Genomic DNA, 72,089 nt, shown 5'->3' with positions numbered 1-72,089 from the left:
TTTTTTTTTATAGACCACACAATAGTAACAGAGACACCGAGAAGCAGATAGAGAGACATATTCTGGATAGGTGTAATAATAACAAGGCTGTTCTGGTGGGAGATCTTTATTTCCCAAATATCGATTGGCATCTCCCTAGACCGAGGGGTTTAGATAGGGTGGAGTGTGTTAGGTGTGTTCAAGAAGGTTTCTTCACAACATGTTGATAAGCCTACAAGAGGAGAGGCTGTACTTGATCTGGTATTGGGAAATGAACCTGGGCAGGTGTCAGGTCTCACAGTGGAAGACCATTTTGGAGACAGTGATCACAATTCTATCTCCTTTACCATGGCACTGGAGAAGGATAGGAACGGACGAGCTAAGGAAACGTTTAATTGGAGTAAGGGGAAATATGATGCTATCAGGCAGGAACTTGGTAGCATAAATTGGAAACAGATGTTCTCAGGGAACCCTACAGAAGAGTTGAGGCGACCAGAATTGAGCACAGTACTCCAGGTGGGGTTTGACCAGGGTCCTATATAGCAGCAACATTACCTTCCGGCTCTTAAACTCAATCCCAGTTTTGATGAAGGCCAATGCACCGTATGCCTTATTAACCACAGAGTCAACCTATGTAGCAGTTTTGGGTCCGAGCCCATAGGACAGTCAATGCTGCTACGCAGGTTGACTTATTATCTTGTACACGTCTATCAGGTCACCTCTCATCCTCCGTCGCTCCAAGGAGAAAAGGCCGAGTTCACTCAACTATTTCTCATAAGGCATACTCGCCAATCCAGGCAACATCTTTGTAAATCTCCTCTGCACCCTTTCTCTGGTTTCCACGTCCTTCCTGCAGTGAGGCGACCAGAACTGAGCACAGTGGGGTCCAAGTGGGGTCTGACCAGCTTCCTATATAGCTACAACATTACCTCTACTTAGAAAGATTGTGGGTAAGCCTAGTTAGTTCTAAAGTAAGGACATGTTCGGCAAAGCTTTTTGGGCTGAAGGCCCTGTATTGCGCTGTAGGTTTTCCATGTTTCTGTGAAAGGCAATAGCAGCAGAGACCGCGGATAATGTGTTCTGTCTTCTGTGCTGATGTCTGAACTATCGCAGACTGCTGATTTGGGATCGTTCGCCAAACGTTCGGATGGACAGATTCTGAAACGGAATTATGTTTCTTGAGAAATAGCCATTTCCTTCCTAAATTAACCGTGTAATGCCTTAACTGACAGCATTAACTTCTCAACGACGGCCAAAGACTTTGTTGATATTCCTGAAAATTGGTAAAGAAAAACTGCACAACGGGAGAATGCTTCCAATGGGTGGGACATACAGTCGAACAGGAAACAGGGACGCTGTGAGGCGCCCGTCTCCGCCACTCCGGATCCTGGGATCTGAACCCAATTCCCTTTCGACTGGCCCAGGGCAACGGAGGCTATTGCCCGTCCCTTTAGAACAGCATTCGCCCATCTCTGAGGACTGACTGACCCATGTTCAGCTGCTGTTCACATGGAACCCCTCTCCACTTCTGCCTTCAAAGTTCTTGTGTGAATATTTGCTACTACCACCAAGATCTGCACCTGCTGCGGTTCCACCCGGGCCCGCGCCCTAGTCTTCCGTGCTCACCGCAGCGTCCCTCCTACTCGTCGCGGCCTAGCCCAGGCGAGCGTGGAGTCCCAGCAACTTTGATCCATGCTGCACATCGTGCTTACTGAGTATTTTGCCTTCTCGCAAACTACTGGGCTGCATTGACTGCAGTTTACATCGGACATAAAAAAGATCCAAAACAATCAGCAGCTGGCACAGTAAGGTACGAGAATCATCGTCACAGATTTCCTTTTTATTCGAACAAACCAGCTTGCCGGACACCAATGAAAGTCGTTTCTCATGCCACAGTTGTGAACTGGGAACTGCAGACTGAAGACCTTCGTCGATTTAAAATATTCTCCACAGATAATTACCATATTTTGTTTCATATCTTTAAGGTCCTTCACTAAAGTATTAGTTTGAATACCAACATATTGTTCTGTTCAGGTCCGTAATGACAGAAAACAAATGGATAAGGCTCTAGATTCCTCTTTAGAGTATCATAGTTAGACAGAATGAAATTAGGTCCTTGTGTCCAATACATCCATATCTACATGTTACCCACTTGTTCTGGTCCCATTGTTCCAATTCAACCTTTTCGATCTATGGGCCATCCAAATTTTCTGCAAAGCATGTAAGAGAAATGGTATCTACTGATATATCCGGCTCTTCCACCAACCTTTCTTCGGCAGTTAAAAAAAAAATAAACAGCCTTTAATTCCGCTTACAAATCGTGCCTCTCCTACAATAAAACTAGACCATCTAAATTTGGACTGCCACAAATCTGGAAAAATGCAGTGGCTGTCGGATATAGCAATGAACTCCGTGCCTTTATAAACCTCTATAACTCAGTTCTTAGCTACCCATGACTCAGGGAGATAAAAGTCCCTGTATATTTTGTCCCTCTTTGTATATCAAAACCACTGGTCTTCGAAACATCCATGAGAATCATGTATGAAGAAATTCAAGCTCAGTGGCATTATTTCTACAACTGGGTAACCAGAAGTGCACACAAAACTTCAAATGTACTTTTACCAACTAACTTAAGTTATAAAGTGCGTCCCAGTTCCTATAATCATACCCCGACTAATGGTGAGTATCAAATGCATTCTTTAACACCATATAATTCTCTGTCTCCATTTGCACGGAACAAAAAACTGTACTTTTACTCCAATAACCTTCGCACTGCGGACCCCACTCCCTGCCCCCAATCGCTCTACCATACTCTCCAGGACTTTGACATCCTGCATATCCTGCTCAGCTTAACTTTGTGTTGTTTTTTTTATTTTAGCACTGCGCAATAGTTCGAGTGGGACAATATCAAACAATTCTTGGAGCACTTTCAAGTTTATCTAGATACCATGTAGAACTTTCTTCACTGTATCTAATCGCAATCTTCGTATCATTTGTAAACTTGATAATCGATGTTTTCATCCAAATTGTTGATATAATTAGCAAATAACAGCGGGACCAGCAGCGAAGTTTGCTGCACACCATTCGTCAAGGAGGTCAATTGTCCACTCACACAATCTAATTGTGACCAACAAGTTAACTTACATTCAGTTAGCTCGCTCTGTACAAATCCAAAATCAGTTAACTTCCGCGACAAGGTTGTCATGTCGCAACATTTCATAAACTTGGCAAGGTCTATGTAGACAATACCTTCCTCTCTAGTCTCGTCTATCTTTTTCGTTACCTCCTGAAATTAACTCATGTCCATGAGATTCCGATGCGGGAAGGTATGCTGATTATTTGCAGATGGTCTTTGTCTTTCAAGATACAGGAAGATTCTGTCTCACAGAATACTGACCAGCAGCGCTCCACTAATTGCCTGCTAACAACTAGTCCATGTTTCCCTGGTGTCTCTTTTTAGGTTTTCTTCAACTAAGGCACAAGATCAGCCGCGCTACTGCCTTCCAGCACCTCATGAGTAATGAATGAATGTTTACCTATCTCTTCCAGGGCCCCAGCAATCCCGTCAGTATATTTCCACCATGCCCTAAGATGAAAAAGGTCTGTCCCTTGTACTTATCCAACTTTTTGACCAAGACTTCCAGCAACACCCGGTTATTATTGTAGATAAATTGAAACATAGATCGCTAACCGTTTCATGGCAATTCCTAGCGTTCTTCGGCCCACTATGTTGCACCGATCATGAAACCTTCTCTAGAAACTGCCTATAATTTCCCTGGCGCAAAGCCCTCTGTTTTTATAAGCTCCATGTACCTATCTAAGAGGCTCTTAAAAGACCCAGTGGCATCCGCTCCCATCACCGTCGCGGGCAGTGCAATCCGCGCACCAAACACTCTCTGTGTCAATTGTTTGGTGACAATAAAGTATAAAGAATTTGCCTTAAATGTACATATAAAAATCTTGGTCTCCACAGCTCCCGGTGACAATGAATTCCACAGATTCGCCATTCTAAGGGTAAAGCAATTCCTCCTCATCTCCATTGTAAAAGCCTCCCCCCCCCCCCCCCCGTATTGTGGTGCTGTGTCCCTTGGTCCTAGGCAATAGACAATAGACAATAGGTGCAGGAGTAGGCCATTCGACTCTTCGAGCCAGCACCGCCTTTCACTGTGATCATGGCTGATCAACTACAATCAGTATCCCGTTCTTGCCTTCTCCCCCGTATCCCTTCACTCCAGTATCTTTAAGAGCTCTATCTAACTCTTTCTTGAAAGCATCTAGAGAAGTGGCCTCCACTGCCTTCTGAGGGAGAGCATTCCACAGATCCACAACTCTGTGGGTGAAAATAGTGTTTCCTCAACTCCATTCTAAATGGCCTACCCCTTAGTCTTAAACTGTGGCTTCTGGTTCTGGACTCTCCCAACGTCGGGAACATGTTTCCTGCCTCTAGCGTGTCCAATCCCTTAATAATCTTATATCTTTCAATCATATCCCCTCTCATCCTTCTAAGTTCCAGTGTATACAAGTCCAGTCACTCCAATCTTTCAACATATGACAGTCCCACCATCCCGGGAATTACCCTCGTGAACCTACGGTGCTCTCCCTCAAAAGCAAGAATGTCCTTCCTAAAATTTGACTCTCCAACTTCCTTAGACTCCTTAGACTGTCCCACCATAGGAAACATCCTCTCCCCATCCTCTCTATTATGGTTTTTCATCATTGGATAAGTTTTAATTAGGTCACCCTTCATTCTTCAGAATTCTATTCAATGCAGCGCCATATACATGGGTTGCATTCATATTGGACACAGGGTGAACTAGCCACATTGATAGAAAATTAACTTGGTGGAAAGAAGCATTCTATAGTTTGAATCGCTTATTTATTTTCGGAATCGGTTTAGAGACACATGTTGTGCCAAACGGATCGCATTGGTTCCCTCTGTTTCACTGTGTGTGCTGTTGATTTGAACGAGTACCATGGCTGCCGGATTCCGCCAAACACAAAAAATAGTGTTACAGTGGATGTCGACGAATGTTGTCTGAGGTGATAACAAGATCAAAGTCAATTGAAGAAGTGGACAAATCAGTAGCAGATAGATTGTTTAAGATTGCTGAAAAGAAAGACCTTGTCGCCCCAACACGTAGTCTGTGACACAGGATGGTGAAGCATTACCTTAATCACTGCGGCTTCGAATATAAGAGTTAGGACAGTTCAGTACAACTAAACAAGTGATTACGTGCATGGAGGACAGTGCGTAGTTCTGGACGCCTTGTTTGTAGCAAAGATATCATTAGGTGAGAGACGTAATGCATACAGAAATAATCAGGATATCAGTCGAATTAAATGGCTAAAAGTCTAGGAGAGTCTGGAATGTTTAGATTATTTCCCTTGCAGCAAAAGTAAGGGCATTTATCGAGAAATATAAATTCATAAGGGTCTTAGATATGTCGAAATCCCAGTCTCACTCAAGGGGGATAACCAAAACCTATCGACTAGATTAGTAAAGTGGGAGGGCGGATGTTTAAAAATCTGAAGGCAATGTTTTCACATCCTGCTCTGAGGACCGAACTGCTAAATGAAGAAGGAAATAGTTATTTTACAGACTTAATAATAGGAAAAGGCAGTGCAATAAGAACCAGTAAAATAAAAGAAATGTTTTCATAAGCACATGAAGCACAAATGTGAGTTGCCTTGTAGAGTCTACTTCACTGCAGGATAGCAAGCTGCGATGCTATGTCCTTCCCACCGAGTTCACCTTCTCAAAAGATTGTGTGTGACTGTGTGACAAATGTTTCACAGCTTCTGCAGCACTTGGCATTTTTCCGGGCGTAGATCTCGGGTTTGGGTGGTGCTGCTGTAGCCACGAAGTGTCGCTGATTCAGCGAATCAGCATTTTTGGGTGCTCATTCAGTACCATTGATATCAGAGAGGTTGTCTCAGCCTTTTTTCCTGTTCTATAACCATATCATGTCCCCGTTTGCTGATCACCACTGCATTTCCATCTGGTTATCACAAGCACTCATCACTCATGGAGCAGAGTTTACTTATTTTCTGTTCGTTCAGAAGAATCAAATAATTACCATATTTCAAAATTACCCAAATGTCTTAGTACTGAGAAGAAACAGTCACCACTCACAGAGAGACCGTTTTTTGTGCTTGTGCAAGCCCGGAGCATCTTCATCCATTGTTCAACATCTTCATTTCAAAACATAATAAGCACCTTCAGGCTCTGCTGCTTTGCACCCTTTGAGACTTCGTGAGGGAGCTCTCTAAATCCATTGATTCGCCAGAATTTAATAAGTTCGTCCTCAGACTTTTCCAGCATCTGGCGTAACATTGCTGTTACTCAAACCACAGTAGCAGAAGTCTTGGTAAAAATCAGAGCAGAGGTCGCTGTTGATATATTCCCCAAGTCATTTCATGAAGCCAGGTATGATAGTAACTACCGACAGTTTATATGTTGAGCATGACGTGTAACACAGAACATTGACGGGATAATTACCAACATTGAGCATAAAGTGCAGAGCATAGTATAGTACGTCAGAGGAAAACAATGTCTCTGATAAAGTGACGTCAAATTAAATTTGCGTGCCCTCCCATCCCTTCCCATAGAACAAAAATATAGAACGTAGAACAGAAGAGCACAGGAACAGGGCCTTTGCTTCATAATTTTGTGTCGAAACAGCTAAAAAGCTGAGCTTTGAACCATCACCCCCTAAAAACTAATCTAGACACTCCAATCGTTTGGCCTCAGTGCCTCCTCATGCAACTGGTCCTGGATTTTCTCTCTTCTGGACGCCTGTCAGTTGAAATTGACAAACGCAATCTCCTCCGAGAGCGTCATTACTGCCTGTGCCACGTGACAGTGAGTATAGGAATAGAATGAGGTGGAGGATAAATGCGTGGCTGAGGGATTGAAGCAGGGGGTAGGGATTCAGATTTCTGGATAATTGGGACCTCTTTTGAGGCAGGTGTGACCTGTACAAAAAGGACGATTTGCAGCTGAATCCCAGGGGGACCAATATGCTGGCGGGTAGGTTTGCTAAGGCTACTGGGGAGAGTTTAAACTCGAATTTTTGGGCGGTGGGAATTGAACTGAAGAGACTGGGGGACAGGCGGTTGGGTCACAAATAAAGAAAGCTTGGAGTCAGTATGTGAGGGAGGAGAGGCAGTGATAGAGAAGGGACGCATTCAGACCAGCGGTTTGTGATGTGTCTATTTTAACGCAAGGAGTATTGTGAACAACGCGAATGAGCTTAGAGCGTGGATCAGTACTTGGAGCTATGATGTGGTGGACATTACAGAGACTTGGATGGCTCAGGGACAGGAATGGTTACTTCAAGTGCCGGGTTTTAGATGTCTCAGAAAGGACAGAGAGGGATGCAAAAGAAGTGGGTGCATGGTACTGTTGATTAGAGATAGTGTCACGGCTACAGAAAAGGTGGACGTCATGGAGGGATCGTCTAAGCAGTTTTTGTGGGTGGAGATTAGGAACAGGAAGGGGGTCAATAACTCTACTGGGTGTTTTTATAGTCTGCCCAATTGAAACAGAGATATCGTGGAGCAGATAGGAAAACAAATCCTGGAAAGGTGTAATAATAACAGAGTTGTGGTTGCATCTCACTAGAGCAAGGGGTTTAGAGGGGGTTGAGATTGTTAGGTCTGTTCAGGAAGGTTTCTTGACACAATATGTAAATACGCCTACAAGACGAGAGACTGTACTTGATTTGGTATTGGAAAATAAACCTGGTCAGATGTCAGACCTTTCAGTGGGAGAGCATTTTGGAGATAGTGATCATAATTCTATCTCCTTTACCTTAGCATTGGAGAGAGATAGGAACAGACAAGCCAAAAAAAAAAAAAAACGTTTAATTGGAGTAAGGGGAATTTTGAGGCTATCAGGCAGGAACTTGGAAATTTAAATTAGGAACAGATGTTCTCAGGGTAAAGTACGGAAGAAGTGTGGCAAATGTTAAGGAGATCTTTGTGTAGATTTCTGAATAGGTACGCTCCAATGAGACAGGGATGTTGTGGTAGAGTACAGGAACCGTGATGTGCAAAGGCTGTAGTAAATCTAGTCAAGAAGAAAAAAACAGCTTTCGAAAGGTTCTGAGAGCTAGGTAATGTTAGAGATGTAGAAGACTATAAGGCTAACAGAAAGGAGCTAAAAGAAATTAGGATAACCAGAAGGGGCCATGAGAAGGCCTTGACGGTCAGGGTCAAGGAAAATCCCGAGGCATTCTACAAGAATCTGAAGAGCAAGAGGAAAAGAGGTGAAAGAATTACACCTATCAAGTGTGACAGTGGGAAAGTGTGTACGGAACCGGCGGAAAGAGCAGAGGTCCTTAATGAATACGTTAACTCAGTAAAGTATTCACCCTGGAAAATGATCTTGGTTATTGTAGTGATGACTTGCAGCGGACTGGAAAGTTTGAGGATGTAGATATTACGAAAGAGGATTTGCTGGAGTGATTGATAAGTTGATGGAGAAGATTCTGAGAGGCATGATTTACGAACATTTGGAGAGGTACAATATGATAATGATTCGGAAGCATGGCTTCCTCAAGGGCAGGTCGTGCCTTACGAGCCTAATTCAATTTTTGAGAATGTGGTTAAACACATTGATGAAGGAAGAGCAGTAGGTGTACTGTATATGGATTTCAGCAAGGCATTTGATAAGGTACCTCATTCAAGACTTTTCGGGAAAGTAAGGAAGAATGGAATCCAAGAGGACATTGCTTTGTGGGTCCAGAACTGGCCTGACCACAGAAGGCAAAGTGTGGTTGTAGGCGGGTCATATTCTGCATGGAGGTCGGTGACCAGTGGTCTGCCTCAGGGATCTGCTCCGGGACATCTATTGTTCGTGATTTTTATAAATAACCTGGTTGAGAGAGCTGAGGGATGAGTTAGTAAGTTTGCTGATGACACAAAGTTTAGAGGTGTTGTGGATAGTGTGGACGGCTGTCAGCAGTTTCAGCGGGACCTTGATAGGATGCAAAACCCAGCTGAGAAGTGGCAGATGGAGTTCACTCCAGATAAGTGTGAACTGTTTCATTTTGGTAGGTCAAATATAATGGCAGACTAGAGGATTAATGGTAAGAATCTTTGCAATGTGGAGGATCAGAGGGATCTTGGAGCCCGAGTCCATAGGACGCTCAAAGCAGCTGCGCAGGTTGTCTCGTGGTTAAGTAGTCCTACGGTCTATTGGCCTTCATCAATCGTGGAACTGAATTTAGGAGCCGAGAGGTAATGTTGCAGCTATATAGGAACCTGGTCAGACCGCACTCGGAGTACTGTGCTCGGTTCTGGTCACCTCACTACAGGAAGGATGTGGAAAACATACAAATGGTGAAGATGAGATTTAAAAGGATGTTGTCTGGATTGGGGAGCATGCCTTATGAAAACAGTTAACTCGACCTTTTCTCCTTGGAGCGACAGAGGATGAGAGGTGACCTGATAGAGGTATATAAGATGATGAGAGGCATTGATCATGTGGATAGTCAGGGGCTTTTCCCCAGGGCTGAAATGGCTGCCACAAGAGGGCACAGGTGCAAGGTGCTTGGGAGTAGGTACAGAGGAGATGGCAGGGGTAAGTTTTTTTACGCAGAGAGTGGTGAGTATGTGGAATGGGCTGCCCGCAACGGTGTTGGAGGCGGATATGATAGGGTCTTTTAAAAAACTTTTGTATTGGTACAGGGAGCTTCGAAAAATAGAGGGCTACGGGTATCCCTAGTAATTTCTCAGGTAGGGACATGCCCGGCACAACTTTGTAGGCCGAAGGGCCTGTATTGTGTTGTAGGTTTTCTATGTTTTCTATATCATCGACACAGGTGCACCACATGGATGTAGGCGTAGCGTCCTGCTCTACTTGTCCTATACCTTTGATGTGTGACTAAACACTGCTGTAGGCCCGATCATAGGTGTTGATGATTATGGAAATTGAAGAATTAGCTGAAGGCTCAGTGCTGGGACCCCAGTTGTTTACAATATATATTAATGACTTGGATGAGGGAATTAAATGCAGCATCTCCAAGTTTGCGGATGACACGAAGCTGGGTGGCAGTGTTAGCAGTGAGGAGGATGCTAAGAGGATGCAGGGTGACTTGGATAGGTTGGGTGAGTGGGCAAACTCATGGCAGATGCAATTTAATGTGGATAAATGTGAAGTTATCCACTTTGGTGGCAAAAATAGGAAAACAGATTATTATCTGAATGGTGGCCGATTAGGAAAAGGGGAGGTGCAACGAGACCTGGGTGTCATTATACACCAGTCATTGAAAGTGGGCATGCAGGTACAGCAGGCGGTGAAAAAGGTGAATGGTATGCTGGCATTTATAGCGAGAGGATTCGAGTACAGGAGCAGGGAGGTACTACTGCAGTTGTACAAGGCCTTGGTGAGACCACACCTGGAGTATTGTGTGCAGTTTTGTTCCCCTAATCTGAGGAAAGACATCTTTGCCATAGAGGGAGTACAAAGAATGTTCACCAGATTGATTCCTGGGATGGCAGGACTTTCATATGAAGAAAGACTGGATGAACTGGGCTTGTACTCGTTGGAATTTAGAAGATTGAGAGGGGATCTGATTGAAACGTATAAGATCCTAAAGGGATTGGACAGGCTAGATGCAGGAAGATTGTTTCCGATGTTGGGGAAGTCCAGAACGAGGGGTCACAGTTTGAGGATAGAGGGGAAGCCTTTTAGGACCGAGATTAGGAAAAACTTCTTCACACAGAGAGTGGTGAATCTGTGGAATTCTCTGCCACAGCAAACTGTTGAGGCCAGTTCATTGGCTATGTTTAAGAGGGAGTTAGATATGGCCCTTGTGGCTACAGGGGTCAGGGGGTATGGAGGGAAGGCTGGGGCGGGGTTCTGAGTTGGATGATCAGCCATGATCATAATAAATGGCGGTGCAGGCTCGAAGGGCCGAATGGCCTACTCCTGCACCTATTTTCTATGTTTCTATGTTTCTATGTTTAATCCAGGCAGCAACATGGTAAATCTGGTCTGCACCCTGGCTACAGCCTCAACACAATTCCCATGGTGAGGTGACCAGAGCCGTATGCAATACTCTATACGTGGTCCAACCAGAGTCTAAAAAGTTGCAACTTTACGAAACCAGCAATATCCATGAAATACCCATTATTGTAGTGAGGACTTGCAGCCGACTCAAAAGCTTGAGCATGTAGATATTAAGGAAAAGGAAGTTCTGGAGCTTTTGGAGAGCATCAAATTATATAAGTCACCGGGACAGGATGGAAATTGCCCCAAGCTTCTGTAGGAAGCAAGGAGGTTATCACTGAGCCTCTGGCGATGATATTTGCATCATCAATGAGGACGGGAGAGGTTCTGGAGAATTGGAGGGTTGCGGATGTTGGTCCTTTATTCAAGAAAGAGAGTGGTGATAGACGGGAATTTCCAGACCTATGAGTCTTACTTAAGTGGTTGGTAAGTTGATGGAGAAGATCCTGACAGGCAGGATTTCTGAACATTTGGAGGGGAATAATGTGATTAGGAATAGTTAGGATGGTTTATCCAAGGGCAGGTCGTGCCTTACGAGCCTGATTGAATTTTTTTTGAGAATGTGACTAAATACACTTATGAAGGTAGAGCTGTAGGTGTAGTGCATATCGATTTCAGCAAGGCATTTGACATGGTACCCCATGCAAGGCTTATTGAGAAAGTAAGGAGGCATGGGATCCAAGATGACATTGCTTTGTGGATCCAGAATTGGCTTGCCCACAGAAGGCAAAGAGTGGTTGTAGAAGGGTTATATTCTTCATGGAGGTCGGTGACCAGTGGTGTGCCTCAGGAAGCTGTTCTGGGACACCTGCTCTTCCTGATTTTTATAAATGACCTGGATGAGGAAGTGGAGGGATGACACAAAGGTGGTGGTAGTGCAGAGGGCTGTCAGACGCTACAGGGTGTCATTGAGTGGATGCAAAAATGGGCTGAGAATTGGTAGCCGGAGGTCAACCCAGATAACTGTGAGGTAGTTCATTCTGGTAGGTCAAATACGATGGCAGAATATAACATTAATGGTAAGACTCTCGGCAGTGTGGAGGATCAGAGGGATCCTGTGGACCATGTCCATAGGACACTCAGAGCTGCTGCGCATGTTGACTCTGTGGTTAAGAAGGTATCTGGTGTATTGGCCTTCATCAACCGTGAGATTGAGTTTAAGAGCCGAGAAGTAATGTTGCTGCAATATGGGACCCTGGTCAGACCCCATTTGGAGTACTGTGAGCAGTTCTGGACGCCTAACCATAGTAAGGACGTGGAAACCATAGAAAGAGTGCAGAGGTGATTTACAAGGATGTTGCCTGGATTGGGCAGCATGCCTGATGCGAATAGCTTGAGTCAATTCGGCCTTTTCTCCTTGGAGCGACGAAGGATGAGAGGTGACCTGATAGATGTATACAACATGATGAAAGGCATCGATCGCGTGGATAGTCAGAGGCTTTTTTCCCCCAGGGCTGAAAGGGCTGGCACGAGTGGGCATAGTTTTAAGGTGCTTGGAAGTAGATACAGAGGAGACAGAAACATAGACAACCCACAAAGTTGTGCCGAACATGTCCCTACCTTAGAATTTACTAGACTTCCCCATGGCCCTCCATTTTTCTAAGCTCTATGTCTCTTAAAAGATCCTATCGTATCGCCTCCACCACCGTTGTCGGCAGCCCATTCAATGCTCTCCACTCTCTGAGTAAAAAACTTCCCCGTGACATCACTTCTGTACCTACTCCCAAGCACTTTATACGTGTGTCCTCTTGAGGAACCATTTCAGCCCTGAGAAAAAGCCTCTGACTATCCACACGATCAATGCCTCTCATCATCTTATACACCTCTATCACGTCACCTCTCATCCTCCATCGCTCCAAGGAGAAAAGGCTGAGTTCACTCAACCTGTTTTCATTAAGAATGCTCCCCAATCCATTCAGTACCCTTGTAAATATCCTCTGTACCCTTTCTATGGCTTCCACATCCTTCCTGTAGTGATGCGACCAGAACTGAGCACAGTACTCCAAGTGGGGTCTGACCAGGGTCCTATATATCTATAACATTACCTCTCGGCTCCTAAAATCAATTCCATGATTAAGCACAACGTCAAACTGCGCAGTTGCTTTGGACGTACTATGGAATCGGACCCTAAGATCCCTCTTCTACATTCCTAACATTACCTAACTCTCTGAACCTTTTGTAAGGTTTTCATCTGTTCTCGACTAGATTTATTACAGCCTTTGTACGCCACGGTTGCCGTACCCTACCATAACTTCCTTGTCTCCTTGGACCGTACCTATGCAGAACTCCACACAAATATCCCCTGAACATTTGCCACTTTTCTTCCGTACTTTTCTCGGATAGCATGGGTTCCAAATTTAAGCTTCCATTTTCCAGCCTGATAGCCTCATAATTCCCCTTACTCCAATAAAACACTTTTCTAACTTGTCTGTTCCTATCTCTCTCCAAAGCTATTGTAAAGGAGATAGAATTATAATCACTATCTCCAAAATGATCTCCCACAGGGAGAACTGACACCTGACCAGGTTCACTTCCCAATACAAAATCAAGTACAGTCTCTCCTCTTCTAGGTTTAGCTACATATTGTGTCAAGAAACCTTCCTGAACACACCTAACAAACTCCAGCCCATCTAAACCCCTTGCTCTAGGGAGATGCCAATCGATATTTGGGAAATTAAAATCTCCCATCACGACAATTCTGTTATTATTGCAGCTTTCCAGGATCTGGTTCCCTATCTGCTCCTCGATATCCCTGTTACTAGTAGGCCGACTATTAAAAAAAAAAGCATCCAGTAAAGTTATTGACCCCTTCCTGTTCCTAACCTCCACCCACAGAGAATCCGTAGACAATCCCTCCATGACGTTTACCTTTTCTGCAGCCGTGACACTATCTCTGATCAACAGTGCCAGGCACGCACCTCTTTTGCCTCCCTCCCTGTCCTTCCTGAAGCATCTAAAACCCGGCACTTGAAGTAACCATTCCTGTCCCTGAACCATCCAAGTCTCTGTAAGGGCCACCACATTAGATTATGAAGACACGCAATCCTCCTGTATTGTCATTTAGTAATGCATGCATTAAGAAATGACACAATGCAATATTTCCTCTGGTGTGATATCACAAAACACAGGACAGACCAAGACTGAAAACACTAACAAATTCACAAAATTATAACATAAAGTTACAACATTGCAACAATACCATAACTTGATGAAGAAGTCCATGAGCACAGTAAAGTTCAAGGTCTCTCAAATGTCCCACATCTCACGCAGACGGAGAGAAGGAAGAAAAACTCTCCCTGCCATACCCGACCACGGTCCGACTCTGAGTCATCCGAAAACTTCTAGCTCTGATCAGCTCTCCGACACCGAGTACTGAGCGCCATCCCTATCTGAACGATTCGACCTCCTTCTCGTTCAGCAGAAATATTTCCAGATGTTCCTCTGTGCCTTCACGTCCATCTTCATCAAATCAGAATTGTCCACAGCACCTATGTAACAGATACAATATAATTTTTCATTGGAGGGCTGCGCACGCGCGGCGCACGTCTTCTCTTCTCCTCCCGCCAGATACATAGCTCCAAGTACTGATCCATGCTCTAAGCTCATCTGCTTTGTTCACAATACTCCTTGCGTTAAAATAGACACATCTCAAATCGTCCATCTCAGTGCACCCCTTCTCTATCATCTCCATTTCCTTCCTCACACACTGTCTTCAAGCTTTCTCTGTTTGTGACCCAACCGCCTCTTCCCCAGTGTCATCAGTTCGGTTCCCACCGCCCAACAATTCTAGTTTAAACTCTCCCCGGTAGCCTTAGCAAAGCTCCCCGCCAGGATATTGGTCCCCCTGGAATTCAAGTGCAACCGGTCCTTTTTGTACAGGTCACACCTGCCCCAGAAGAGGTCGCAATGATCCAGAAATCTGAATCCCCGCTCCCTGCTCCAATCCCTCAGCCACACATTTATCCTCCACCTCATTTTATATCTACACTCACTGACGCGTGGCACAGACAATAATCCTGAGATTACAGCTTTTGCGGACCTTCTTCTCAACTTCCTTCTGAACTCTCTAAAGTCTTTTTTTCAGGACCTCTTCCCTTTTCCTACCTATGTCATTGGTACCAATACGTACCACGATCTCTGGCTTTTCTCCCTTCCATTGCAGACCCTGGCACTTGGGAGGCAAATTACCATCCGAGTTTCTTTCCTACGTCCACAGAATCGGCTGTATGACCCCCTAACTATAGACTCCCCTATCACTATTGCCTTCCTATTCCTTTCCCTACCCTTCTGAGCCACAAGGCCAAACTCTATGCCAGAAGGGTAGGGAATCGCCACTCTTGCTTCCCCCAGGTAGGCTGCCCCTCCAACAGTACTCAAACAGAAGTTGCTATTGCCAAGGGCTACACTCTGGTACATGACTTTTCCGCTTCAGGGGGAAGTTTTTAAAGTAGAGACCTGTGAGTGCGTCGAATGGGCTGCCGGCTGCCGTGGAGGAGGCGGAAACGATAGGATCTTTGAAGAGACTCCTGGATAGGTACATGGAGTTTTTTAAAAAATAGAGGGCTATGGGTAAGAGTATGAAATTTCTCAGGTAAGAACATGTTTGGCACAGCTTTGAGGGCCGAAGGGCCTCTACTGTGCTGTAGTTTTTCCACGTTTCTGTGTTGCCGAATCAGACACCCAGCGGCTGCTTTCATCATTGCTGGGACATTAACCAAGCATCGCTGACTAGGGATTACCCGAAGCGCTGCCAACACATCGACGTCAGCACACGGAGGGAAGCACACTGGACCACAGCAACTCTCCCTTCCACAATGCCTACAAAGCCTTAGAGAACTTAAAGAAGGGTAACTTTAAAGGTATGAGACGTGAATTAGCTAAGATAGACTGGCAAATGACACTTAAAGGGGTGACGGTGGATATGCAATGGCAAGCATTTAAAGATCGCACGGATGAACTACAACAATTGTTCATCCCAGTTTGTCAAAAGAATAAATCAAGGAAGGTAGTGCACCCGTGGCTGACAAGGGAAATTAAGGATAGTATCAATTCCAAAGAAGAAGCATATAAATTAGTCAGAAAAAGTGGTCACCTGAGGACTGGGAGAAATTCAGAGCTCAGCAGAGGAAGGCAAATGGCTTAACTAGGAAGGGGCAAAAGATTATGAGAGAAAACTGGCGGGGAACTGACTGTAAAAGCTTTTATAGATATGTGAAAAGAAAAAGATTGGTTAAGAGAAATGTAGGTCCCCTACAGACAGAAACAGGTGAATTGATTATGGAGAGCAAGGACATGGCAGACGAATTGAATAATTACTTTGGTTCTGTCTTCACTAAGGAGGACATAAATAATCTTCCAGAAATAGTAGGGGACAGAGGGTCCAGTGAGATGGAGGAACTGAGGGAAATACATGTTAGTAGGGAAGTGGTGTTAGGTAAATTGAAGGGATTAAAGGCAGATAAATCCCCAGGGCCAGATGGTCTGCATCCCAGAGTGCTTAAGGATATAGCGCAAGTAATAGTGGATGCATTAGTGATAATTTTTCAAAACTCTTTAGATTTTGGACTAGTTCCTGAGGATTGGAGGGTGGCTAATGTAACCCCACTTTTTAAAAAAGGAGGGAGAGAGAAACCAGGGAATTATAGACCGGTTAGTCTAACATTGGTGGTGGGAAAACTGCTAGAGTCAGTTATCAAACATGTGATAATTGCACATTTGGAAAGCGGTGAAATCATCGGACAAAGTCAGCATGGATTTGTGAAAGGAATATCATGTCTGACGAATCTCATAGAATTTTTTGAAGATGTAACTAGTAGAGTGGATAGGGGAGAACCAGTGGATGTGGATTTTTGGATTTTTTTTGGATTTTTGGATTTTATATTTAATATTTGGATTTAATATTTGGATTTTCAAAAGGCTTTTGACAAGGTCCCACACAGGATATTAGTGTGCAAACATGAAGCACACGGTATTTGGGGTAAGGTATTAATGTGGATAGAGAATTGGTTAGCAGATAGGAAGCAAAGAGTGGGAATAAACGGGACCTTTTCAGAATGGCAGGCAGTGACTAGTGGGGTACCGCAAGGCTCAGTGCTGCGACCCCAGTTGTTTACAATATATATTAATGACTTGGACGAGGGAATTAAATGCAGCATCTCCAAGTTTGCGGATGACACGAAGCTGGGCGGCAGTGTTAGCTGTGAGGAGGATGCTAAGTGGATGCAGAGTGACTTGGATAGGTTAGGTGAGTGGGCAGATTCATGGCAGATGCAATTTAATGTGGATAAATGTGAAGTTATCCACTTTGGTGGCAAAAACAGGAAAACAGATTATTATCTGAATTGTGGCCGATTAGGAAAAGGGGATGTGCAACGAGACCTGGGTGTCATTATACACCAGTCATTGAAAGTGGGCATGCAGGTACAGCAGGCGGTAAAAAAGGCGAATGGTACGCTGGCATTTATAGCAAGAGGATTCGAGTACAGGAGCAGGGAGGTACTAATGCAGTTGTACAAGCCCTTGGTGAGACCACACCTGGAGTACTGTGTGCAGTTTTGGTCCCCTAATATGAGGAAAGACATTCTTGCCATAGACGGAGTACAAAGAAGGTTCACCAGATTGATTCCTGGGATGGCAGGACTTTCATATGATGAAAGACTGGATGAACTAGGCTTATACTCGTTGGAATTTAGAAGATTGAGGGGGGATCTGATTGAAACGTATAAAATCCTAAAGGGATTGGACAGGCTAAATGCAGGAAGATTGTTCCCGTTGTTGGGGAAGTCCAGAACGAGGGGTCACAGTTTGAGGATAAAGGGGAAGCCTTTTAGGACCGAGATTAGGAAAAACTTCCTCACACAGAGAGTGGTGAATCTGTGGAATTCTCTGCCACAGGAAACAGTTGAGACCAGTTCATTGGCTATATTTAAGAGGGAGTTAGATATGGCCCTTGTGGCCAAAGGGATCAGTGGGTATGGAGGGAAGGCTGGTGCAGGGTTCTGAGTTGGATAATCAGCCATGATCATACTGAATAGCGGTGCAGGCTCGAAGGGCCGAATGGCCTACTCCTGCACGTATTGTCTATGGTTTCTATGTTTTCTAAAGATGTCTGTTTGGAAAACTGACCATTACTCCATCTTTTTACTGCCCACCAACAGGCAGATACTGAAACAGAAGCAGCCACATCGAAAAAGATCCTCTGCTGTTCCAACCAGTCAGACTCAATGTTACCAGACTGGTTTGATAGTGTCACCTGAGAGGTATTTCGAGCTTCAAACATCTCCGAATACACGGAGGTTGTCACAAACTTCATTCGGATGCTCATTGAAGACTCTTTTCAACAGAAAGATCTGTCTGTGTCTACCCAAACCGGATGCCTTGGATAAATAGTTCAGTATGTGTTGCTCCCAGCAAGGTGAATAGCATTCCTCTTCTGGATACCAACAGGAGCTTAAGAAATGGTTTATGTCAAGGTGGAAAAATGGCAACACGGGGACAAAATCTAGTCACAACTCTACGACAATGACGCACGCAGCGTAGGGCAACGACTGCACACCATCGTGAACTTCAAGAGAAAATGCAATAGTGAAGCCAATATTGCCGCACCGCTCCTGGATGAGCTAAATGTTTTTGTTTTTTTTTTGTTATTTACGCTCGATTCGAGGTTGATAGGACTAAAACCCCAAGGAGAGCTGATGTCGAGGCCTGCACCTTGGTCATCGAGTCTGAGATACGCAGAACATCCTGACGTGTCAACTGCCGCAAGTCAGCAGGGCTGGGCGGCACCGCAAGGCGCGTCCTCAAAGTGTGTGCTAAACAGCTGGCTGGTGTGTTTAGGGCATTTTATTCTCTTCCTCTCCCAGTGTGTGTTGCCCTCCAGTTTTTAATCATTGCACCTGTAGCTAAGAAAACGAATGTAGCATGCCTGACTGGTTGGCGTCCTGTTGCATTCGCCTCAATTATAAGCAAATGCTTTGAGAGGCCGGTTAAAGGTAACATCTGCAGCATGCTACCACCCACAAGGGACTCCCTACAATTTGCCTATCGACGGAACCCAGTCTACCGATGCCGCCGTGACCACAGCACTACACACCTTCCTCCCTCTCCAGAAGAAGAGGGATGCATATTTTAGAATGTCGTTGCTGGACTATAGTTCAGAACCCACCACCCTAACTCCCACCAGACGACAGGACAATCTACATGCACACCACAATGTGCACTGGATCATAGATTTTCTACATAGTCATCCGTAGGTGGTAAGAATGGGGTCACTTACCCATGCCCCTCTAACCCGCAACACAGTTGCCTGCCATCCCCCCTACCACCCCCCCCCCCACCCCCCGCGGCAGGGTTGTTGTGTTCCCAGTCCCTTTCTTACTTCCTTTATAGCCTATGACAGTACTGTTGCACACAGGTCCAATCTGCTGATCAAATTCGCAGATGACATGACTTTGATCGGCCTTATTTCTAGCGGTGATTAGATTAGATTAGAATAGATTATGAGTACACCCATTCCTCTTTTATTGTCATTTAGTAATGCATGCATTAAGAAATGATACAATGTTCCTCCAGTGTGATATCAAAGAAACACAAGACAGTCCAAGATTGAAAAACTGACCAAGTCCACATAACTATAACATATAGTTACAACAGCGCAAGCAATACCGTAATATGATAGAAGAACAGACCATGGGCACGGTAAAAAAAAAAGTTTCAATGTCTCTCGAAAGTCATAACATCTCACGCAGACGGTAGAAGGAAGAAAACTATCCCTGCCATGAGCTTCCAGCGCCGCAATCTTGCTGATGCAGCATCCTGGAAGCACCCGACCACAGTCCGACTCTCAGTCCGTCCGAAAATTCCAGCCTCCGACCAGCCCTCCGACACCGAGCACAGAGCACTATCTCTGCCGAACGCTTCGACCCCAGCACCGGCCGCCAGCAACAGGCAAAGCCGAAGATTTAGGGCCTTCTCATCTGGAGATTCTCCATCACACAGTAGCAGCGGCAGCGAACCTGGCATTTCAGAAGTTTCTCCAGATATCCCTCTGTGCTTCTCACGTCTATCTTCATCAAATCAGAATTGTGCACGGTATCATGCTTACAAATATCATATCATTTCACGGGAGAGGTCGCGCGCGCTGCGTCGCACCGCCATCTTCTCCTCCTTCCGCTCTGAAATGAGACAGCCTATAGAGGAGAGTTGTTATCCTGGCACACTGACACAGTAATGTCAGGATAACAACTTCTCCCTCAATGTTCAACGAGACAAAACAGCTGATTGTAACTTGCAGGAGGAATAGAGACAGGCTCCACCGATCAATTAAAGTGTCTGCAGTAGAGAGGGTGAGTAGTTTCGAATTCTTCGTTCTAAACAACACCGATAATTCCATCTGGACTGTACACACTGGCTGTCTGGGAAAAAAAAAAGGAAAAAGAAAAACACGAGCATCTCATCCACTTCAGGCGATTACAGAAGTTCGGCATGGGCCCCCAGGTCATCAAGACCTTCGACAGGGGCACCATTTAAAGCATGCTGAGTTGGCTGTATCACTGCCTGGTACGGAAACTACGCCAACGTTGATAGCTGGGCACTGCAGAGAGTGGTACGGACGGCCCAGCGCATCTCTGGATCTGAACCTCCCTCCATTGAGGGCACTCATAGCAACAGGTGCAGAAGGAAGGGCGGAAGATCATCGGGGATCCCGACCATAAACGGTTTCAACTGCTTCCGGCTGGCAACCCGGTACCGCAGCATGAAAGCCAGAAGCAGCAGGACAGCTTCTTTCTACTGGACATTAGATTTTTAAATACACATGTCTGTACATTGCGATGGAGTCATCACGCTAAGATTTCTACTACCACACATTGTGGGATGAATGTAAGATTTAAGTAAATTCTGAATTATAAATATAACCTCTTGACTTTTGAACTCATTGCATCGACTAGTAACAACAGACCGCGATAAAGGCTTCTTAACCACCCTAACAGCCGGTTTGGGCACTTTAAAGGAGATATGACGTGAACCGCAAGATGACGCTGCTCAGCAACATTGTCGTCTTGCCCTCAACAGTGTCCTGTTTTCTGGCATCTGCCATACCGAAGTGCAGCACCTGACATTTATAAGGGCTTATAATTATAATTGTAATTATAATTATAAAGAAATTACCATTTGTTTGTCAATATCTGCCACTCATATGTATCGTGCTGTATTCTTTGCCAGCCTTCTGCAATATTTGCAACACCAACAATCTACTGCGCCACCAGTTTATATTTTCATTCAGGTAATTCATATGCTTTTGAAATAGCAGAGGTTGCAGAACAGATCTCTGCGAAACACCGCTAATTACAACCCTCTAGCTCGAGTAAGTCTCTTCAACCGTTACCCTCTGCCTTCTCTGCAAATGCAGCCAGTCATTTCGCCGTGGACGCCATGCACCTCAATCTTCTGAATTAGGGAGTTTATCAAAATCCTCAGTAAAATCCTTTTAAAAAGCGTCCACTCCCCCACTTTCATCAATCTTCCTGATTCTTCCTGATTAGGCCATGGGTTTCCAAATGCTCAGATATCAGAATCAGAATCAGGTTCGTTATCACGAGCATGTGTCGTGAAATTTGTTAACTTAGCAGCAGCAGTTCAAATCAGTATATGACATATAAGAAGAAGAAAAATAATAATAATAACTAAATACGTCAATTTGCAGTACAGTATACGTATACTGAATAGATTAAAATTGTGCAAAAACAGAAATAATTGTTTATAATAAAAGTGAGGTAGTGTCCACAGGTTTAATACCCATTTAGGAAACTGAGGGCAGAGGGAAAGAAGCTGTTCCTGACTCGCTGAGTGTCTGCCATCAGGCTTCTGTACAACCTTGCTGATGGTAACAGTGAGAAACAGAGGTCCTTAATAATGGACGCTGCATTTCTGAGACACCATTCCTCAAAGATGTCCTGGGTGCATTGTAGGCTAGTAACCAAGGTGGAGACGACTACATTTACAAACCTCTGCAGCTTTCTTGAGTCCTGGGTAGCAGCACTTCGCCCCAGCACCCATGCATACCAGACAGTGTTGCACCCTGTCCGAAATCTCTCCACCGTACGTCTGTGAAGGTTTCTGAATGTATTTGTTATCATACCAAAGCTCCCCAACTCCTAATGAAGTATAGATACTGTTTTGCCTTCTTTATAACTGCATTGCTATGTTGGGACCAGGTTAGGTCCTCAGAGATCTTGACAGCTAGGAGCTTCAAACTGTTCACTCTCTCTACCTCTGATCCCTCTATGCGAATTGGTATGTGTTCCTTCGTCTTAACCTTAACCTTCCTGAAGCAGGTGGGTACTTCCACCCGTAACGGTGAGAGCTGGAAAATGTCCTTGACTATTCCCACCAGTTGGTTGGCACAATGTTTTGAACCCCTTATCAGTTTCTCCAAAGGGACCTTTGCCTTGCGTGTGTGATGAGAAGGTGTTGAGTTCATCAGATAGTGATGCATCGCTGTCATTCATGCTATTAGGCTTCGCTTTGTAGGAAGTTATGTCTTGACAACCCTGCCAGAGTTGTCGTACATCCGATGTCGCCTCCAGCCTCGTCCTTGCAATAACCCTCCGCAAATTATACCTGGTTTTCTGATACAGACCTGAGTCGCCATATTTAAATGCCTCTAAGACATTCACACAGGTTTTAATGAAGTCGATAACAAGTGCAGCACCCAGATGCGAAGATGAATCCTTCAATACAGTAGTCCAGTCCACCGATTCAAATCAAACCTATAATATCTTCTGTAGTTCTAATATCCATATCTTGGTCCTCCTTACTGATGTTGCAGTCTTCTGTCTCTACCTATATTCAAGGAGTGAAAGTATAGGCAGGTGATCAGACTTCCCGAAATGAGGGCGTGGATTATCACTGTACGCATTCTTGATGGTGATGTAACAGTGGTCCAGTCTGTTGAATCCTATCTTTAAGAATTTTCTCTAGCAATTTCCTTACAACTCGCAGAACTATAGTGAACAGGATTTTCCCTTGATTCCTTCTTAAATAGAGGTTCTACATTAGCCACCCGCCAGTCCAGCGGGATGTCGCCTGTGCATATAGAGGACAAGAAGATTCTGGTCAAATTGAATTGAAATTAATTGAATTGACTTTATTACCTACATCCTTCACATGCGTGAGGAAAAAAATATCTTTACGTTACGCCGTCTAATTTTGCAATGTGGCATTTTATCGTAATTTGTAATAAATACAATGTACAACAGGAAATTATATGTACAGCAGGATTCAGTTCAAATTCTGATCTCCTGCTCCTCCATATCATTTCCCTTGTTAAATACTCGTAAATGTGTCCTCCATAATTTCGGCGGTCTGTAAAGCTTTATGGAAAGCATTGCAGCCAGAGTTCCTTCCCTGCTCTTCAGTCGCCCAATGGGAAGCTATTGCAGCGTAGGAGGAAATACCAAGCGGACCAATCACACTTGTTACGGTTTGCGTTGCCGCGACGCGTAGTTACATTAGAGGTGCGCGTCAGTCTACAGCTTAAGGTTCCGCGTAGTCACTGCGTAGGGTAGCGGGGCGATTTGACGCACAGCTATAAATCAGCCTTGAAGGATAGAGCTCGAACTAGTGACCTTCAATCACTAGCCCAACGCATTAACCACTTTGCCATGCGCCAACACACGTTAATGCCCCTGTAACTATTCTTACTCCGATTTAACACTACATTGCAAGGACCATACCTATCCCTACCTATAGCTATCCTGGGAAGTTTTGCAGCTGTTGGCACTGGTCTCTAATTGTTCACGCACTGAAATTTCAGTTGCTTGGCCAGTCTCATTACAATACCCTACTGAGCCACAGAGCCGGCCACAGTGCCAGCTGTGCATTGATCTGTCATCCGCCAGGAGCTTCCAAGGAGTTGCATGTTTTGCTGTGGGAAATGACCACAGGGAAACCTTTCACTGACTTCTTAAACCCCTTGCCTCTCCTATTGGCTAACAATCTTCTGTTCTAAGCCGGAACGCTGGGTGTGACCACCTCTTCTAAGGTCTCGACTATAATATTTTCAGCCTCCTGAATTATCCTGATTACATTCTACTCCAGCTACAACCCTTCGTCCGGAGCTGAAGATGGATGCACAAGAATGTAAAGCGTCTTAGACAACAGGGGATGTATCGTTATACATCATGGGCTCGTTCGCTGCTGCCGTTACTACGTGGTCGGGAATCTTCCGGAGGGTAGTCCTCAAAATCCCCGGCTTTGCCTGCTATTGGCGACCGAGATTGAGGTCGAATCGTTCGGACAGAGATGGCGCTCAGTACTCGGTGTCGGAGAGCTGATTCGGAGGCTCGAAGTTTTCGGATGACTCAGAGACGGATTGTGGTCGGGCATGGCAGAGAGAGTTTTTTCTTCCTTCTCCCGTCTGCGTGAGATGTGGGACATTTGAAAGACTTTGAACTTTTACTGTGCTCATTGACTTCTCCTTCAAGTTATGGTATTGTTGCACTGTTGTAACTATATGTTAGCAGTTAGCAGTGAGGAGGATGCTAAGAGGATGCAGGGTGACTTGGATAGGTTGGGTGAGTGGGCAAACTCATGGCAGATGCAATTTAATGTGGATAAATGTGAAGTTATCCACTTTGGTGGCAAAAATAGGAAAACAGATTATTATCTGAATGGTGGTCGATTAGGAAAAGGGGAGGTGCAACGAGACCTGGGTGTCATTATACACCAGTCATTGAAAGTGGGCATGCAGGTACAGCAGGCGGTGAAAAAGGCGAACGGTATGCTGGCATTTATAGCGAGAGGATTCGAGTACAGGAGCAGGGAGGTACTACTGCAGTTGTACAAGGCCTTGGTGAGACCACACCTGGAGTATTGTGTGCAGTTTTGGTCCCCTAATCTGAGGAAAGACATCTTTGCCATAGAGGGAGTACAAAGAAGGTTCACCAGATTGATTCCTGGGATGGCAGGTCTTTCATATGAAGAAAGACTGGATGAACTGGGCTTGTACTCGTTGGAATTTAGAAGATTGAGGGGGGATCTGATTGAAACGTATAAGATCCTAAAGGGATTGGACAGGCTAGATGCAGGAAGATTGTTCCCGATGTTGGGGAGGTCTAGAACGAGGGGTCACAGTTTGAGGATAGAGGGGAAGCCTTTTAGGACCGAGGTTAGGAAAAACTTCTTCACACAGAGAGTGGTGAATCTGTGGAATTCTCTGCCACAGCAAACTGTTGAGGCCAGTTCATTGGCTATGTTTAAGAGGGAGTTAGATATGGCCCTTGTGGCTACAGGGGTCAGGGGGTATGGAGGGAAGGCTGGGTTCTGAGTTGGATGATCAGCCATGATCATAATAAATGGCGGTGCAGGCTCGAAGGGCCGAATGGCCTACTCCTGCACCTATTTTCTATGTTTCTATGTTTCTATAATTATGTGGTTTTGTCAGTTTTTTCAGTCTTGGTTTGTCCTGTGTTTTGTGATATCACACTGGAGGAAATATTGTATCGGTTCTTAATGCATGCATTACTAAATGACAAAAAAGAGGACTGCGTGTCTTCATAATCTAAAAAAAATATATATCCTCCGCCCTTTCGGCGACTCATGAAGGCAACTGGCATTACTTCTTCATGCAGCTATGATCAGCCATGAATTAAGGAACACTGTAATACTGAAACTATTGCTTTACGAATTCTTGAAAGCAAGTCTTTCGAATTTAGAGTCAATTTGCATGATATGAGTGCAGTATTCATTGCTGGTTCTGGTAGCTGGTCGTTGTGGGTAATAATTGTTCCTATTATGGTGGAGTGGGACTTAAGATTACTGTAATTTGTCAAAGATTTAGATGGCATGGCGAATCAAGGTGAACTTCTGAGAACTTAAAGGCACTGTTGTTCTTTGCTTGCAAGGGCACTTATACGTTAGGCTCAAGTCAGAGTCTCTAATGTGGTCCCTACAAATTTAAAGATACTGACGTCCTACAGCGATTCGCTAACTAGAACTGGGTCATGGATTCCTGCCTTCCTCTTCTTGTACTCAATTAGCTATTTGTCTTTGTTGACGTTCACTGAGAGGTATTTTGCTGCAGCACTATTCAACGAGATTTTCAGTCTAGCTCCCACAATATATCTGATTAGTCACCACAAGATTGAAGAACAGCTAGTTCCCTTCAACATGAAAAACAGAACTATCAGCATTGAGTGCATTTTATATGTGTTTTACTTTTGCATAGTTTATGGTTATTTTGCTTATCTTGTAAATGTTGTGTGTCGCATGAGATGCACCTATTCTTTAGTAAAAGTGCAAACACCCCATAGGCGGAGAACGAGAGGAGAGATTTTGGTGAAGACGTGTTTATAGCGAGAAGTATCATGCAGAAAGAGCCGCAAGGAGTAAGCAGTTAAACGGCCTGCTCACTCTGCTCTCAATCATTTGCAACTGATATATTTTCTGAAACTATTTTACCGCGCCAATCAGCACTGCCGCTTTTCACGACTCACTTCCGTGAATTGGCGTAGTAAAGAGGAAGTGCTGCTCAGTCTCTGAATGTTAGAGAGTCAGGCGTTGCTGTCTCGGAATGGCGCAGCTACAACTCACCTTGCTCGCTCTTTTTGTCTTCCTACCTGCTGGTGAGTGTTTCTCTTTCGGATCTTTATTTGTCAGAGATGAAAAACATGGGGGGGGGGGGCGGTGCGGTTCTACAACAGTATATTGACTTAATTAATTTAAGAAAACATAGAAACTGTCAGTTTTGTCTTTTTACGTCTCAGCTTTCCGATTATGAACCTCTCTTCGCAGGTCAATTGCGGGATTTCATTATCCACACAGAAACCAGCCAAGTAAATGTTACCGTGGGGGACAATGCGTTATTTTCCCTTGGGCCGTTAGCTAACGTGAACAGTGCAACTTGGTATTTCGGTGAAGTTGTTATCGGCACCTGGATTAAAAACCGGCATGTTTGTACAAATATGTACGGCTCACATGCTCTAGTATTGCTGAGCGGATCCCTCCTGCTGAACTCGGTGAAAGTTTCGGATCGCGGCGAGTATCGTGTGGTCATGACCCTAAACGATGGCAGTCAAGTAAATATTAACATCACTCTGGAGGCATCGGGTAAGAGTGGCATCATTGATACACCTTAAGAATTCAGATCCATTGCTTTTTATCGGCTGATGTTGAAAGGATAAGTTATGTTAACTTAGTTCAACGGATCGCTTTATAATACGAGCTGGTGCTCTTGAATCTTCCTGACGGGGAAGGTCCAGTTTTTCTTAAGTACCATATCATTCAAAGTGAGGTTCTGAAGTGGATCTCAAGAAGACCATAAGATATATGAGCAGAATGGTCCATAGAGTCTGCATCGACATTTCATCATGGCTAATCCATTTTCCCTGCCAGTCCTAATCTCCTGCCTTTTTTCCTGTATTCCATCATGCCTTGAGTAATCAAGAATCTATCAGACTCTACCTTAAATATGATCAATACTTGCCCTCCGAATCTGCCACTGGCATAGATTTCCACAAATTCACTACACACTGGCTAAAGAAATTGCTCCTCATCTCGGTTCTAAATGGTAATTGGTAGAATTAGTACGGGATGACCATTTCACTGGCCTAATTAATATATTGAATACTAATATAGTAATATATTGGAGAAGCTTGAATCATTCCCCAGGAGCAAAGACTGTGATACATCACCCAATAATTGGTCATTCCGTCTAATTATAAGGAAAAAGAAAGTTTGTATTTAGAGGGCTTGATGTGAGATGCGATTGTATTTTGTTCAAATGCGAAGCAGCTTCGAAGGCGAAATGGTCTTTTTCAGAACCTCTCACTCCGTGCTTCACCTATACTTAAAAAAAGTGTACAGAAGAATTCACTAGTACTAGCGTATATGCGGAAAAAGGTAAGCAAATACTATTCCCGTCGATCAGCAAGGAGACTTTATATAATTGTTGCTCTGTGTGTGCTTTCTACGCTATTCTAGGTCCTAGTTCGAGATTGCAGGTGGAGAATCAAAGAAAAGTTAGCAACAATGAAGACCCTATGAGCACTGGGGCCACAGAGGGTGATTTATCTGATTGGAAACGGACAACGTGTGGAGATGGTGAGAAGGGGACTTCAGTAATAACATTAGTATTCTGGAAAACTGGTCTCGACTATTGATAGTTGATGGTTCTAGAAATGTGTCAATATTATGAAAGTAAGTGATAAAATGCCTAAAAAGTTATAAAAGTTATAGAACTTCGGTAGTGACACAGGGGAAAAAAAAAAACGAGTTTACACATGTTGAACATCCGGATCAATATATGAAATGGCCGGCCGGGTTAGAAGGGAGAGAATTACCTGTCGGTTTATCTTTTTTTTTGTTGTAATATTGATTTATCCACCTTTACTTGGCGTTTGCAACAGAATGAGATCCATGCTCTGTGTGTGTGTGTGTGTGCATATATATTAATTCTACAGCCAACGGAAAATTTATATCTTGGATGTACGATGTAACTAAAGCTGTAACCATCAAATCGAGGGGGGAGTTTAGCTTGGTGTAAAAGCGAGAAAGGGATGCATTTATGACCGTTCAAAGGTTATTGTTGATGTTTAGCGCGACCTTGGTGCCCATGAACTTGAATCAATGAACGAGGACCTGCAGGTTGTTCAAACATTTGAAAACAAATAAATAACCTTAGCAGTAGCATTCACAACATACAATTCTGTGACCTTTATTGCATGAGGTTCTGCTGTCACAGAGGAGAATTTCCATTCTATAGAACCCTGTTGAGACTGTGATTTGAATCATGCGAGCGAAGGACAGAGTCCCCCACGTTAGATAGAGAATAAGGAAAGAGTAAACTGGGATCAATGACAGGCGTGTGCACCGTAGGCCCAAGTGTCTGTTTCTCATTTTCACACAGGACGTACAAGGTCCACCTAGTGATAGGACCTGGTACCTTATGTTAGGAGAGGTTCACTTGCAGAAGTTCAGTGATGATGAACTGAAATCGACAGCGTGATTCCTGACGCACAGTATGTATCAGCGGGACTTGAGGTCCTGTAGTATGAAGTCCAGACCCATGTAAAATTCATCATGTACAGATACGTTGACTCTGTAGCCGAGCTGCGGCTGATCTGAACAAATTTAACCTGTCGATTTGATAAATTAGATTATCACAATTTCTAAGGCCCTATTACGACAGATGTGCTTGCAGCCAGACTGTGGTCTTTGTGTGCAGCAATCTTTGATTTTTATGGAGGATAGAATAATAACAAATTTGTTGGAATCGTGCAGAGTTAAAAATTTTAAAAATGGCTGTGAATATTTTAAATGCCTGATTAAAACAGTGTTTAAGAGTGACAGGGCAGCCAGAACCAGGACCAACAGCTGTTTTGATATTTTATCAATCTTTCCCACCTCATGTACTTTGACAATAAAGAGTGTTGGACATTGGTGATGGTCTGGCTGAATGGGCACAAGAGATATCTTTGAAATGTCATCTATGATTCAAATCTTCAGTAGAACTTATTTTTCCAGTTTGAGAGGTAACTGGTGCCTTCTTTTTGTAGTTGACAAAGAACTGAAAATATTTCCGGACTGAATACCCGCCATTTGCAGAAAACAGTTTTTTTCAGTTTGACTGAATGTTGGTGATGGTAGTTCTGTTTGCCTTCTCCACCTTATCCGTGGTGTCTTGAGGCAGCCATTTATTTCTACGTCTGATTGTCTCAGCCTTCTCCAGCCACACCTGTCTGAGCTCCGCGTTGTTTCAGGGGTTATTATTGCTGAAACAATTGGCATTTAAGCTTCTTGTAAAAAGCTGATATGAAACCTATTTGTGTCAATCCTGTCGTAACCTGCTTTAAAGAAGTTTTGATCTCTAGAATCGTCTCTCAGCATCTCCGTAGATTTATGAGACTTTATTTCTTGATTAGTAGCCTTGGTGGTTTTCAGTTTTAGCTTGTGTACAGGGGTGAGTCGAACCATAGTGTGGGCAGAATGTCTGGAAGTGGGAGAATGAAGCAGAACGATATCTTCAATCATGCTGTAGCAATGGTTCAGAATGTGCTTCCCTTAGCACATTCGTTGTGTTGGTGACAAGACAGAGGCTCTTGTTTTAAAGTAAGATGTCTTAAAGTAAAATGGTGTAATTAAAAAAAAAACAATTTCTCACTCAATGTCCGTAAGAGCAATGAACTGGTTATACACTTCCGAAGCAGGAAACCAGCGTTCCGAGAGCTAGCAACCATTGTAGGATCAGAGTTGGAGAGGGTCAGTAACTTTGAATTGTTGAGTGAGACCTAACCTGGACCCACCACATAAATATAATTGAGAAGAAAGCACGACAGCACCTCTATGCCCTCGGCAGACTGAGGATATTTGTCATGTCATTAAAAAGCATGGTTAACTGATATAGATTTGTGGTAGAATGTGTACTGACTGGCTGCATTAAAACCTGGTATGCGAACACCAATGCTTTTGAGATGAAAATCCTGCAGAAGGCAAATGATTCATCCCTGTAGATAACGTGTAAAACCATCCCAATCATTGAGCGCATGTACATGAACCGTTGTTAAAGCAAAGCAGCAGCCATCATCAAAGATCTTCACCACCCAGTCATGCTCTTTTTTCTCTCGCTGCTGCCTTCAACACATACAAGACACAGCTGACTCTGTACTTTCACCACTAGTTTCAAGAATAGTTATTACGCCTCAACCATCAGGATCTTGAAAGAAAGGATTTACGACCACTCATTTAAGAACTCTCCTTGTAATATTTCATTATCTTTGTTTAGTGCTACTTATTTAAATCTGCAGTTGCACAGTTGGATGTTATTGACAGTGTTTACAGTTACTGTTCTAGAGATTTTATATGTATGCCGGCAGAAAAAGCATCCATGGTTGCGTGTGGTAGTATTTATGTACTCTGATGATAAATTTTACATCGACTTTGTGTAAAATAGCATGTGAATATAACAACAGATTCTGGGTAGTTTTTTTTTAGTTCCTGTAACCAAATCAGAATGCGTATTGGGAGGTGGGAGGTTGTACATTCCTGCAATAATGACAGAGGGATATTGTGGAAGAGGATAAAATGATTTACAATTGAGGATAACTCTTCCAATATTAGCTTCATAAATCAATTTTAGAAGCATAGAAACATAAAAACATAAGAAATCTACTGCATAATGCAGCCACTACGACCCACAAAGCTGTGCCTAACATTTCCTTTCCTTACAAATTACCTAGGGTTACCCATAGCTCTTTATTTCTATAAGCTCCATGTACCTATCCAGGAGTCTCTTAAAAGACCGTATAGTAGCCGGCAGCCAGTTCCACGCACTCACCACTCTCTGCGTAAAAGTATTACCCCAACATCTCCTCCGTACCTACTTCCAAGCACCTTCAAACTATGCCCTGTTGTGCTAGCCATTTCAGCCCTGAGAAAAAGGCCTCTGACTGTCCACACGATCAAAGCCTCTCATTATCTTGTACACTTCTTTCAGGTCACCTCTCACTCACCGACGCTACAAGGAAAAAAAGAAAGCCGATTTCAATCAACCTATTCTCATAAAGCATGTTCCCAAGCCAAGCAACATCCTTGTAAATCTCCTCTTCACCCTTCCCATGGTGTCCGTATCTTTCCTGTTGTGAGGCGACCAGAACTGAGCACAGTACTCCAAGTGGGGGATTACCTTACTGGTCTATAATTTCCTGGGCTATCTCTACTGCCTTTCTTGAATAAGGGAACAAAATCCGGAACACTCTAATCCTCCGGAACCTCAAATGCAAAGATCATCGCCAGAGGCTTCAGCAATCTCCTCCCTCGCCTCCCACAGTAGCCTGGGGTATACCTCATCAGTTACAGCTGACTAAACCAACTTAATGCTTTCCAAAAGCCCTAGCACATATCTACACATCTACATGCTCAAGCGTTTCAGTCCACTGTGTCATCCCAATAATCGTCAAGATCCTTTTCCGTCGGGAATACTGAAACAAAGTATTCATTGAGTACCTTTGCTATCTCATTCGGTTCCATACACACTTTTCGACTGTAACACTTGATGGGTTCTATTTTCTAACGTCATATCCTTTTGCTCTTCACGTACTTGTAGAATGTCTTGGGGTTTTCCTTAGTCCGGTCCTCTAAGGCCTTCTCATGGCCCCATCTGGCTCTCCTAATTTCATTCTTCAGCTCCCTCATGCTGGCCTTATAATCTTCTAGATCTCAATCATCACCTAGTTTTCTGAACTTTTCATAAGCTCTTATTTTCTTCTTGACTAGATTTACAAAAACCTTTGTACACCACAGGTCCTGTACCCTACCATCCTATCCCTGGCTCATTGGAACGTAACTATGCAGAAGCCCACGCAAATATCCCCTGATCATTTGCCACGTTTCTTCCGTTTGTTTCCCTGAAAACATCAGTTTCAAATTTATCCTTCTAAGTTTCTGCCTGATTAGCCTCATATTTCCCCTTACCCCAATTAAATGTTTCCCTAACTGTCTGTTCCTATCACTGTCCAATACTCTGGTAAAGGAGATAGAATTGTGATCACTATCTCCAAAATGCTCTCTCACTGAGAAATCTGACACTTGACCTGGTTCCTTTCCCCATACTTGATCAAGTACAGCCTCTCCTCTTGTAGCCTTATCTACATATTGTGATAAGGAACCTTCCTGAACACACCTAACAAACTCCACCCCGTCTAAACCCCTCACTCCAGGGAGATGCTAATTAATATTTCTCCCACCACAACAACCCTGTTAGTATTACTCCTTTCCAGAATCTGTCTCTCTATCTGCTCGTCGATGCCCCTGTTGCTATTGGGTGGACTATAAAATAGCAGCCAGTAGAGTTATTGACTCATTCCTGTTCCTACCTTCCACCCACAGAGACTCCGCAGACACACCCCTCCGATAACCTCTGTTTAGCAACTGTCAGGTCCTTGCCCAAAATTGACCAATAACGAAGCAAACATCGCCGCCCCTAGTCTTATCTCAGAGTTCATGGAGACTGTTAGTTCAGTGTCCCTGAATAGCTGGTAGCGCCACGGCAGCTGGGGTGGAATAATTGTCTTCTCTCATAAGAAAATCGGCGAAGGTGAGGGAGAAGTCTCTTTAGGTATTGAAAATAATTTCTATTTCATTAAGCTTGCGACTGATAGAGAAAGCATTGGACATAAATAGTCCAGGCATTGATGAGCGTAAACCTCTTTTCTAGAATCTTACTAATTCACCGGTTCGCTTCTTCTGAGCCGGGTCTGAAATGTCGCCGAGCATACAGCGTGAATGCAGGTCAATGCAGGTTAAATGCAGATTGTCAATAAATCCAGGAATTGTGTAATCCTGGCTGGATATTGTTGGCATATTACTATTTGTCGAATGCACAAGATCACATAACGTGAATATGAAATCGAGAGAGGATCATTGAACGCTTCTATTCCCTTTTTGTCTCCTGTCCATGACGTTTTCAACTTCCAATTAAACTTCGTTTTCTTTTCCCATGAAAAATGGTTGAAGACATTGTGCACGTGCTATAAATAAACCTAACGGTAGTTCATCAGGAAAGATAACCGGAAACTATCCAAGTTTATTTTTCATTCCATGATTTTCATTGTTAATTTAAAATGTTGTTCCCAAATAGACCAGCGGTCCTTCATTTTCCATCCATTTAAAACAGAAATAAATTAAACCCAGGTAAGATTCAAAAACAAATTAGAATTGAAATTGAAACTATTTCATGGATTGTTATATTCCATAGGGATATCTTGCATGATTTCCTCGTCTTCACCTTCAGAAACAGGAGCATCCTATAGAAAAGGATTTGTGATTGCCGTCGTTGCTGCATGGCTCTTGTGGTTGGATTAATTGTCTGTTTTGGTTATGGCAAACAGGTAAGTACGTTTCATTGACCCTCTCCTTGCATATAGCCATTCTACCTCCCCAAGTCCTACTGTCTACAGTAATGTGGAATAATTTGCGTTTCCTTTAGTTTCAACTGATAGGGTTCGTGTTTCTACAGAATATTTCGCCAGGTGCTGTGTGCATGTTCCGTTCTCACTCCATTCTGCTATTTGTCTTCCCGTTATGTTTAAGTTTAATTAATTCAGTCATACATGAATACACAAGAATGCAGTCGAACGAAACATCGTTACTCCGGGATCAAAGTGCAAAACTCAGTGCCAACGATTATAAACAGTACAAGAGAAGTATAGCGTAAAAATAGCAGTATAATGCAGTGACACAAAATATATAGTGAAAATTACCCAGCCCGTGCAAGTTGCAGGACTCAGCAGTCCAGAACAATTCTGTTTATCTTCCGCTGAGCGAACACCGGAGACATCACCTATAAACCGCATGAAGCAGCGTCTTCAACGCCTCTCCCCTGGACGGCTGAGAACAGGCGACAACGCGACTTGAAGATAGAGTCCTTGCTACGACAGAGACCTCTTAAACCTCCCCTCTCCCCCGTCATCAGTCTTTCCAAAATAGCAGTGAACAGCACTTTCATCATTCCACATTACCACTGTTCAGCAGGGTCTGCTCTCATAAAAAAAAGAAACGACTAAGACTCGCTGTTAGACTGCACACCGACTTCCCGCATCGACTCTAATGCCCCGTTGCAGCAGGCAGCAAAGTTCGGCACTATGTCCAGCTACTTCAGTTTCGCAACTAACTCGCTGACGCGATAGACCTGATGTACTTTAAGTTCATAACGTCTAGCAGGGTCATAAAAATGATTTATAAAAGAGAATATTAACTTGGTTTGGCCATATAAAAGTGGGTACATCCGACAGCTCCAGCCATCATAGCGAAAAATAATCGCTGCATCATAGCTGTTGCCTGGTGGCAATCAAGGTGTTTCACACATTTTATGGAGCCTTGGAGGCAAAGACAAGAAAACCGGTTCTTCAAATGAACTGGTCCATGACGATCAGGATTCCCATCTAAGTCGCCCTCACTTACACACGTTTGCACATAATCCCTCTACCTAACTGACTAAAGATACTTTTTAAACGTCGTTAGCGTACCTCAACCACGTTCCCTGACAGCCGATTCCATAGTTTGAACAATCTCTGTGTGAACAAAATTGATCGTCCTGTTGTTATTAACTTACTGCCATTAACGTAAGCCGGTGCCCTCATAATATGATGAAGAATAGTCAGCATAGCTTTGTGAAAGGCGGTTCATGCTGTACGAGCCTGATTGAATTTTTTGAGGATGTCACGAAACACATTGATAATGGTAGAGCAGTAGATGTAGTGTATATGGATTTCAGCAAGTCATTTGGCAAGGTACCCACCCCCCGACTCCATGCAAGGCTTATTGAGAAAGTAAGGAGGCATGGAATCCGAGGGGAATGATAATCCAAAGAGTTTCTACATGTATATTAAGAGCAAAAGGATAGTAAGGGATAAAATTGGTCCTCTTGAAGATCAGAGTGGTCGGCTGTGTATGGAACCAAAAGAAATGGGGGAAGTCTTAAATGTTTTTTTTTGCGTCTGTATTTACTAAGGAAACTGGCATGGAGTCTATGGAAATAAGGCAAACAAGTAGTGAGGTCATGGAACCTATACAGATTGAGGAGGAGGAGGTGCCTTCTATCTTGAGGCAAATCAGAGTAGATAAATCTCCAGGACATGACAGGGTATTCCCACGGATCTTGAAGGAAACAAGTGTCGAAATTGCAGGGGCCCTGGCAGATATATTTAAAATGTAGGTATCTACGGGTGAGGTCCCGAAGGATCGGAGGATAGCTCATGTTGTTCCGTAATTTTAAAAAGGCTCTAATAGTAATACGGGAAATTATAGGCCGGTACATATGACGTCGGTAGTAGGTAAATTATTGGAAGGAGTACTAAGAGATAGACTCTACAAGTATTTGAATAGACAGAGACTTATTGGGGAGAGTCAACATGGCTTTGTGCGTGTCGGTCATGTTTAACCAACCTGTTAGATTTTTTCGAGGAGGTTACAGGAAAGTGGATGAAGGGAAGGCAGAGGATGTTGTCTTCATGAACTTCAGTAAGGTTTTTGACAAGGTACCGTATGGGAGGTTAGGTAAGAAGATTCATTCGCTAGGTCGACATGGAGAGGTAGTGAATTGGATTAGACATTGGCTCAATGGAAGAAGCCAGAGAGTGGTAGTGGAGGATTGCTTCTCTGAGTGGAGGCCTGTGACTAGTGCCGTGCCACAGGGATCAGTGCTCTGGTCCAGTGTTATTTGTCATCTATATCAATGATCTGGATGATAATGTGGTAAACTGGATCAGCAAATTTGCGGATGATGCAAAGATTAGAGGTGTAGTGGACAGAGAGGAAGGTTTTCAAAGCTTGCAGAGGGATTTGGACCAGCTGAAAAGATGGTCTGAAAAATGGCAGATGGAGTTTAATACAGACAAGTGTGAGTTATTGTACGTTGGAAGGACAAACCAAGGTAGAACATACAGGGTTAATGGTAAGGCACTGAGGAGTGCAGTAGAACAGAGGGATCTGGGAATACAGATACAAACTACCCTAAAAGTGGCGTCACAGGTAGATAAGCTCGTGAACAGAGCATTTGGTACATTGGCCTTTATAGATCAAAGTACTGAGTGTAAGATTTGGAATGTTATGGTGAGGTTGTATACGACATTGGTAAGGCCGAATTTGGATTATTCTGTATAGTTTTGCTCACCAAATTACAGGAAGGAAATTAATAAGGTTGAAGGAGTGCGGTGAAGGTTTACAAGGATGTTGCCGGGACTTGAGCAACTGAGTTACAGAGAAAGGTTGAATAGGTTAGGACTTTATTCCCTGGAGCTTAGAAGAATGAGGGGAGATTTGATAGATGTATATACAATTGTGATGAGTATAGATAGGGTGAATGCAAGCAGACTTTTTCCACTGAGGCAAGGGGAGAGAAAAAAAAAACAGAGGACGTGAGTTAAGGGTGAAGAGGGAAAAGTTTAAAGGGAATATTGGGGGGGGGGTGGTTCTTCACACAGAGGGTGCTGAGAGTGTGAAATGAGCTCCCAGATGAAGTGATACATGCGGGCTCACTTTTAACATTTAAGAAAAACTCAGGGATCTGTTCTGGTACCCCTACCCTTCGTGATTTTTATAAATGACCTGAATGAAGAAGTGAATGGGAATGGTTAGTAAATTTTCCAATGACACAAAGGTTGGAGGTGTTGTGGATAGTGCAGAGGTCTGACAGGGGTTACAGCGGGACATTGATAGGATGCAAAAATGGCCTGAGAAGTGGCAGATGGAGTTTAGTAAATATAAGGGGGTGTGGCGACCCACTTTCTGGCACACACGAACCGGCTCACGAAACAGCGCGCGCAGGCAGGGGGCCGGCAGCAAAAAGGGCGCCAGGCCATCTTCACCAGCAGGGGGAAAATCCCGTGCGCGGAAAGGGTCTGGGAATATGCATTCCCCACAGCAGTCCCGCCCAGGGAGGGCGGGAACGGGAAGGCTTTAAATCGGGCCGCGAAGTTTGCATAAACCTCTTTCATCGCAACTCCAACTCACCGACTCCGTGTGGTTATTCTAGCGCTGTGTGTAGAACATCGCTACAATTGGTGACCCCGACGGCCCAAACGATATTTGGACCAGAGATGACCGACGCTGCATCTGTTCACGCAGTTTCGTTAAAACTGCCAAGCTTCTGGACGCTGCGACTCCATTTATGGTTCGAACAGACAGAAGCACAATTCCACAGTCGGCAGATAACCTCGGAGTCCACTCGCTACTACTACGTGCTGAGCTCCCTCGACCAGGAGACTGCTGTACAAGTTGAGGAGTTTATACAGTCGCCCCCGGAGGACGGCAAATACACAGCATTCAAAACCCTGCTCATAAGGACTTTCGGACTCTCACGGCGCGAACGAGCACGCCGCTTAATGCACCTGGATGGATTGAGAGACAGGCCGCCGTCAGCATTAATGAACGAGATGCTGGCCCTGGCTGAAGGACACAAACCCTGCCTCATGTTTGAGCAGGCGTTCCTAGAGCAACTGCCTGAGGACATATGCCTGCTGCTGTCCGACGCAGATTTCAGCAACCCCCGGGAGGTGGCGGCCCGAGCAGATGTGCTGTGGAATGCCAGGAAAGAGAGAAGGGCGTCCGTCGCACAGATCACCAAGCCGCGAGCCCAACGACAGACCAGACCAGGCCCGGCAGCAGAGCCTACACAACCCGGCGACGGGAGTGAGGAGCCCAACGAACAATGGTGTTTCTACCACCAGCGGTGGGGCACAGAGGCCCGCCGCTGCAGACCGCCCTGCAAATTCCCGGGAAACGCCAGGGCCCAGCCGCTGCCGATCGCTACGGCGGCTGGCCATCAGGACAGCCTCCTGTACGTCTGGGACAAGCAGTCGGGACGCCGCTTTTTGGTCGACACCGGAGCGAAGATCAGCGTCTCACCTCCAACGAGTTACGACACCCGCAACAGAGAACCGGGACCCACCCTGAGGGCCGCTAATGGCAGCACAATACGAACCTACGGCACCCGCACGGTGCGGCTACAGTTCAGCTCCAGCCGGTTCATGTGGGACTTCACACTGGCCGCCGTGGCCCAACCACTGCTGGGGGCAGATTTTCTACGAGTCCACAGCCTGCTGGTCGACTTGCAAGGGAAGCGATTAGTCCACGCCAAGACTTTTCAAACGTTCTCCCTGGGTGAAGCACAGTTGCCAGCCCCACACCTGGACTCCATCACGCTGTCCGACGATGAATTCACCAGGGTCCTGGCGGATTTCCCATCAGTACTGACACCGCAGTTCACGGCAGCCATGCCCAGACACGGAGTACAGCACCACATCCCGACCCAGGGACCACCCCTCCACGCCCGTGTTCGAAGGCTTCCCCCGGACAAGCTCCGACTGGCGAAGGAGGAGTTCAAGAAGATGGAGGAATTAGGGATCATACGACGGTCCGACAGCCCATGGGCCTCCCCCCTTCACATGGTGCCCAAGGCAACGGGGGGGCTGGAGACCATGCGGTGACTACCGCAGACTGAACGAGGCTACAACGCCAGACCGCTACCCTGTGCCGCACATTCAAGACTTCGCAGCAAACCTACACGGCGCAAGGATCTTTTCCAAGGTAGACCTCGTCCGGGGATACCATCAAATCCCTGTACATCCGGACGACATCCCCAAAACAGCACTTATCACCCCGTTCGGACTTTTCGAATTCCTCCGAATGCCGTTTGGTCTAAAGAACGCCGCACAGACTTTCCAGCGGCTAATGGACGCGGTGGGACGCGACCTGGACTTTGCATTCATCTATTTGGACGACATCCTCATAGCCAGCAGTAGTCGGCAGGTGCATCTGTCCCACCTCCGCCAGCTCTACTCCCGCCTGAGTGAATTCGGCCTTACAATCAATCCAGCCAAATGCCAGTTCGGACTCGACACCATCGACTTCCTGGGCCACAGGATTACTAAAGACGGGGCAACCCCGCTGCCCGCCAAGGTAGACGCGGTCCGCCACTTCCCCCGACCCAACACAATCAAAGGCTTGCAGGAATTCGTGGGTATGGTGAATTTCTACCACCGTTTCCTCTCCTCAGCAGCCCGAACCATGCCCCCCTTGTTCACTCTAATGTCGGGTAAGGGCAAGGACATTACCTGGAACGAAGAGGCCGCAACCGCTTTAGTTAAAATCAAAGAAGCCTTGGCAAACGCCGCGATGCTAGTGCACCCCAGAACGGACGTTCCTACTGCCCTCACGGTGGACGCATCCAACACAGCAGTCGGTGGAGTGCTGGAACAACTCATCGAGGGTCGCTGGCAACCCCTGGCGTTCTTCAGCAAACACCTACGACCACCCGAACTCAAATACAGTGCTTTCGACCGGGAGCTATTGGCACTATACCTGGCAATCCGGCATTTCAGGTACTTCTTAGAAGGTAGGCCCTTCATCGCGTTCAATGACCACAAACCGCTTACCTTTGCGTTCACTAAGGTGTCCGACCCCTGGTCGTCCCGCCAGCAGCGACATCTGTCCTACATCTCCGAGTACACGACGGACATCCGGCATGTCTCTGGAAAGAACAATGTCGTGGCAGACGCACTTTCCAGACCTACCATACAGGCCCTGTCCCAGGGGGTGGACAATGCAGCGCTGGCAGAGGCACAGCAGGCAGACGCTGAGATCCCCAGTTACAGGACTGCAGTCTCCGGTTTGCAGCTCCAAGACCTCCCTGTAGGCCCAGGTGAGAGGACCCTACTATGTGACGTAGCTACTGGCCAACCCCACCCCGTCGTCCAGCAGCCTGGCGCCGGCGGGTGTTCCAATCCATTCACAACTTAGCGCACCTCTCCATCAGGACAACTGTCCGGCTGGTCTCCAACAGGTTCGTGTGGCATGGACTTCGTAAACAGGTCAGTGTATGGGCCAAATCGTATATGCAGTGCCAAACGGCCAAGCTGCAGCGGCACACCAAGGCTCCACCGCAGCGGTTCGAACCCACCCGCCGGAGGTTCGACCACATCCATGTGGATATCGTGGGGCCCCTGCCAGTGTCACGAGGAGCGCGGTACCTCCTAACTATGATAGACCGGTTCACCAGATGGCCAGAGGCAGTCCCGCTCAGCGACAGCACCTCCGAATCCTGCGCCCGAGCACTGATCGCAACCTGGGTAGCACGCTTTGGGGTATCGGCCCACATTACCTCCGACAGGGGCGCCCAGTTCACCTCCAGCCTGTGGTCGGCTATGGCCAGCCTTTTAGGAACACAGCTACACCACACAACTGCCTACCACCCACAGTCGAACGGACTAGTGGAGCGCTTCCACCGTCACCTGAAATCGGCTCTCATGGCCCGCCTGGAGGGGCCTAACTGGGTGGACGAACTTCCCTGGGTCCTGCTCGGAATCCGCACGGCGCCCAAAGAGGATCTACACACCTCGTCGGCCGAGTTGGTGTACGGCGCGCCCCTGGTCGTCCCAGGAGAGTTCATACCAGCCCCAAGGGGGCAAGAGGAAGAACCCACAGCAGTCCTGGACAGACTACGGGAGAGGCTCGGTAACCTGGCCCCCATACCCACTTCACAGCACGGACAGAGCCCGACCTGCATACCCAAAGACCTGCAGAACTGTGAGTTTCTTTTTGTACGACGGGGCGGACACCGGGCACCGCTACAGCGGCCCTACGAGGGACCGTTTAAGGTGATCAGCAACAACGGGTCCACGTTCGTGCTGGACATTGGGGGGAGAGAGAGGAGGTTTTCACGGTGGACCGACTCAAACCGGCCCATGTGGACTTGGCGCAACTGGTCCAGGCTCAGGCACCGCGGCGCAGGGGCTGACCTCCCAAACAGAGGCCGATCCAGACTGTGGACATTGGGGGAGTTATCGCCGGTGCTGGGGGGGGGGTGCGGTTATGTGGCGACCCACTTTCTGACACCCACGACCCGGCTCACGAAACGGCGCCCGCAGGCAGAGGGCTGGCAGCAAAAAGGGCGGGAACGGGAAGGCTTTAAAGCGGGCCGCGAAGTTTGAATAAACCTCTTTCATCGCAACTCCAACTCACCGACTCCGTGTGGTTATTCTAGCGCTGTGTGTAGCACATCGCTACAGGGGTTCATTTTGGTGGATCAAATATGATGACAGCATATAATATTAATGACAATACTCTTGGCAGTGTGAAGGATCAGAGGGTTCGTGGGTTCCGAGTCCATAGGACACTCAAGGCTCTAGCGTATGTTGACTCTGTGGTTAAGAAGGCATACGATGCATTGGCCTTCATCAAACGTGGCATTGAGTTTAGGAGCCGAAAAGTAATGTTACAGTTATATAGAAACTTGGTCATTCCCAACTTGGAGTACTGTGCTCAGCTCTGGTTGCCTCACTATAGGAAGAATGTGGAAGCTATAGAAAGGGGCAGAGATTTACAAGGATGTTGCGTGGATTGGGGAGCATGGCTGATGTGCGAACTCGGCCTTTTTTCCTTGGAGCGACGGAGGATGAGTGGTGACATGATAGAGGTGTATAAGATGAAGAGAGACATTGATCATGAGGATAGTCAGAGACTTTTTCCCAGGACTGAAATGGCTAATACGAGAGGGAACAGTTTTAAGGTGCTTGGAAGTAGGTACAGAGGAGGTATCAGTGGTAAGTGTTTTTTACGCAGAGATTAGTGAGTGTGAGGAATGAGTTGCCGGCGACGGTGGTGAAGGTGGATACGATAGGGCCCTTTAGGAGCCTCCTGGACAGGTATAGGGAGCTCAGCAAAGTAGAGGGTTATAGGTAACTCCAGGTAATTTCTCAGGTAAGGACATGTCCGGTACAGCTTTGTGGGCCGAAGGGCCTGTATTGCTGTAGGTTTTCTATGTTTCTATGTTTCTGTATGTGTGTGTGTGTGTGTGTGTGTGTTGAACAAGATGATCAATTTCTCCCTCGTAGCCAGGTTATCACCTCTGCAGAACTTACAGCTTATTAATTTAATCAATACAGCAGGCTGCCCCAAACTGAACACCATATTATAAATGTCGCCTCGCCGGCATCTTGTGTAGCTGTGACTTAATAAGCCAACTCATGCACCAAGGTTTCTGACTCATGAAGGCTAATGTGCCAACGCTTGTTTGTGCTGCCATGTACACTTCCGGCCACTTGCTGCGAATCACAGTCTTGTACTTCCTTCTGTAGGACCCGCAGTTTACTGTAAAATCCTAATCGTTACTGACTTTATAAAATGAAAGATCTCGCCTTCATTCAAATTAAACTACACTGGACATTCCTCATTTCATTTAAACACTGACGAATACGATAACAAGCTTAAGTATCAATGATACTGCTTCCGTGTCTGTTACAATCTTATCAAGCATGCCTTGTGATGTAAATGTACATAGCAGTCAGCAACTGGAACGTTATCAGCCGCTTAATATGTCCGTGCAGACTATGTCTACTGTCTTTCCTCATCGATAGTTTTGATTACATTTTTCGAAATGTTCAGTCTTTAATTGCATTACCCAGCTCGTTCCAGTGCAGACTTTCGTAGAAAAATAGAAACTCTACAGCACAATACAGGACCTTCGGCCCACAATGATGTACCGAACGTGTACGTAATTTAGAAATTACCTAAGGTTACACTCTATTTTTCTAAGCTCCATGCACGTAGCCAGGTGCCACTTAAAATACCCTACTGTATTCCGCCACACACGCCGGCAGCCCACTCCACTTCCTCAACATTCTCTGCATAAAATACTGAACCTTACTTCTAAGGACCTTAAAACTGTGCTCTCTCGTGTTAGTCATTCCTGCCCAGGGAAAAAGCCTCTGACTATCCACACGATCAATGCCTCCCATCATCTTGTACACTTCTATCAGGTCACCTCTCATCCTACGTCGCTCCAAGGAGAAAAGGCCACGTTCACTCAACCTTTTTTCTCATAAGGCATGCTCCCCAAACTAGGCAACATCCACGTAAATCTCCTCTGCACCATTCTCTGGTTTCCATATCCTTCCTGTAGTGATGCGACCAGAACTGAGCGCAGTACTACAAGTGGGGTCTGACAAGGATCCGATATAGCTGTAACATTTCCTCTTGGCTCTTAAACTCAATCACCTGGTTGATTAAAGTGATGAACCCATGCCTTCTCAATCACAGAATCAACCTGCGTAGCAGCTTTCAGTGTCCTATGGGCTCGGACCCCAAGATCCCTTTGACCCTCCACACTGCCAAAAGTCTTACCATTAATACTATATTCTGCCATCACATTTGAACTACCAAAATGAACCACTTCACACTTACTTGGGTTGAAATTCATCTTCCGCTTCTCAGCCTGTTTTCGTCCTACCGATGTCCCGCTGTGACCTCTGACAGCACTCCACACTACCAACAACATCCCCAACCTTTGTGTCATCAGCATATTTGCTAACCCATCCTTTCACTTCCTCATCCAGGTGATTTATGAAAATCAGGAAGAGAAAGGGGCCCCATAACAGATTCCTGAGGCACATCACTGATCACCCACCTCCATGCAGAATATGACCCATCCACTCTTTGCCTTCTGTGAGCAAGCCAATTCTGGATCCACAAAGTACTGTCCCCTTCGATCCCGAGACGCCTTAATTTCTCAATAATCCTTGTATTGGGTACCTTATCAAATGCTTGTTGAAATCCATGTACACTACCCCTACTGCTGTACCTTCATCGATGTGTTTTGTCACATGCTAAAAAAATTCAATCCTGCTGGTAAGGCACGACCTGCCTTTGAAAAAGCCATGTTGACTATTCCTAATCATATGATGTCTCTCCAGATGTTCTTAAATCCTGCCTTTCGGGATCTTTTCTATCAACTTACCAACCACTGAAAGTAAGACTCACTGTTCTATAATTTCCTGGGCTACCTCTACTCCCTGTCTTGAATAGGGGAATAACATCCCGAATCCTCCAATCCTATGGAACCTCTCCCGTCTCTATTGATGATGCGAAGATCATCGCCAGAGGCTCAGCAATCCCCTCCCTCGCCTCCCACAGTAGCCTGGGGTACATCTCATCCGGTCCTGATGACTTATACACTTAATGATTTCCAATTTTTCATCACATCCTCTTTCTTAATATCTGTATTTTCAGGCTATTCAGTCCGCTGTAAGTCATCCCTACAATCGCCAAGATCCTCTTCCGTAGTGAATACTGAAGCAACCTATTCATGAAGTAGCTCCGCTATCTCCTCAGGTTCCATACATGCTTTTCCACTGTCACACTTGTTTGGTCCTATCCTCTTACATCTTATCCTCTTGCTCTTCACATACTTGAAGAATGCGTTGGAGTTTTCCTCAATCATGCCTGCCAAGGCTTTCTCATGGCCCCTTCTGGCTCTCGTAAATTCTCTTAAGCTCCTTCCTGTAGTCTTATAGTCTTCTAGATCTCTATCATTATGTAGTATTCTTTAAGCTTTCGTAAGCTTTTCTTTTATTCTTGACCAGTTTTTCAACAGCCTTTTATACACCGTGGTTCCTGTACCCTACCATCCTTTTCCTGTCTCATTGGAACGTGCCTATGCAGAACTCCACGCAAATATCGCCTGAATACTTCCCACATTTCTGCCGTACATTTCCCTGAGAACATCTGTTGGTAATTTATGCTTCCAATCCCTAATAAAGACTTGAGTTACTGTCTTATCACTCAGAGTGCCCTCTAGTAATTAGGCTCGATTGACTATCCTGCAGATGTTTTTTTTCCTTTGCGGACATGCTAATGTCACCATTAATTATCTTCAGTCTTTCTACCTATTATCCATTTCCATTCGGTTAAGTATTGAAGTAACCGATTTACAGGCGAACCTGCACAACTTTGGGAGGAACACTGGATAAGTGGAGGATTGCGATGTTGCGCAGAAGACTGTGTTGACTCCACAGATTATTCGGGGCGGCGTATGGACTGTGTTCAAGAGCTTCGAACAACTGCTGGAATTCTTTCAGCTCTGGCTTCACCATACATGGAACTTCGCTTTCTGTTTCGTTCCCGTTATAATTTGGACCATATTGAAGCTTTAGAGAGGGCACAGAAAAGACTTACCTTTATGAAATCTGGATTGGGAAAGATGGATAATGATGAAAGATTGAGTGTTGCGCTAGTTTGATCAATGGAGTGCAGAAGAGACTTGATAGAGGTGTATAAGAGGCATATATAGAGTGCAAATACTCCAGGGCTCCAGGGCCGTAATTAGTAATACCAGAAGGCACCATTTTAAGTTGAGTGGAGGAGAATGGAAAAACGATACGAGATATAGTTGTATTCCTCCCATAGAGAAATGTAGGTAACTGAAACGCAGTGCATTGGGGGTCTGGGGCAGGGTGCTGCAGCCTGATGGAGTAGGAAAATTCAAGACACATTTCTTTAATATTTAAAAAAAAGAAAATTACTTTTATCTCCATCTTTTGCAGTTTCAAAATAACTAAACAGGAAAAGAGCCCGAAGCAAAAGTTTGGGCACCCTGCATGGCAGTACTTAGTAACACCCCCTTTGGCAAGTATCGCAGCTTGTAAACGCTTTTTGCAGCTAGCTAAGAGTCTTTCTATTCTTGTTTGGGTGATTTTCGCCCATTCTTCCATGCAAAAGACTTCTAGTCCTGTCACATTCTTGGGCCATCTTGCATGCACTGCTCTTTGGAGGTCTATCCACAGGTTTTCGATGATATTTAGATCAGGGGACTGTGAGAGCCATGGGGAAGCCTTTAGCTTGCGCCTCTTGAAGTAGTCCATTGCGGATTATTTTGAGGTGTGTTTAGGTTCATTATCCTGTTGTAGAAGCCGTCCCCTTTTCATCTTCGGCTTTTATACAGAGAGTGTGATGTTTGCTTCCAGAATTTGCTGGTATTTAATTGAATTCATTCTTCCCTCTACTCGTAAATGTTCCCCGTGCAACACAAGTCCAAAGCATGATTGATCAACTCCTGTGCTTAACAGTTGGAGAGGGGTTCTTTTCATGAAACTCTGCACCCGTTTTTTCTCCATTGCGCTCATTGTGCCCATAAAGTTCTATTTTAACTTCATCAGTCCACCGGATTTGTTTCCGAAATGCATCAAGCTTGTTTAGATGTTCCTTTGAAACTTTTGAATAGAACTAAGTTACTAAGTACTGACCATGCAGGGTGCCCAAACTTTTTCTTCTGTCCCTTTTCATTTTTTTGTTATTTTGAAACTGTAAAAGATGGAAATAAAAAAAAAGTTTTCTTGCTTAAAATATTAAAGAGATGTGTTATTTTTAATATAATGTCTTTTGGAAATCAGTTCATCTTTTCCTCGCTTAGCTATTCACAGTAACAGAAATTTTGACCTGGGGTGCCCAAACTTTTTCACTGATGATGGATTATTTTATTTTGGCCGCAGTTTTACTTTGCATCTGCGGATAATCCTCTCTGCCCTTTACAAAGAATGCACCAGTCATTTGTACGAGTTCAATGACTCCAACTTGTTCTTTAAAACTCTGAGTGAATTCCGAAAATGCACGATCGACTCAGAGAAGGAAGTTATCTTCTCTCCTTCTCTATCTGATTATATCTGCTCTCGAATGCGCATTCCATGTCCTTATCCTGGCCTTTCTTAAACATTATGCCAATAAGCGTTTGTGGAGAAAACATTTTAAATATATTTCCTTCCATCATAAAATCGGTACTTCACTGTAAGACAAAGTAAATATCGCGTCTTGTGCTTGTAAACTCACAAATTTCACTGTAGTCAGACTACCGGATTCATTCCCTGCTGTCGCCAAACAGCGTTTATGAAATGTAGTATTCAGTACTGCAGAATGTCTAGAACTTTAATAAATAGTTTCGCAATTAACTTTCCGTCACTTTAATATTAACTTTATTCAGAAGTAACAGATTGATCCATTTCTGTTTACTTAGATAAAACATTCGACTCGTGCGGAAATCTCAAACGAACAACTGGAGAAAAACTTGAATGACATCATGTTACTAATCCAGGACAAATACCAGACCTTCCGGGTTTTCTTGAATTTGTTCCGATAATTTCTATATCATACGGGCAACTAATTTTTAAGGGGCTTCTCTCAAAGGATTATTGAAACTTTTGTTCGTTCTGTTGATTCTGTCAGAAAAAAACGTGACTGATTCGTACATGAAACATTTCAATAAAGCACTATAAAGATTAAAACATAGTGAGCATAAGCTGTGATTTTTTTAAACTGTTTCTTGCTATGAAATTTTCAAATTGATAAGTTCTGTTCACAAAAGTTTTCGGTTTCATTTTCAATATTTGTGACATCATACTGACACCGAAGGTAAAGCAGTACGACACTGGGTATTCAGCCCACAATATTGTGCCGTACCAGCTGAGGAGCGAATCAAAAGTACCCAACACTAATCCTTCCCGCCTTCACTTTGTATATTCCTTATGTTCATGTGCTCTTCCAACGTCTCCTAAAAGCATCAAATATATATTTGTCTCTAACACCATAACAGGCGGCGCATTCCAGGCATCCACCACGCTCTGAATAAAATAGTTACCCCTAATATCCCCCTTGAACCTACCCCCTCTCAGCTTCTGGTATTAGGCATTTTAACCCTGGAAAACAAATACTCTTTGACTACTCTATCTGTAAGTCCTATATCTTATAAACTTCTATCAGATTTCCCCTCAGCCTCGGCCGTTCCGGAGAAAAATCCTTTTATCCAGCTTCTCCTGAAACACGTACTGCCCCCCACTTCAAAGACCCAACATTCTTTATACAGTGGGCTGACGAAAACTGCACGCAATACTTCAAATGCGGCTGAACCACCGTTTTAGAAAGTTGTTACACAACCTTTTGACTTCAAATCAGTGCCTTGACGAATAAAATAGTTTAAACTAGAATTGGTGCAGAGTGGGAACGGAACTGAAGAAACGGAGGTTGGCTCACAAACAGAGAAAGCTTATAAACAGTGAGAAAGGGAAGATAGGCTTCTGATAGAGAAGGGATGCGCTCAGACCGATGGTTTGAGGTGGGTCTATTTTAATGCGAAGAGTATTATCAACAAAGCGGCTGAGCTTTGACCGTGGTACAGGAGTTGGAGCTGTCATATTGTGGCAATTACAGAGACTTGGATGGTTCAGATGCAGGAATGGTTACATAGAGTGCCAGGCTTTAGCTGTTTCAGAAAGGACAGGGAGAGAGGCAAAAGACATAGGGTGTGGCACTGCTGATCAGAGAGAATGTCACGGCCGTAGAGAAGGAGGAGGTCATGATGGGATTATCTACTGAGTCTCTGTGTCTGGAATTTAGGAGCAAGAAGAGGTCAATAACTCTACTAGGTGTTTTTATACACCACCCAATAGTAACAGGGACATCAAGGAGCAGATAGGGATACAGATTCTGGAAAGATGTAATAATAAAAGGGTTGTTGTGGTGGGAAATTTTATTCTCTCAAATATTGATTGTCATCTCCCTAGGACAAGGAGTTTAGAAGGGCTAGACTTTGTTAGGTGTGTTCCGGAAAGTTTCTGACATAAGATGTAGATACGGCTACAATAGGAGAGGCTGTACTTGACCTGCTATTGAATAATAAAACAGGTCAGGTGTCAGATTTCTCAGTGGGAGAACAATTTGGAGATAATGATCACAATTCTATCTCCTTTACCATTAGAGAGGGATAGGAAGCGTTTAATTGCAGTAGAGGGAAATATGAGGCTGTCAGGCAGGAACATGGAGCATAAATTGGGAACAGCTGTTCTCAGAGAAATGTGCGTTAGCAATGTGTCAAATGTTCAGGGCATATTTGCGTGGAGTTCTGCAGAGGTACGTTCCAATGAGACAGGGAAAGGATGGTAGGGTAAAGGAGCCGTGGTGAACAAAGGCTGTTATAAATCTAGTCAAGAAGTGACGAAAAGCTTACGAAAGGTTTGTACCACAAGATAATGATAGAGATCTAGAAGGATGTAAGACTAAGAGGAAGGAGCTTACAAATGAAATTAGGAGACTAGAAGAGGCCATGAGAAGGTCTTGCCGGATAGGATTAAGGAAACCCCCAACGCATTCTACAGTATGTGAAGAGCAAGAGGATATGACGTGAGAGAAAAGGACCAATCAATTATGACAGTGGAAAAGTGTGTATGGAATCGCAGGAGATAGCAGAGATACGTAATGAATACATTGGGTCATCGTTCACTACGGAAAAGGATCTTGACGATTGTAGGGGTGACTTACAGCGGCCTGAATAGCTTGGGCATATAGTTATTAAGGAAAATAATGTGCTATAGCTTTAGGAAAGCGTAAAATCACTGAGACCGGACTAGATGCAGCCCAGGCTACTGTGGAAGGCCAGGGAATAAATTGCTGATCCTCTGGCGATGATTTTTGCGTCAATTCCACAACTGATTTATATCGTGCTGCATACTTTGCCACTTTTATTTACAACCGACAACGCTACCAAACTTGGTATTATGCACACATTTACTGACCTACCGTTATACATTTTCAGTCACGTAACTTATACACATTACGGACTGCAGATGAGCCAGTCGAGATCCCTGAGGAAGACCAGTGCTTACACATCTTAACTCGAATAAATCTCTTCAAACACTATACTCGGTCTTCTATGGCAATGCCATGGTCAGGTCCATGAACACGGCATTCCGGTTCAGGTCTGGTCCATCGATCTTTATTCCAGGTGTTTCGGTTTTCCCTTGTCCTGTTTTGGGCCTTAATTGAGGCACATGATTCTCATTTTGGGCTGGCTACATAAACAGCTCCTGGGTTGAGTATCAGTGGCTGACTGTTCCCTTCCCTTCCCTTCCTTCTGAAGCCCTTGCCTGAAACCCTTGTCTGCTACCTTCGCCTGAAGCCTTGCCTGATACCTTCGTCTGAAGCAACAGTCACAACACACTGGAGGAACTCAGCAGATCGGGCAGCATCCGTGGAAAAGATCGGTCGACGTTTCGGGCCGGAACCCTTCGTCAGCGTGTTGTGAGTGTTGCTTTGACCCCAGCATCTACAGATTATTTTGTGTTTACCTTTGCCTGAAGCCTCGCCTTCTACCTTCGCCTGAAGCCTCGCATGTTACCTTCGTCTGAAGCCTGGCCTGCTACCTTCGCCTGAAGTCTGGCCTGCTACTTTCGCCGGAATCCTCGCCTGCTACCTTCACGTGAAGCCTCGCCTACTACCTTCGCCTGAAGCCTCGCCTGTAACGCCGTCAGGTTCAACCGCCAAGGCAAGACCGGGGCTTTGCTGTGTCAAGATAACGAACAGTCTGTCGTTGTTTTGATTTTGCTCTTTGTGTTCTCGCCTTCGCTAGGTAGGTTCGGCCGTCTGCCGCTACCTTGAATGGTGAACTGTCCCTTCGTGTTCAGTGTTCTGTGTATACAAAGTGCTCCGGCCGTTGGTCCTGTTCCAAAGGAGGAGATCCTGGCTCTGTGTGCTGTGTACGAGTCCAGGCCGTACGTTCTGCTCCCGAGGAGGGGTCCCGGCTCTCTGTTCCTGTTCTCCCACGACGAAGGCTCTGTGTTCCTGTTCTCCCAAGACCAAGGCTCTGTGCTCTTGTTCTCCCAAGACCTTGGCTCTGTTTTCCTGTTCTCCCAAGACCAAGGCTCTGTGTTCCAGTCTCCCAAGACCAAGACAAGGCTTGGCGTTCTCGTCCTGTCTATGTTTCTCGTTCTGTGCAGGAGGCCAGTCCTGTAGCCACGTCTTGACTTCGCCTAGATCCGGGGTCCGAGCCCGAGCCAAGACCCAGATTCCGGGTCGCTGTCCATTCTCTGGCTCTGAGTCCTAGTCCAGGCTCCAAGTTCCAACTTCCATGCTCTGGTCCTGCTTTCCCACCCAAGGTGCTAGCCCAAGTCAGTATTCCTGTCCCAGCTCCTAGTCTGTGTCCAGTCCCGTCCTTAACTCTAGACCAGTCCAGTTCTCAGTACTTCAGTGTCAGTGTCTTGCACTTGGGTCCGCCGCCAACGCCCCCCTTATGACAGAATGGTCCAGTCAATCATAGACCCAGTGACACAGACACTGCCTTATTACTTTTGCCATCCTGGGTTCCCTCCTGTTGAATGACCCACCCCCCGGGTCGTCCTTAGTCCAGGAGATCCTGTTCGGTCTCCAGGAGGCTCCCATTGAGACGGTTGGTTAGTTTCATGATCCGGTACGTGAATTCTGCGTTCCAGTTCACGGTCTGGTCCATCGACCCTTATTCCAGGTTTACCGGTTTTCCCTTGTCCTGTTTTGTGCCTCAATTTCATTTTGGGCTGACTACATAAACAGCTCCTGGGTTCATCTTTAGTGGCTGGACTGTTCTCTTCCCTTCCCTTCCTTCTGAAGCCCTTGCGTGAAGCCTCTCCTTCTACCTTCGCGCCTGAAGCCCTGCATGCTACTTTGACATGAAACCTCGCGTGAAACTTCGCCTGCGTCCTCGCCTGCAACGCCATCAGGTTCAACAGCCAGGGCAAGACCGGGACCTTGCTGCGTCAAGATAAGGAACAGTCTGTCGTTGTTTGGAATTGTCTATTTTTGTCCTCGCCTTCGCTTGGTAGATCCAGCCGTTTGCCGTTACCTTGAGCTAAGAACTGTCTCTGTGTCCTCGCCCTCGCTAGATAGGTCCGACCGTCTGCCGCTACCTTCAGTGGTGAACTATCTCTTCGTGTTCAGTGTTCTGTATACAGAAAGAGTCCCGGCCCTTGGTCCTGTTCCAAATGATGGGGTTGTAGCTCTGTGTGCTGTGTACGAGACTCGGCCCTACGTCCTGCTCCCTTGGAGGTGTCCCCGCTCTGTGTTCCATTTCTCCCAAGACCAAGGCTCTGTGTTCCAGTCTCCCAAGAGCAAGTCAAGGCTTGGTGCTCTCGCCCTGTCCATGTGCCTTGTCCTGTGCAAGAGTTCCACATCCTGACCATGTGCCTCGTCCTGTGCAGGAGTTCCACGTCCAGTCCTGTAGCCACGTCTTATCTTCACCTAGATCCGGGGTCCGAGCCCGAGTCAAGACCCAGGTTCCGTGTCCCTGTCTAGTCTCTAGCTCTGAGTCCTAGTCCAGGCTCCTCGTTCCAACTTCCTCGTCCTGGTCCTGCTTTCCTAGCCAAGGCCATAGTCCTAGGCTCTGTTCCTGTCCCAGTTCCTAGTCTTTGTCCAGTTCCGTTCCTAACTATAGTTCAGTCTAGTTCCCAGAACTTCAGTGTCTGTGTCTTGCATTTGAGTCGGCCCCTTATGACAAGCAAGTCTGTTGTAAAACATTTAATTTGCCCCGGACCTCAGGCATTTTATTCTTCTGGATTACCTTCCCATGAGGGTGAATTGATTATGGGGAGCAAGGACATGGCAGACCAATTGAATAATTACTTTGGTTCTGTCTTCACTAAGGAGGACATAAATAATCTTCCAGAAATAGTAAGGGACAGAGGGTCCAGTGAGATGGAGGAACTGAGTGAAATACATGTTAGTAGGGAAGTGGTGTTAGGTAAATTGAAGGGATTGAAGGCAGATAAATCCCCAGGGCCAGATGGTCTGCATCCCAGAGTGCTTAAGGAAGTAGCCCAAGAAATAGTGGGTGCATTAGTGATAATTTTTCAAAACTCGTTAGATTCTGGACTAGTTCCTGAGGATTGGAGGGTGGCTAATGTAACCCCACTTTTTAAAAAAGGAGGGAGAGAGAAACCGGGGAATTATAGGCCGGTTAGCCTAACGTTGGTGGTGGGGAAACTGCTGGAGTCTGTTATCAAGGATGTGATAAAAGCACATTTGGAAAGCGGTGAAATGATCGGACAAAGTCAGCATGGATTTGTGAAAGGAAAATCATGTCTGACGAATCTCATAGATTTTTTTGAGGATGTAACTAGTAGAGTGGATAGGGGAGAACCAGTGGATGTGGTATATTTGGATTTTCAAAAGGCTTTTGACAAGGTACCACACAGGAGATTAGTGTGCAAACTTAAAGCACACGGTATTGGGGATAAGGTATTGGTGTGGGTGGAGAATTGGTTAGCAGACAGGAAGCAAAGAGTGGGAATAAACGGGACCTTTTCAGAATGGCAGGCGGTGACTAGTGGGGTACCGCAAGGCTCAGTGCTGGGACCCCAGTTGTTTACAATATATATTAATGACTTGGATGAGGGAATTAAATGCAGCATCTCTAAGTTTGCGGATGACACGAAGCTGGGTGGCAGTGTTAGCAGTGAGGAGGATGCTAAGAGGATGCAGGGTGACTTGGATAGGTTGGGTGAGTGGGCAAACTCATGGCAGATGCAATTTAATGTGGATAAATGTGAAGTTATCCACTTTGGTGGCAAAAATAGGAAAACAGATTATCATCTGAATGGTGGCCGATTAGGAAAAGGGGAGGTGCAACGAGACCTGGGTGTCATTATACACCAGTCATTGAAAGTGGGCATGCAGGTACAGCAGGCGGTGAAAAAGGCGAACGGTATGCTGGCATTTATAGCAAGAGGATTCGAGTACAGGAGCAGGGAGGTACTACTGCAGTTGTACAAGGCCTTGGTGAGACCACACCTGGAGTATTGTGTGCAGTTTTGGTCCCCTAATCTGAGGAAAGACATCTTTGCCATAGAGGGAGTACAAAGAACGTTCACCAGATTGATTCCTGGGATGGCAGGTCTTTCATATGAAGAAAGACTGGATGAACTGGGCTTGTGCTCGTTGGAATTTAGAAGATTGAGGGGGGATCTGATTGAAACGTATAAGATCCTAAAGGGATTGGACAGGCTAGATGCGGGAAGATTGTTCCCGATGTTGGGGAGGTCCAGAACGAGGGGTCACAGTTTGAGGATAGAGGGGAAGCCTTTTAGGACCGAGATTAGGAAAAACTTCTTCACACAGAGAGTGGTGAATCTGTGGAATTCTCTGCCACAGCAAACTGTTGAGGCCAGTTCATTGGCTATGTTTAAGAGGGAGTTAGATATGGCCCTTGTGGCTACAGGGGTCAGGGGGTATGGAGGGAAGGCTGGGTTCTGAGTTGGATGATCAGCCATGATCATAATAAATGGCGGTGCAGGCTCGAAGGGCCGAATGGCCTACTCCTGCACCTATTTTCTATGTTTCTATGTTCAAACGGCTTACTAGAAACCATGTGGACAGCATCCACTGTCCTTCGATCATTAATCTCTCTCGTTAGCTTGTTAAAAATTTCAATCGTGTGGTAAGGCACAACCTGCAACTTACAAAACCATGCTGGTTCTCTCTATTTAGGCCTTAAGTTTCCAAATACTTATATATCCTTTCCCTAAGAATTTTCTCAAGAGAATTCACTACAAGTAACGTGAGAACCTCTTTTCTATAGGTCCCAAGATTTTCCCTTGTTCCCTTCTGATAAAACGGTGCAACATCAGACACCCACCTTTTTTCCTGGTCCGTGTCTATGTCTAGAGATCACACGAAGGTACAGTTCAAGGACCCAACAATCTCGTCTCTTTCCGCCTTCTATTACCTGGGGTAAATTCTAAAAGGGCCCAGGAGAATTATGCACCTCAATGTTCATTAGGGGTATCAACAATTCCTCCTTCTTGAGCTCTAAATGTCCTACTCAACCCCAATCTCCAGTACCTCCATATGTTTTCCTTGATAAATTTTGAAGCAAAGTACTAATCAACTACATCACTCTCATTTTCTGTATCCAAACAAATATTCTCTCCATCGTCTTCAGTGATCCATGCTCTCTCTTGTTATCCGTTGGCTATTGATGTACGCATAGAATAACTTGGGATTCGCCTCATTACTACTTGCCAAGGATTTTTCATGGCCCTTCCATTGTTTCCTAATTCCTCTATGTAGTGTTTTCTAACTTATTGAAACTCCCCATGTGATTCGTTTGATCTCAACTTCTGAAGATTTACACACTTTCCCAGTTTCTTCTTAACTAAATTCATCACCTATTCAGGCATCCAAGGTTCCATCCTCTTTCCATCCCCCTCATTCTTTCTAACATCAACTTTCTTTTCCTGTACTCTGTGCAATTGATGGTTAAGCATCGTCTGTATTGTCTGCGGTGTTCTCAATTAACTCTTCTCCATTCCTCCTTATGCTCTCATTATTTGTCCTACTTCAATATTAAATTCGCCCACAAGGACCATACCTATCCTCATGTATCACTATCCTGAATGTTAACAAGTTGTGACACTGTTCCCTATCTGTTCACCCAAAGTAATGTTCGGTCTCCTGGTCACAACACCAGGTCCCGTTTCGCCACTCCTCTCGTTGGATTTAAATAACCTTCTTCGATTCACCTTACAAATTCTGCCCATCTGATCCCCTTGCACTAAGAAAGGCCCAGCTTATATTACAGAATCTGTAAACATCCCACGACAACAGTCATATTAATTTTAAACATTTTCCCAATCTGATTGCATAGCTCTTCCTCAATAACACGAAGCGCGCGCGCGTGTGTGTGTGTCTGTGTGTGTGTGTGTGTGTGTGTGTGTGTGTGTGTGTGTGTGTGTATGTGCGTGTGTGTGTGTGTGTGTGTGTGTGTGTGTGTGTGGTGGGGGGGGGGGGGGTCTGCAGTACAATCCCATTAGTGTTATTGCACCCTCCCTATTCCTGAGTTCAACGCAGATGGATTCAGCACCTGACCGTTATGTCTCTTTTCAGTGTAGCTGTGATACAGCCCCTGATCGGCAAAACTCAGCTCTTTAACCTCCTCCTCTATAGTTTCTAAAATAACGAAATCTTTGCATATTAATCACTTATTCCTGCCCCTCTCTCAACCAGAAGAAATATTTGTTCAGCAAACAAGCGAACATTACACCAATTTCTAATGCTCAGATTTGATATTATACCGTCTATATTGCACTTCAGCGTAGTTCTTGCTATCACCTCTAACAAAGTGAAATCCAGAGATATTGATAAAAGATAGTTTGTTTCCATAGTCGTTTAATTTCCTCTGTACTCACTTTGACGGTCGACGCTTGCAGGAACAATCTCGAACTCCAACAGTCCCCAATGGTCCTGACACTTCACTCGGTGATGCTGACGTGAAAGCATTCTAGAGTGAGCTGGACAGATGGACATCCTGCCAAGATAGCGAAACTCGCGGAGTCCAAAGTACCTTTGCGAATCAGTTGGCCGGAGTGTTCACTAAGATCTTGAAACTCGGACTTCAGAAATATGAGATAAGCACTTGCTTCAAGTTCCCTTTAATTTTAAAGGTGCTTAAGAAGTACCTCGTAACCTGACTCAGTGCAAATCGCACAGAAATATTTACAGTGACAGTGATAAAAGGTTTTGAGCGTTTGGTGGTGAAACATATCAACTCATGCCTGGAAGGTGATTTGTATCCTTTCTAACTTGCCCAACTGTGCAACTGGGCCACTGCAGATGTGATTTATTTAGCTCTTCACTCAACCGGGTAACATCTGAACCGCAAAGATACATACATCATAAAGCATGTATCAACGTCTCGGCATTCAATATAATCATCTCCTCAAAAATAATCAATAAACTATTTGATCTTGGGTTCAATACATACTTGTGCAACTGGATCCTTCACTTCCTCAACGGCAGACCTCAGTCACTTCAAATTAGCAACATCTCCTCCACGAACTCCATCAGCACAGAAACACGACAAGGCTACGTGTTTACCTACACCCGATCTAACACTTTACACTGATGACCGCAAACAACAGGAATTCTGCAGATGCTGGAAATTCAAGCAACACACATCAAAGTTGCTGGTGAACGCAGCAGGCCAGGCAGCATCTCTAGGAAGAGGTACAGTCGACGCTTCAGGCCGAGACCCTTCGTCAGCACTAACTGAAGGAAGAGTTAGTAAGATATTTGGCCTGCTGCGTTCACCAGAAACTTTGATGTGTGTTACACTGATGACCGTGTAGTTTAACGCGGATCCAAAGCCATGGCCACGTTTGCCGACTACACCAGTGTCGTAGGCTGAATCAAAGATGGTGACGGATCATAATATAAGAGGGAGACTTAAAATCAGCATCATTTGTGCAACAACAACAACCTCGTACTCAATGTTAGCAAAATCAAAGAGCATATTATTGACGGCAGGAGAATGGAACCGCAGGGACAAAAGCCGGTGCTCAGCCGGAGTTCGGTACTGCAGAGGGTCCGCAGCTTTGCAGTGTGGCGTTATTAGTTTGGAGGACCTGCCCTGAGTCCAGCAGCATGTGTAATTTCGAAGAAAGAGTCGTGACGCCTCTACTTCCTTAACAACTTGCGAAGAATCGGCAGGAAACCTAGGTGTTTGTAGAACTTCTATAAATTATGGTAGAGGGTATTTTAACAGGCTGTCGTTGGCCAGAATAAAAAAAATTACTGTCTACAAATCAGTAAATTCGAATGAATAAAGGACAGTGGACTCAGACAGACTACATTTCATTTATTCTTTCCTTGAAGGAGGCGATGGAGGCTGCCATTTTATGCAGAGACTTTCTGTCTCCACTTTATGAGCTCAAGATGCTTGGCTGTATCAATGTTTTATAGTCGACACAGTGATGCTCCAGGAAATTTGCTGGACGAGTGCTCATTTCCAAATAAGAAGCCATTTGTGACGTCTTCTTTGGTTGGATATGTCATGCAGGTTTGCGACTGTTGGGGTTTGTATTTGTCCTGCATCATTCATTCTAGTTGCTGATTGACAACCAAGTGCAATAAATTAACGGTCGATTATCACGAAAAATAGATGCTTGGCCCAGAACAGAGCCAATAATAATGTGTTAAAGGTGAGACATATGACCATTAGCCAAACACAATGGATTCAAGTTTTGTATTGGTAAGAAATGAAAATAAAAATAAATGTGTTCACATAGTAGACAGCAATGACTCGGAAGGAGGTTCACCATCGTGGATGTGAGTTGCCCCATGAATGTGGCGATTCGAAACCGGACTACGAGGAATAATATGGTCAGCTGCAGAAACTCCTTTTTAACTGACATTATATTTTCTGTTCATGTTCATGGAAAGTCACGCAAACTCAATAGGTGTGCAGACAAATATTAGATTTTGTAAGTTTTAATGGAAGAACAATGGAGACATGGATTTCACTTGTCGGTAATTCCAGATTCTCTCGGTGCTCCCTGATCATTATTACAAGGGATGATTCTTGTAACAGAATTGGCGAACATAATGTGAGCTCCAAAATAAATCTCTCCGTCAGCGGAGACACAAGTCGGTGAGAAGAAGTGAAATCGTGGGGCAGGGTAGTTGCTTAGCACAAACCCAGGATGAGGAATTCAGCGAATTCTAAAAGTCATGACGACTTGGATTATTTTGAGTGGAAGCAATTGGTCCAGAAGTACTGGGGAAATAGCCACAATCTGGGGAGCACGCTGGACAAAGCGAAGAACTTTTTTTTTTAATTCCCAAAGGGAAATTGTCAGACAAGTATATAAATAGCTCCTGAAGCCAGTAGCAGTGGTCGGCATCTTTGATGGGTTTCAAAAGATATCGGCAAAGAGCAGAAGTCTGTGAGAAAGGTTATAACAGTAAATTCTGGAATATCGGCAAAGCTGACGCTGAACGATTACAACAGGGAATACCAGAATATTGGCAAGAAACTGAGGTAGAGCAGGTTAAATTGAAGGTAGAATTTTTAAGCGAAAAATTAATTTCCAAGTATTTGATGCATATGAAGCAATTTCAACTGAGATGTGAGAAATTGGTTACAGTAAAGAGAAAGCGGGAACAAGGAAATTAGGCTAAGAGTCATGTGAAAGAATTAAAGAAACAGTGCAGTGATATAAAAACAGCTATAAATGTGATACAGTGATCAGTTTCCAAAAAAGCGTCGTGAGACTATTGCCCATACAAAGTGTTTAAACCAAACACAAAATCTGCTGGACCAACCTGTTGCAGAGAGAGTAATAATATGTGCTATTGGATCTAAAAGAGGGGAGAAGGATGGATATGGAATTTGCAGATAAAACGAACGGATAAGGTTGTGATGAGGAGCTGTTACCCGAGAGCCAGCTTTCGAGATACAATCAAAAAGGGCCTGTGGTACTGCCGGCATGATTGGCGTCTCCAGTTGTTGTGAGAGGAGAAGGAGCCGGGTCAGGAATTCAAAACTAGAATATGACATACGCTATTCCATTCTGGGTACAGCAGCTGAGGGATATTGCTAAGGATATCGGAACATTTTTGCCCATGGACGATTCTAGGGAACCCTTTCAAGCAATTAAATACCAGAAAGCAATGCACGGACTGTATGACGTTGAAAAGCTAAATTTGATTCTAAGTTGTTTGCATCCAAACATAATAATCCGCTTACACGAGGAATTCTGCACATGCTGGAATTTCAAGCAACACTCATCAAAGTTGCTGGTGAACGCAACAGGCCAGGCAGTATCTCTAGGGAGAGGTACATTCGACGTTTCGGGCCGAGACCCTTCGTCAGGACTAACCGAAAGAAGAACTGGTAAGAGATTTGAAATTGGGAGGGGGAGATCCAAAATGATAGGAGAAGACAGGAGAGGAAGGGATGGAGCCAAGAGCTGGACAGTTGATTGGCAAAAGGAATATAAGAGGATCATGGGACAGGAGGCCAGGGAGAAAGAAAAGGGGGGAGCGGGGAACCCAGAGGATGGGCAAGGGGTATAGTGAAAGAGACAGAGGGAGAAAAAGCAGACAGGAAAAAAGAATGTGTGTATATAAATAAATAACGGTTGGGGTACGAGGGGGAGGTGGGGTATTAGCGGAAGTTAGAGAAGTCAATGTTCATGCCATCAGGTTGGAGGCTACCCAGACGGAATATAAGGTGTTGTTCCTCCAACCTGAGTGTGGCTTCATCTTTACAGTAGAGGGGGCCGTGGATAGACATATCAGAATGGAAATGGGAAGTGGAATTAAAATGTGTGGCCACTGGGAGATCCTGCTTTCTCTGGCGAACAGAGTGTAGGTGTCCAACGAAACGATCTCCCAGTTTGCATCGGGTCGTGCCAGTAAAAAGAAGGCCACATCGGGAGCACTGGACGCAGTATATCACCCCAGCCGTCTCACAGGTGAAGTGTCGCCTCACCTGGAAGGACTGTCTGGGGCCCTGAATGGTGGTAAGGGAGGAAATGTAAGGACATGTATAGCACTTGCTCCACTTACAACGATAATTGCTGGGAGAGAGATCGTGGGGAGAGTTGGGGGGGACGGACGAATGGACAAGGGAGTCGCTTAGGGAGCGATCCTTGCGGAAAGCAGAGAGAGGAGAGGAGGGAAAGATATGCTTAGTGGTGGGATCCCGTTGGACGTGGCGGTAGTTACGGAGAATAATATGTTGGACCCGGAGGCTGGTGGGTTGGTAGGTGAGGACAAGGGGAACCCTATTCCTAGTGGGGTGGCGGGATGCTGGGTTGAGAGCAGATGTGCGTGGAATGGGGGAGATGCGTTTGAGAGCAGAGTTGATGGTGGAGGAAAAGAAGCCCCTTTCTTTAAAAAAGGTGGACATCTCCCTCGTCCTAGAATGAAAAGCCTCACTCTGAGAGCAGATGCTGCGGAGACGGAGGAATTGTGAGCAGGGGATGGCATTTTTGCAAGAGACAGGGTGAGATGAGGAATACTCCAGCTAGGTGCGAGAGTCAGTAGGCTTATAGTAGACATCATAGATAAGCTGTCTCCAGAGACAGAGACAGAAAGATCTAGAAAGGGGACGGAGGTGTCGGAAATGGACCAGATAAACTTGAAGGCAGGGTGAAAGTTGGAGGCAAAAATTAAAAAAGACAACGAGCTCAGCATGCTACAGGAAGCAGCGCCAATGCAGTCGTCGATGTAGCGAAGGAAAAGTTGGGGACAGATACCAGAGTAGGTTTGGAACATAGATTGTCCCACAAAGCCAACAATAAGACAGGCATAGCTTGCACCCATACGGATGCCCGTAGCAACCCCGTTAGTTTGGAGGAAGTGGGAGGTGCCAAAGGAGAAATTATTGAGAGTAAGGTCTAATTCCGCTAGACGGAGCAGAGTGGTGGTAGAGGGGAACTGATTAGGTCTGGAATCCAAAAAGAAGCGGACAGCTTTGATACCTTCCTGATGGGGGATGGGAGTATACAGGGACTGGACAACCATGGTGGGGGCCAGGGAACTTAAAATCATCGAAAAGTTTAAGAGCATGAGAAGTGTCACGAACATAGGTAGGAAGGGATTGAACAAGGGGGAATAAAACCATGTCGAGGTATGCAGAAATGAGTTCAGTGGGGCAGAAGTAAGCTGAGACAATAGGTCTGCCAGGACAGGCAGGTTTGTGGATCTTGGGTAGTAGGTAGAAAGGGGAAGTGCGAGGTGTGGGAACTATAAGGTTGGTAGCAGTGGTTGGGAGATCCCCTGAGCGGATAAAGTCGATGATGGTGTGGGAGACAATGGCCTGGTGCTCCTTAGTGGGGTCACGATCGAGGGATAAATAAGAATAGGTATCCGCAAGTTGTCGCTGTATCTCGGCAAGGTATAGGTCAGGGCGCCAAAGTACAACAGCACCGTCGCCCCCGCCCCCGCCCCCCCTCCTTATCGGCGGGTTTAGTGGGAAGGTTAGCATTAGTGCGGAGGGAGTGGAGAGCAGAGCGTTCGGAAGGAGTGAGGTTGGAATGAGAAGAAAGTGCGGTGAAGACGAGACGCTTGATGTCCCGTCGGCAGTTAGCAAAAAAGAGATCCAGAGCAGGCAGAAAACCAGAGCGGGGTATCCATGAAGAGAAGGAGGGTTGAAGACGGGAGAAGGGGTCATCGGTGGGTGTGGGAGATTCCATGCCGAAGAATTAGGCTCGGAGACGGAGTCGGCGGAAGAACAGTTCCGCGTCATGGCGAACGAGGAACTCGCAGAGGTGTGGATGAAGGGGACAAAGGTGACGCCCTTGCTGAGGACAGAGCGCTCTGCCTCAGACAGTTGAAGGTCGGAGGGGATGGTAAAGACCCAGCACGGATACGCGACTCCCTTGTCCATTCGTCCCCAACCACCACCCACCGCCCCCCCCCCCCCGCCATCCCTCCCCACTGATCTCCCTCCTGGCACTTATCCTTGTAAGCGAAACAAGTGCTACACATGCCCTTACACTTCCTTCCTTACCACCATTCAGGGCCCCCGGACAGTCCTTCCAGGTGAGGCGACACTTCACCTGTGAGTCGGCTGGGGTGATATACTGCGTCTGGTGCTCCCGATGTGGCCTTCATTTTACTGGCGATACCCGACGCAAACTGGGAGATCGTTTCGTTGGACACCTACGCTCTGTCCGCCAGAGAAAGCAGGATCTCCCAGTGGCCATACATTTTAATTCCACTTCCCATTCCCATTCTGATATGTCTATCCACGGCCTCCTCTACTGTAAAGATGAAGCCACACTCAGGTTGGAGGAACAACACCTTATATTCCGTCTGGGTAGCCTCCAACCTGATGGCATGAACATTGACTTCTCAAACTTCCGCTAATGCCCCACCTCTCTCACTATACCCCCTGCCCATCTCTGGGTTCCCCCTCCCCACACTTTTTTTTCTCCCTGGGCCTCCTGTCCCATGATCCTCTCATATCCCTTTTGCCAATCAACTGTCCAGCTCTTGGCTCCATCCCTCCTCCTCCTGTCTCTCCTATCAGTTTGGATCTCCCCCACCCCCTCACACTACAAATTTCTTACTAGCTCTTCTTTCAGTTAGTCCTGACGAAGGGTCTCGGTCCGAAACGTCGAATGTACCTCTTCCTAGAGATGCTGCCTGGCCTGCTGCGTTCACCAGCAACTTTGAAGTGTGTTGCTGTAATAATCCGCTTTTCCAGAAACAATGCGGCGCTTTGGGGGAAGGACTGAGGAATTACAGCATGCATAGTGAGGATTATAGTAATAACTGCGGAAACCTAATCAGGGAGTTACATTAATGTCATCAGAGAATCTCAGAAAGCCACGGTGCATTTGTGTCCCGCCTAGTGTTCCAAGGGGTGTGTGGATCAACGTTACAGCGCCATCATTTAAAGACAGAACCCTCAAGTAGATGGTTATGAATATTACTGTCTCATAACAGCAACAGATCTAATATATATATATATATATATTGGAACAGAATATTCCTAATGACGCTACAAATACTGAGGCATGGTACATAGGAAAATGAGTAGAGGCTGCTGGTGTGGTAGTCAGTACCGAGTTCAAATAATCTCAGATCTTTTTGAGATTTTGTCATTATACCCCGAATTGTACAACAGTTTTTGTTCATGTAATTTACGTCCCAACAGAGACTGGAGACTGGAGTTACAAAAGCGTTGGAATTTTGTTTAATGTGAGATTCCATGCTTTAACATTGTTGAGGGATGTTTACTTGAACACGATGAATAATGTTCCAATATTTCTTTGATCTGAAGGCTGAGAGCAACAGATTTCCTCAAATCACTCAGATTGCAACTAAATATTTGACGAAGTGTTAAAACGTTGCATGTTTCAAGTGTGCGAAGTGTTGTCACGCCGAATTCATTTGTGGGAGAGATTGTGCCTCTCGGAGTTAACGTGTCGGGAGCCCCACCCAGCAGATTTTTTCTCTCTTCCTTGATTCTTTGAAAAACGTGTACAAGTATTCCGTACAGGGTTTTAACTGTTTATCTTAATTTTTTCAGTCATTCGTGGAGGATTCTAAAGGACGAACAGGGCAAACATGGATTTCAGTTTATCCTTTTATGTTGTGGTTTGTGTTTTCCACGAAGCTGAATTTAGAGAAACTCGAATTCCGCACTGGCCAGGTGCAACCTGAGTTGGAAATGAAATTTGTGCATGTCTATTCCGGATATGAGATGGAAAATTTTTGAGGGAAATGAGCATTCACGAAAATTGTTCATTAGCGGACAGTTAAATTTGGAATTTGCATTTAATTTTCGTGTCATAAATAATCTTAAATTTGCATTTAAGAGAGGAACATTTTGGGATCGATCCTAAAAGTTGTTTTTACAAACAAAATGCTTTACTTTACAGTGCATAAAACAGTTTGCTCAGGACTTTTCTCATACTGATTTTGAGTTTGAAATCCCTTGGGGGAAAAAAGTAAAACTAGAAGTTCAATTTAAATATTGTACTGGTCCAAACAACATTTCAACATGTATCTAGCTACTGCTGGATGTTCGAATTAAAATGTCTTCATCAGTCTGCTTTGGTACTGTAGTTGTAAAGTGTATAAAGTTTCTATCCCTACAGGTGATCTTTATTATGCTTGAGAACATGGGCATCATGATATGACAACAAATGACCCCAAGAATACATTTGCATCAAAATAATAAGGGAGGATGCGGAAGAAGTATAGACAACTATACCCAGAAAAAAAGGCAGAAACAAATGGAAGACATAAAGGAAAAACTACATTTTTGCATAAGGCTCCTCAGCAGTACAGAACGATGAGAGGAAAACGAGGTACTTTAATATGTAGAGGATGAAGATAGTCATGAAAGCGATAGCATAGCGTTCAAGTTATCGAACTCTATGAGTGCACAGGCAGCAGAGGTGGCAGCCGTGGGATGTGTTTGGTCACATAGAATGTTGTCTGACCCGACCAGCCATACATTCCGATTGAATATACTTGTGCAATAAAGCAGGAGAAGGGTGAATCTAATTGAAGAGGACAAAAGGACATGGAGGAAAGAAAACTGGGTCGAGCACCAGACAGAGAGGCGATGAGCTGGAAAGGAGGTAAGGTGAGAGACAGAAAATGGGATGAGGAATGATACAGGGGGTGAGGTTGGATATTACCGGGTTAGAACATAGAAAATAGAACATAGAATAGTAGAACACAGTACAGGCCCTTCGGTCCACATTGTTGTGCCGACCCTCAAACCCTGCCTCCCATATAAACCCCCACCTTAAATTCCTCCATATACCTGTCTAGTAGCCTCTTAAATTTCACTAGTGTATTTGCCTCCACCACTGACTCAGGCAGTGTATTCCACGCACCAACCACTCTCTGAGAAAAACCTCTTCCTCTAATATCCCCCTTGAACTTCGCACCCTTTACCTTAAAGCCATGTCCCCTTGTATTGAGCAGTGCTGCCCTGGGAAACAGGCGCTGGCTATCCACTTTATCTATTCCTCTTAATATCTTGTATACCTCTATCATGTCCCCTCTCATTCTCCTTCTCTCCAAAGAGTAAAGCCCTAGATCCCTTTATCTCTGATCATAATCCATACTCTCTAAAAAGGGCAGCATCCTGGTAAATCTCCTTTGTACCCTTTCCAATGCTTCCACATCCTTCCTTTAGTGAGGCGACCAGAACTGGACACAGTACTCCAAGTGTGGTCTAGCCAGAGATTTATAGAGCTGCATCATTACCTCGCGACTCTTAAACTATATCCTTCGACTTATGATAGCTAACTACCCATAAAATTTCTTAACTACACTATCTACCTGTGAGGCAACTTTCACGAATATGTGGACATGTACCCCGAGATCCTTCTGCTCCTCCACACTACCAAGTATCCTGCTATTTACGTTGTACTCTGCCTTCGAGTTTGTCCTTCCAAAGTCTACCACCTCACACTTCTCCGGGTTGAACTCCATCTGCCATTTCTCAGCCGACTTCTGCAACCTATCAAAGTCTCTTTGCAATCTTTGACAATCCTCTACACTATCAACGACACCACCAATCTTTGTGTCGTCTCAAAACTTGCCAAGCCACCCATCTACCCCCACATCCAGGTCGTTCATAAAGATCACGAAAGTAGAGGTCCCAGGACCGATCCTTGTGGGACACCACTGCTCACAACCCTCTAATATGAATTTATTCCCTCCACCACGACCCTCTGCTTTCTGCAAGCAAGCCAATTCTGAATCCACCTGGACAAATTCCCTGGATTCCATGCCTTCTGACTTTCTGAATAAGCCTACCGTGTGGAACCTTGTCAAATACCTGACTAAAATGCATGTAGATCCCATCCACCGCACTACCCTCATCTATATACCTGGTCACCTCCTCAAAGAACTCTATAAGGCTTGTTAGACACGATCTGCCCTTCACAAAGCCATGCTGACTGTCCCTGATCAGACCATGATTCTCTAACTGCCTATAGATCCTATCTCTAAGAATCTTTTCCAACACATTTCCCACCACAGACATAAGTCTCACTAGTCTATAATTTCCCGGACTATCCCTACTACCTTTTTGAACAAGGGAACAATATTCGCCTCCCTCCAATCCTCCGGTATGATTCCCGTAGACAACGAAGATATAAAGATCCTAGCCAGAGGCTCAGCAATCTCTTTCCTCGCCTCGTGGAGCGGCCTGGGGAATATTCCGTCAGGCCCGGGACTTATCCATCCTTATGTATTTTAGTAACTCCAACACCTACTCTCTCTTAATATCAACATGCTCCAGAACATCAGCCTCACTCATATTGTCCACACCGTCATCGACTTCCCTCTCATTGTTGAATACCGAAGAGAGGTATTCATTGAGGACCTCACTCACTTCCACAGCCTCCAGGCACATCTTCCCACCTTTATCTCTAATCAGTCCTACCTTCAGTCCTGTCATCCTTTTGCTCTTCACATAATTGAAGAATGCCTTGGTGTTTTCCTTTACCCCACTCGCCAAGGCCTTCTCATGCTCCCTTGTTGCTCTTCTCAGCCCCTTCATAAGCTCCTTTCTTGCTACCCTATATTCCTCAATAGACCCATCTGATCCTTGCCTCATGTATGCTGCCTTCTTCCACCTGACTAGATTTTCCACCACACTTGTCACCCATGGTTCCTGCACCCTACCATTCTTTATCTTCCTCAACGGGACAAATTTATCCCTAACATGCTGCAAGAGATCTCTAAACATTGGCCACATGTCCATAGTACATTCCCCTGCAAGAACATCATGCCAATTCACAACCGCAAGTTCTAACCTTATAGCCTCATAATTTGCCCTTCCGCAATTAAAAATTGTCCTGTCCTGTTATATAAATCAATGTTCACGCCATCAGGTGGAAGCTATCCAGGCGGAATAATCTGTGCTGTTGCTCCAACCTGAGTGTGACCTCATCGTGATATTAAATGAGGCCATGGATTGACATTTCGGAATGAGAATGGGAAGTGGAATTAAAATTGTTGGCCACATGAAGGTTACACTTTTTCCGGTGGATGGAGCATAGTTGCTCTGAGATGCAGTCTCGCCGATATTCAGGAGGCCTTACTGGGAACACCATATACAGTAGATAACAACAACAGACTCACAGGTGAAGCGTCGCCTTACCAAGAAAGACTGTTTCGGATCCTACATGGTATCCTTCTCTCTACTGGTCCTCCACATTTTCTTTCACCCATCCATGGCCTTCCGTCTTCTGGTATTAAATTCCTCCTTCTCCGGCCCTGTACCTCTTGCATCAATTAAATTCTGAGCTCCTTACCTCAAACCTCTCCCATCCAGGTTTCACCAATCACCTTGTGTTTCTCCCTCCCCTTCCCCCGCCTTCTAACTCTGATTCCTCCTCTTCATTTTCTGCGGTCCTGCTGAAGCGTCTCGACCCGAAACGTCGACTGTACTCTTTTCAATAGATGTTGCCTGGCCTTCTGAGTTCCTTCTACATTTTGTGTGTGTGTGTGGCTGGGATTTCCAACATCTTCATATTTTGTATTGTTAGTTATTTGTTAGGAGTTCTTTCGCTAGATATAGTATTTCCCTGCGTAATCCAGCAGGCTGCTGATTAAGAACAGAAAATCATAAATTACAGCAGCAGAAATTCCTTTCTAACTAATTCGTTTATAGTATCTTTTTTGTTCTTTGACTGTTCAGGGAATGGCAGGAAAACGTAGTGTACACACAGTTCTTAGGTCTGCAGTTCACATGTCGTTCGTTTGGTACAGTAAATGTACTTGTCGGTATTGACAGATTATCTCTGTGCCTCGATGATTATTATTACAAGAGATTAATCTGGTATGAAAGTACCTGTGCAATTGAAAGGAAAATCCTACAAAAAGTATTGGATACGGCGCAGTCCATTGCAGTCCATCGCAGGTAAAGACTTCCCCACTATTGAGCACATTTACACAGAGAGCTGTCGTTTGAAAGCAGCATCTCTCCTCACGGTCGCCTACCACCCAAGACATGCTCTGCTCTCGTTTCCAACTTTAGGATGATGATACAAGAGCCTCAGGACTCACAATATCTGGTGAGCAATCTTACGCCTCAGTCATCAGGCAACTGGATCAGAGGGGATGGCTGAACTCATTTTCATTTGGCCAACATTGAACGGTTCCTATCACCTACAGATTCGCTTTCAAAGGCACCTCATTTTATATTCTCGATATTCATTGATTCCTTAATTGATCATTATTGCTGCAGTTTTATTATTTCTTGGGTCAGGCTATTAAATTGGGCATATTTTATTAGTATTTTCTTAACTTTTCTCTTCAAGTTCTTGCTCGGGTTGTTGATTTTATATTTAATTCGGTTGGACTATTTCAGGTTTTTTTTTGATTTTCTTCTGCCATTTTTGTGTTCTCCTTTCATTACAATGTTTTGGGTTTCTAAGATGGGACCATTGCACATATAATTATCGCTATATTTTTTTTTCTTGGCTCAAGCTTGTAGAGCGTTAGGTACCGGTATAGCCAAGCATAATCACTTCTCAATTTTAGGGGTCTTCGGAGTATTCTAGTGGTTTGTAACATCGTGGCTTTCTGAAGAATTGCATACACATTTCTGTGTAGCCCTAATTGTTCAATGCTGTTGTGCAGTGCATTTGGGATGATAATAGTTGTAGATACTACAATCAATACAATGTGTTACTCTGTTCATGTCCCATCGTCCTTTAATTCAGCTTATTTTGGTGTTTTTCAGTTATTGATTTCTGTATAACCGTGTGTTTGGAATAGCTATATCTATTAAATAGGTACTTCTTACTTGGTTATCCTGTATTATTATATCGGGATGGTTATTATGGATTGTCTTATCTGTACCAAAGAATCGGTCATAATATAACATGTGGTACTCTGACTCTAAAACCAGATCAGGCTTGTATTTATGGTAAGGTATGGCTTTTTTTACAAGTTGGTATTGAACTCAATATATTTAAAGAATGATATTTGCCATTTGTTTGCACATGTGAATGTAATTAGGTTGCATTAAACTGAAGAATCCTGCAATGTATTAATTTCCTCCTGGTTTCTCTGGCTATTTTCTGCATTTGTCGTCTTGAGTTTGTAGGTCTTTTATTGTGTATTTTTGATATAGTTTTGTGCTACCCACGAGGTCTTGCAGTGCCACAAGAACCTTTGTGTTTCTGGGAAGACATAGCCAAATCTAAGCCAGGCATTCACCACTTCCTTGTTGACATCTAGTCATCTAGTGGTGATGTCTTCCATGGAGGATTAAGCTCTTCCAAAGGTTAACTTATTCGTGTATTATTATTATTATTACTACTACTACTACTACTACTACTACTACTAATGTTATTGTTATTACTAGTACTATTATTATTATCTAATCTCAAGCTGGTAAACCTTGAGATACGGGTAGATCCAAGCATGCTCATTTCTCAATTGCTAGGAAGCTTCGGGCACTTCCATGATCTTTAATATTCCGGCTTGATGAAGGTTCGAATTGTTTAGTACTATTCTGTGTAGAAGGTGTGTCAATGTTTACTGTAATTAATTTCGTTTTATATCATTTGATACCCAATTTTGCTCCGTTTCAGTAAATTAGAAAGTTGGTTTAAAGCTTGACATAACCACAGTGGGCTTGGAAAGTTGCCCTGGAATATGCTTTGGTTTATTGTTCTTTTTTTCGTTGTTGATATTGTAGTTTATTAATGCTTTATAGATGTTGAAGGAATTTCACAAGTTTTGGATATAGTTTTTGTTGTACATACATAAAGTTTTTTTTCTATTATTATTTATGCGCTTGGGAGAGAATGAAATGTGTTTTTTCTTGGTCAATATAGAACATAATGTCATGGCCCGGTCCGTGAAATCCGCAATCTAGATCACGGTCCAGTCCATCGATCCGTATTCCAGGTTTTCCGGTTTTCCCTTGTCCTGTTGTGTGCCTTATTTGAGGCACATCATTCTGATTCCGGGATGGCTACATAAACAGCTCCTGAGCTCAGCTTCATTTGCTGGACTGTTCCCTTCCCTTCCCTTCACCTTCCTCCTGAAGCCTTGCCGGCAACCTCTGTCTGGAGCCTTGCCCGCACCTGTGTCTAGAGCCATGCCTGCCACCTGTGTCTGGAGCGTTACCTGCAACCTTGTCAAGTTCTACCACCGGAGCAAGACCGGAGCCTTGCGGCCAAAGCAAGTCCAGAGCCTATATAAGGAACAGTCTTTTGTTGTTTGGAACTGTCTCTTTGTGTCCTCGCCTTCGCTAGGTAGGTTTGGCCGTTTGCCGCAACCTAGTGTTGGGAAACATCTCTGTGTCCACGCCATCGCTAAGTAGGTCCGGCCATTTGCCGCTACCTTGCGTTGAGAACCGTCTCGTCGTGTTCAACATTCTGTGTATGAGTCTCGGCCCTACGACATGTTCCCAAGGAAGGGTTCCGGCTCTGTGTTCCTGTCTCTCAAGTCCAAGGCTCCGTACTCCCGTGCTCTAAACCAAGGCTCTGTGTCCCTGTCCTCCCCAAGACCAAGGCTCTTTGTTCTGCGTTCCTGTCGTCCTAAGTCCAAGGCTCGGCTGTTCCTGCGTACCAAGTCAAGGCTTCGTGTTCTCGTCCTGTCCATCTGCCTTGTCCTGTCCATGAGCTTCCTCCTGTAATGGAGTTCCTTCGTCTTCCCAAGAGTCTCTTGTTCTGTCCTGTAGCCTCGCCTAGTCCTGTTTCCCAAGACCACATCATGTCATCGCCTAGTTCCGGAATCCAAGCCCGAATCAAGACACAGATTCTGGGTCCTTGTCCAGTCTTTGGGTCGGTGTCCGAACCCAAGCCTCGTCATGTCCTCGCCTTGAACAACTCAAGCCATGAAGAACCCAAGCCATATCCAGCCCTGTAGGCGTGTCATTCCTCACCTCGAAGAACCCAAGCCATGTCCAATCCCGTACCCACGTCATGTCGTCGCCTAGATTCGGGGTCCGAGCCCAAGTCAAAACCCAGGTTCTGGATCCTTTACCAGTCTCTGGCTCGGAGTCCAATCCCAGGCTCCTAGTTTACAGTTCCTAGTCCTTGTCCCGCTTGCCGAGCCAGTGTCCTAGCTCAAGTCTGTTTTCCTGTCCCAGCTCTCTAGTCAAGTCGTGTTCCCAGTACTTCAGTGTCTGTGTCTTGCATTTGGATCCGTACCAGCGTCCCCATTATGACACATAAAGGATTTCTGTATTCTGTTTGGGCTTGATGCAGAACTTGTGAATCTATCATCAGTTGTCCTTTACATCTTTAACTATCCTTACGGCATCCTTTCTGCTCTTGTGGCACTATATTGTGTTTTTTAAGGTGAGTGGAGATTAGTTGCAAGATGCGCTATCGTAAAGGAGATAGAGTTGTGCTGACCACCTCCAAAATGCTCTCCCACTGAGAGATCTGCTCCTCTAGTTTGCGAATTTACATATTGAGTTAGGAAACCTTCCTGAACATACCTAACAAACTTAACCCATTTAAAAACTTTGCTCTAAGGAGATGCCAGTCAATATTACCAAAGTTAAAGTCACTCATCACAACAACGCTATAATTATAGCACCGTTCCAGAATCTGCCTCCCTGTCTGCTCCTCGATGTCTCTTTTGCTTTTTTGCGGGGAGCGGGTCTATAAGAAAACGAAAGGGTCTATAAGAAACCATCACTTTGGTTCTCACACCCCAGCAAATTTAGTTCAAACCCTCCCCA

Source organism: Mobula hypostoma, chromosome 8, assembly GCF_963921235.1.
Source record: "Mobula hypostoma chromosome 8, sMobHyp1.1, whole genome shotgun sequence".
In the NCBI taxonomy this organism is placed as follows: Eukaryota; Metazoa; Chordata; class Chondrichthyes; order Myliobatiformes; family Myliobatidae; genus Mobula; species Mobula hypostoma.
This window is presented reverse-complemented; position numbering follows the sequence as displayed.